Here is a 72,089-nt window from a genome sequence, read left to right as displayed (position 1 = left end):
AATGATTACACGGTGTATTAAGATGGATATGATAAATGTGACCAATTTATTTGAAATTAGGAAGATCACAATTGGCAATGAGTTAAAAGACGAGCCAAATCCGATATTGTGATTAATGAGACTATAATCTTTAATACAAAAAGCGTAACCTAGCATGTGCAAAACCAATTATATGAGGTTTACATGCAATTGAAAATTATGATAGAACTTGAGTGCAATTAGGGCATGTTATATATCAGTAGAAACTACATATTAGAGTGGGCAATTGAGGGTGGCCAAAGGCTTGAAAAGTAGCCTAATAAGGTCCACACCGGTAAACATACGGGTGTGTGTCTAGGCCGTGTGTGACACACGGATCGCCCTTGGGCATTTGGTATGACGTGTGTCCCCTACACCTAAAATTTTAAATCAGTGTCAAACACGGGCTAGACACACGGGCGTGTGTCTTGGCCGTGTGAATCTAATAGAATGCTCAAGTTTTGGACACGGGGTGACCACACGGGTGTGTCCCAATGCACACGGGCGTGTGTATGATCTCAACACGAGTGTGTGGGGTATTAAACTATAAGTTTTCCTCAGATCTTTATTTTGGTCCCGAACCTTTCTCAAAGTTTGTTTAGGGCCTTGTAAGCCTAAAACTTGAGACACTACAATGTTAGTGGATTTTTTTTGAGTTGAAATGAAATTTTATAACCTGTATTTTCCGTTTATGCTCGCATATATGTCCAGTAACGCCTCATACTTGTCCCCAATCTCGGGTACGGGTAAGGGGTGTTACATTTAGTGGTATCAGAGCTACGATTTAGTCAGTTCTAGGACTACTATGTAGAGTATTGAATTTCACTAGACATGCCATTATTTGAACATTGATAGTGTGACATCTCCTAACCATTTAAATTGTTTTTGAATATAGTAAATGTCTTCCAATCAAGCACAAGATGAGCCCGAGGGAGCCGAGAGCCATGCTCCAGCTTTCGTACATCAAACTGTTTCTAGTAGTACTAGAAAGTCTATGTCTGAAAGCCGGGAAGAGGCTAAGGCCACCTTTTTCGAAATGATAGACGTGTGGTTTGGGGATTACTTAAGGAATCGCCCTAACATACCACGACCTCCCCCGCCCCCTAACCAACCTAATGAGGAAGTACCATGAGGTATGGTACCTATGAAAGTTGGTAAAGCCCCTGTAGACAAGCTTAGAAAGTATGGGGCTGAAGAATTTAGCGCTAAGGTTAATGATGATGCCGAAAGAGACGAGCTCTAGCTTGAGAATACTACATGGGTATTAGATGAATTGTCGTACACACCTGAGGAGTGCTTGAAGTGTACCGTGTTGCTCCTGAAGGATATTGCATACCACTGGTGGAAGACTGTATCTTCTGTGGTGCTGAAGGAAAACATTACTTGGGAATTTTTCTAAGCAGAGTTTAAAAAGAAATACATCAGTCAGAGGTTCTTAGACTCAAAGCGCAAGGAGTTCCTAGAACTCAAATAAGGGAACAAGACTGTAGCAGAATACGAAAGAGAGTTCGTAAGGCTAAGTCAGTATGAAACTGAATGGGTCCAAACTGAGTCAAAAATGTGTAAACGCTTCGAGAAAGGTCTGAACGAGGAAATCAAGTTGTTGATCAGAATCCTTGAAATACAGGAGTTCACCGCATTGGCTGATCGGGCCAAGAAGGCCAAGGAGCATAATAATGAAAGAAAGCAAGCAAAGAGAGAGGCTCGAGTTGTGAGCAAAAGGTCCAGCGGTAAAACATTATCATTTTCCACGAAGAAAGCAAGGAGCCAACATGAACGCTCCACTTCATCAATAGGATATTCGGGTAGAGCGAGAGGCTCTAAACGACGAAGTCAGAAGTCTTCCTCTCCGATGGTGACTAGTGTAGGGAGTGTAGATGATCAAAAGCTGAAGTGTAAAAGTTGCAACAAATTTCACTTCGGAGAGTGCCGAATGAAGAGTGGTGTGTGTTTCAGATGTGGTTCTCTTGACCACTTTCTCAGAGACTACCCAGAGCAAGTCGAAAAAGAAGTGGAAGTAGCCCCGAAGTCGTACTCCCAATCCACGGGGTAGACCTCCAAGATACCCTGGGAGTGCTAGTGGCAGTCAAGTTGCGACTAAAGACACTACAAAGCCAAAGGTTCAAGCCCCGACAAGAACGTATGCGATACGTGCTCGAGAAGAATCCTCTGCTCCTGATGTTATTACAGGTACTTTTTCTCTTTTTAATACAAGTTTATTGCTTTAATTGACCCGGGGTCGATGCATTCATATATTTGCATGAGATTGATGTCTAGTATGAACATACCTGTTGAACCTACGGAATTCATCATTAGAGTGTCTAACCCACTAGGCAAATCAGTCATGGTTAATAAAGTCTGTAAGAATTGTCCTTTGACTATTCAGGGTCATTGCTTTCCGGCAAACCTTATGTTATTACCATTTGATGAATTTGATGTAATACTTGGTATGGATTGGTTAGCCCTTCATGATGTAATTGTAAATTATGGTAGTAAGCATATTAAATTGAAATGCCCGGATGGTGAGATTCTACTGGTCGATTCAAGAGAATTGGGTTCGCCACCAGTTGTAATCACGGCAATGGTTGCTCAGAGATATATGAGGAAAGGTTATGAAGCCTACCTTGCATTTGTATTGCACACTAAGGAAATAGAGTTGAAGATTGAGTTTGCACCGATAGTATGTGAGTATCTAGATGTGTTTCCAGAAGAATTACCCAGACTACCCCCCGAAAGAGAAATAGAGTTTGGCATTGAATTAATACCAGGGACAGCTCCTATTTCAATTGCTCCGTATAGGATGGCACCAACTGAGCTGAGAGAGTTGAAAGCACAGTTGCAAGAGCTGACGGATAAAGGTTTTGCAAGGCCGAGCTTTTCACCTTGGGGTGCTCCTGTATTATTTGTAAAGAAGAAAGATGGTTCAATGAGGCTATGTATAGACTATCAGAAATTGAATAAGGTAACTATCAAGAATAAGTATCCTCTGCTAAGGATCGACAATTTGTTCGACCAATTAAGGGGAGCCACTGTATTTTCTAAGATAGACCTAAGGTCTGCTTATTATCAGTTGCAAGTTAGAGAATCGGATGTGCCTAAGACAGCTTTTAGAATAAGGTATGGTCACTATGAATTTCTTGTCATGCCGTTTGGGTTGACGAATGCACCGGCCGTATTCATGGATCTAATGAATAGAATGTTTCGGCCATACTTGGATAAGTTTGTCATTGTGTTCATTGACGACATTTTAATTTATTCTAAGGATGAGACGGAACATGCGAAGCATCTGAGAACAGTGTTACAAACCTTACGGGAGAAACAATTATATGCTAAGTTTAGCAAGAGTGAATTTTGGCTCCTAGAGGTAGGATTTTTGGGTCACATTGTTTCGGGTGAAGGCATCCGAGTCGATCTAAGCAAGATCTCTGCTATTGTCGATTGGAAAACACCAAAAAATGTAACCGAGGTTAGAAACTTCTTGGGCTTAGCCAGTTACTATCGAAGGTTTGTAAAAGGATTCTCCATGATAGCGACTCCGATGACGAGATTGCTACAAAAAGATGTTAAGTTTGAATGGATGGGGAAGTCTCAGCAAAGTTTTGAGAAGTTAAAAACATTACTAACCGAAGCTCCTATTTTAGTACTACCTGAACTGGAAAAAGAGTTTGTGGTCTACAGTGATGCATCCTTAAATGGACTGGGTTGTGTACTTATGCAAGAGAGAAAAGGGATAGCCTATACTTCATGGCAATTGAAGCCACACGAGAAGAACTATCTGACACACGACCTAGAGCTTGCCGCCATCATTTTTGTTTTGAAAATTTAGAGGCATTATTTATATGGTGAGACTTGCAAGCAAAAAGAACTCAATGTGAATCAGGTACTGAATTAGATTTTTGGACTGGTTCTGATTGATGTTTGATGTTCAAAGATAGGGTTTTTGTACCCAAGGACAATGAGCTTATTCGAAAGATTTTTCAAGAAGCACATGACAGCCGTTTGTCAATTCATCCGGGAAATACCAAGATGTACAACAATTTGAAGAAAATATACTGGTGGAACGGCATGAAAATAGATATTTCTGAATTTGTATCAAAATGCTTGGTATGTTAGCAAGTTAAAGCTGAACATCAAGTACCTTCAGGGTTGTCATAGCCTGTGATGGTTCTCGAATGGAAGTGGGATAGAGTTACCATAGATTTCGTGACAGGATTGCCTTTGACTCTGAAAAAGAAAGATGTCATATAGGTTGTAGTGGATAAGTTGACAAAGTCGGCTCATTTTATTCCGATAAGGACAGATTACTCTCTTGATAAGTTGGCCGACTTATACATTTCTGAGATTGTAAGGTTACATGGAGTACCACTGTCAATTATTTCAGACAGAGACCGTGTGACGTCCCTAATTTGACCCTAGTCGGGAAGTGGTGTCGGGACCGTTAAACCGAGTCTTATAAGTAATTAGAAGTTATATTCTATGTTTATGATGTTAGCAAATGCATGTGTGAAAGTTGCATGCATTAATTTGATCATTTCCATGTGAATTTATTTAGATGGACTTATATGAAACATTGTTGAAAGGTGATAGGCCAATCTTCAAAGGTCTAATAGTACATGCATGCAAAAGAATGGTTTTGCATGTCAATTTACCCAAAGAGAGGGAAGTGGCGGCCATGGTGATGAATATGGGCAAAAGAAAACATGTCTTAAACATGTTTTGCTAGTGGTGGATGTTAGAAATAATAAAATAAGAGTATGGAAAAAAAAATTAATGTTAGTAGGATGAGAAACAAAAAAAAAAGTGTTCATCTTTCTCCATAGCCCTTGGCCGAATATCCTAAAGAAAGAAAAGAAAAATTTGTTCATCTATTTTCACTTCTTGGCCAAAATACTAAGGAAAAGGGGAGGATTTTTGCTTCATGCTTGGTTTAGAAGAGATCTAGAAGGAGATTTGGCTAAATTAGCATCAAGATTAAGGTATGTATGAGGTTGTGTTAGGAGTTTCATGCATGTTTTGGTTGCTAACTTGATGTGCATGTTAGCCATGGCTCAAATCTTTGTTATGCCATGGAAATGGTATTTGGCCAAAGTTGTTATGGTGATAAAGCCATTGCATGCTAAGTGTGAAGCTTGATGATGATGCATGCAATGATGGATTGTCTACTCTTGAGTAAGATTTTGAGTTTTCTTTTGTTCAACCATGATTGAAGTTAAAAGGGCATGATTGTCATATTCGCCATGATGCATTCATGAGCATGATTCATGCTTCTTGCATGTTAGTTAAAATTTGTGTTTTGGATGGCTATGGACACCTTGAAATTCGCCATGCTCATATATGTATATATATGTTTGCACATGATGTTTTGGTTATGAAGGAAGTGATGAATATGTTTGTTTAAAGAAGAAGATGTTGAAGAATAATTGTGAAATTGCAAGCACATTCGGCCTAGCACACATATGAGTGCTTGATGCTATATTATAAGTTTTGAGCTACAATATGCAAAGCATTAACTAGTAAAATGCATGCTGTTTTTGTGAGGTATTAAGTGCATAATTGGCCTCAACATGTACATGAATATTCGGCCTTGGGTAGCCTATTGAAGGCCTTAGCTTTTCCTTGATGCTCGAATGAATTGTATTGAATTGCTTGATGTAGTATAAAATGTGCATGACCATTGTGTATTCAAGCTAAAGAGTGGCCATATGACCATTTAAACTCCTTGTCATATTCGGCCATAAGCTAGCACAATGAGGTTTTAATAAATTGAATTTGTTTGAATTAGCTCAAGAGCTTAGAGGGCCACAATTGGACAAGGGGAAGGAGAAAGTGATCGAATAGCCGTAAAAGCCGTTCGACAACATCCGAGGTAAGTCCTCAAGAAGTGACCCTACTTGAATTATGTGAAATGATGTATGGATGTGTATTGATTATTGATTATTGATTATGTGTGTATGAGTATTTGAATGATACCCGGGCTAAGTCCCGAAGGCGATTATGCTAGTGATCATAATTGTGTTTGAGCCTTAGTAACGAAAATGAAATATGTATGTCCAATGATTATTGATGTATGTGCGCATGAGAAATTGAATGATATCCGGGCTAAGCCCCGAAGACAATTATGCTGGAAATTATATCCGGTTAAGACCAAGGCAATTGTGCTAGTGGCTATATCCGGCTAAGACCAAGGCATTCGTGAAGTCATTCTATCCGGCTAAGACCAAGGCATTTGTGCACATGGTTATATCCGGTTATATTCCGAAGAATCTTGGGCTGGAGGTGAGTGTTGGTTGCTGTAATAAATTCAATTAGTACACTCGAAAAGCCCAAAGAATAAGGTACGTTTATATGTGCATTGGAAAGTCGACATGTTTGAGCAACATTCGCTCAATCGACTAACAAATTTCAGCTATTGAATTGGTTGATACTTTGTGAAAGTATATAATGATGAAGTGTGAAGTGAGAATGATTATGTGAATGTATATTAATGGAATGATGCATTCGGTTATGTCAATGTATTGCTTTAATTAAAGCTGATTATATTCCTTGAGACTTACTAAGCATAAAAATGCTTACCCCGTTGCTTTGGCTCTCTGTTTTATAGATTTCGCTCGATAGCAATCGGATTCGGGATCAATAAAGTCGAAGTCATCCACACTATCAACGCCTCTATTTTGGTATAAACTTTTGGTTGAACTTTGAAATGGCATGTATAGGACTACCCCTTGTTGGTTTAAAAATGTGGTGATGTATATGTATACGGCCATGCGAAAATGGCTCGTAAAAGGAAGCATGAACTTAGACTATTTGTGGTTTGTATGTATATATATGGTGTCATGATGTGATTATGGATTGGAAATGGGAGTGTTGGTCACATGATCAGCCATTGGTATGGTTAAAATGATCATATATGAACCTATGTATGGCAAGACTAGTTGGTTCATGGAGACTACAAAATAGGTAAGACCTACCTTAAAAACAGAAGCTGCCAGCTGTAGTGACGTGAATGTGAAAAATCACCAAAATTTGTAGGAATGGTATTAAATAGTGAATAAGCTATGTAAATGAACCTTGATGAGTCTATTTTCATATGGAAGAAACGAAATGGTCATAGGAGTTACAGGTTAAGAGATATGAAAGCTATTGTGAGACAGGGCCAGAACGGTTTCTGGGTCCCCTGTCGCAACTTAAAAAATTTACTATAAATTATCCAGAAAGAATTAGAGTCATGCCTTATATGTACAGATTCCATTTTGAGTTTAGTTTCATTAGAAACAAACGATACCAGTATTAAAGCCCTTTACAGAGAGATATTCAAGTTATAGCGCGCGAAGGTCAGAGCAGTCGATCCCTGTAACATGGGCGACTTTAACTAATAAACTGTACCAATTGGCCCAACCAAAAATTCTAGAAATAAATCCATGGATGGATATATGAGTCTAAATTCAGGGAAAATTTACGAAACCAGTTTCCGAGTTTTGAAACTCGAGATATGATTTTTAAGGCGACGGTGATGCAGTTTTCCAGCCTGACTGGAAATGTCAAATTGGTGGCAAAACATGTGAACTTGGCTTGTTAACCCCTCGTGTCCGACACCGGCGACAGACCGAGGTTCACTTTGAGATTCTAGAATAAATTACAAGAAGCCTTGGTTACGAAGTGGAGCTTTAGTACAGCTTTTCACCCTCAAATCGATGGTCAGTCTGAATGGATGATTCAGATTCTCGAGGATATGTTGCGATGTTGCATCCTCGAATTTCAGGGTAGCTTAGAAAAATACTTGTCGTTGGTAGAATTCGCCTACAATAATAGTTTTCAAACAAGTTTGAAGATGGCACCTTATGAGGCCTTGTATGGCAGGAAGTGCCGAACTCCATTGTACTAGACAGAACATAAGGAAAGTCAGATTCATGGAGTTGATCTGATTAAAGAAACTGAAGAGAAAGTTAATGTAACATCCCGAAATAGGGCCTAAACGGAATAGTGGTTGTGAAACCATAAATTTGAGGTAGAAAAATTTATTTTATTATCATTTTAAGGTCTATGGCATGATTGCATAATTGTGTGAAAATTTCGTTTAGAAATTTTATCGATAGAGGGTCCAATTTGATATTTAGTACTAAATTGAAAAAGTTGTAAAATGTGTGTTCTAGTTCACAAAGGTACTAAGTACTTGTGAGTAATGGGTTTTTAAAGTGGAGGTCCTTGGATAGTAATTAGACCATTATACTAGACAAAAATACCTAAAGGAAGATAAAACACCATAGTTTTTAATTAAGGGCATTATGGTTATTTAGTTATTAAAATGAATTAAAAACAAAATTAAAAGCCAATTTTTGTTCATATTCAACCCCTTGGCCGAATTCCACATGAGGAAGAAATAGCTAGGGTTTTTCAAGCTTCTAAGCTCGATTATAAGTCCGTTTCAGCCCCGTTTTTAATGTTCTTTACGTTTTTGAAGTCCTGGTAACTTGATTAAGCTTATTCTAGCAATAATTTAACCTAGGGTTTATATTTGGAAAAATACCCATAGGTGAAATGTGTTTATTTTGATGTTTTATGGTAGAATATGAAGCTTGAAATTGTGTTAAACAACTTTTGCTAAACGATTTTACGTGAAAACGAGTAAAACGACATAATCGGTAAAAATACCTAATGTTCATAAGTACATGTTAGAGTCAGAATTTGATGTTGTCATAGAAGGGAAAAATGATCAGCATGTCATAAAACATAAGAATATAGGATGAAGTTTAATTTTCGAGACTTGGGGAAAAAGTGTAAATATGTAAAAGTTTAGGGGCAAAAATGTAATTTTGCCAAATTTTGAGTCAAGGACTGTTTTAATAAATGTGAGTATTAAATAAGCTAATTTTTTTATTATTATAGATTAAGAAGAATGAAATCCGGAGTTAGACCGGGGAAAGAAAAAGATAGTGGACTAAATCGATATAGTTGATCGTATTTTGTTTCGCGGTAAGTTTGCGGTAAATAAATGCAATATTCTATTGTTTTATGTTAATGTTGTTAATTTCCAGCATGTGTATATTTATTTTATGAAATTATTCAAAGAATACTCAAGCATGAATTGACGGAGAAGTAATTTCAGAAAGTCCCGGTTGAACCTTAGGAATGTGTAGGATACAAATGTCATGACATTAGGGTTTAAGGATACCATGTAAGACCATGCCAAGGCATGGAAATTGGTAAGTTTTCTAAGGCAAGGAAATCATGTAAGACCATGTCAAGACATGGCATTGATAAGTTACTATAAGGCAAAGGTCCCATGTAAGACCATGCCAAGGCATGGCATTGGTGAGTTCATAAGGCAAGGATACCATGCAAGACCATGTCAAGACATGGCAATGGTAAGCTTTAAAAGGATACCATGCAAGACCATGTCAAGTCATGGCAATGGTAAGGTACCAATGTATCCTTAGTATTCCAAGTGGTTCAACGGGAAAATTTAAAGAGAATATCAAGGTAAGGTAAGGTAAGACGAGTTATGCTAAAAAGGTAAGACAATTTCATGCTAGAAGAGCAAAGGTAAGTATATAATGTTCATGCATGCTTGATAAGGAAAAAGGTAAGTAAAATGTATTAATAAATTTGATTAAGTAAGTAAGTATTTAAGTAAGTGAATAAGTGAAGAAGTTTAAAATATGTCTATGACAATTAATGAAGTTGCATTAAGTAGTATCATGCCAAGTAGTAAGATAATTCTTATGAATGTTGTTATTTATTTGCATGAAAACTTACTAAGCTTAATGCTTACCCCCTTTATTTTCCTTCTTTTTATAGTTTTGTCAAGCTAACTCGGGGACCGTAAAGGACGTCGGAGGTCCGGGCACACTATCACAAGGATTATTTTGGTATAGCTAGACGTTTCATTTTGAGTATGGCATGTATAGCATCGTAGCCATTTTGTGTGTATGATCTTATGATATGGCTGATGAATGGTATGTAAATGCTTGATAATGATTAGCAGTTGGAATGGCTAATCAAGGACATGTTTGGTGTTATGTATGCCTAAATGCTAGTTATTCCATGGAAATCATGAAAAAGGTGAAATTAGCTTTAAAATAGTATTGGACAGCAATAATGACGTGAATTTGGAAAATCACTAAAAATAGTAGAAATTGATTTAGATAGTGAATGAGATATAGAATTAAACCTTATTGAGTATATTTTTATATGAAAGAAACATAGTAAATAAAGGAGTTGTATTTTACGAGATATTTAAATTTTGGTGAGACAGGGTCAGAGTGATTTTTGAATCCCCTGTTTTGACTTTAGAAATTCACTAAAAATTGTAAAAAAATAATTATAAGTTATACTTTATATGTATAGATTCCTTATTGAGTCTAATTTTAAAGAAAATAAACAGCATGGTTATTTGAATTCTTTACAGGGAGAAAATTAATTCGTAGTGAACAGATGTCAGAGCAGCCGAACACTAAAATAGAGAAAACTTTAACTAATAAACTGTACTAATTGGCTAGACAAAAAATTCTGAAAAAAATTTAGTAAAAATATATATGAGTCTAGTTTTAGAGAAAATTTACGGATTTGGATTTTGAGTTTCGTAACTCGATTTATGATTTATTTAGTGACTATGACGTAGATGGATAGTTTATTTATGAAAGATGAAATAAATTGTTTTGATTTGTTTAAGTGATCGGAAAATTTTTCTCGATTCCGGTTTGTTCCTGAACTATTTCAATTTCATTTTTAGGGTCTCGAGGACCCTTTTTAAGGACATATTAAATGAATGAAACTAAATTAATTTTAAAATCAAATTTTTATGCCCCGAATTAGTAAGCTAAGTAAGGTAACGCCTCGTGCTCGACTCCGACGATGGTCTCGGGTAAGGGGTGTTACAGTTAAAGTGATACAAAATTGTCTAAAAGGGGCATTGGATAGGCAAAAGTCATATGCTGATCTGAAAAGAAAGGAAATTGAGTTCCAAGTTGGAGATAGAGTATTCTTGAAAGTATCTCCATGGAAAAGGGTGTTGAGATTTGGTCGGAAAGGCAAATTGAGTCCGTGATTTATCGGACTATACGAGATCACCGAAAGAGTTGGACCGTTAGCCTATCGTTTGGAATTGCCACCCGACCTGGAAAAGATTCACGATGTGTTCCATGTATCTATGTTAAGGCGATACTGATCAGACCCCTCTCATGTAATTTCACCGACTAAGATTGAAATTAGACTGGACATGACTTATAGCAAGGAACCGGTCAAGATTTTGGCTCGTGAGGTTAAGCAGTTGAGAAATAAAGACATGACTTTGGTAAAAGTCTTATGGCACCGACATGGTGTGGAAGAGGCTACATGGGAGCCAAGATAAACCATGAGAAGCCAATATATAGATGATAAGACTTTTGATGACAAAAGTCCCCAAAAGGGAGAAATGTAACATCCCGAAATAGGGCCTAGTCAGAATAGTGGTTTAGGGACCATAAATCTGACATCAAAATATTTATTTTTTGGTTATTATGAGGCCTAGAATATGATAATATGCATGTGTTAAAGTTTCATTAAGAAATTCTTTGAGTAAGGCGTTCAATTGGAAATTAGGGACTAAATTGAATAAATTGCAAAACTTGGATTCTAGAAGTAATTTGTATTAAATTGCTTTAGATTATAAATTAGAAGGTCTTGGAGACCAATTTGTCCAATTTCTAAGTTTTTGGACAAAAATGGGCTTGCATGGATGAAATTTTAAAGAAATGGCTTAAGGGCATTTTGGTCATTTGGCATTTTAATGAAATAAAATGGGGAAAATGAAACAAAAATCAGCCATTTTTCTCCTTTGTACCAGCCGAAACTCTCAAGACCTCCATAGCTAGGGTTTTCAAGCTTTTCAAACTCAATAGTAAGTACTCCTAAACCCCGTTTTTAATGTTCTTTGTATTTTTAAAATTTCGGTAGCTTGCTCTCTCCATTTCTACCCATATTTCATGCTAGGGTTCATGTTTAAAAATTTACCCATGCATGAGTTACTTGTAGTTTTATGGATTATGGAGGAATATGAAAGTTGGATGAGTGTTAGACATCTTTTTCTAGGTGGTTTTCATGAAAAACCCCTTTAGGACCTTTTTGAAAAAGGTATAAAATATGTGGTGAAAATGAGAAATAATGGAAAATGTGGGCTGCCATAAGAGGGAAAAACATTCAGCTAGGCTTGGGTAAGATAGAAATTGCAGGTGTTTCATTATACGAGCCTAGGGACTAAATCGTAAAAATGTGAAAGGTTAGGGGCAAAATGGTCATTTGGACTGGGGGTGAAATTTAGACCTGAAATGTATAATGTGGAGTGTTATAATTTAATTTTGTTGTAATAGACCCTGAGGAACAAATTTCGAAGGTTGATCGAGGAAAGCGAAAGGTTTCGGAATAATCGAAACACAGCACCGAAACGAATACTAGCGAAGTTTGGATAACTTAAAGTAAACTCCTAATATGCCCAATTATATGATTTGTGAATGAATGATGATTGCATTTATTGATAACATAAGATTTCATGAAATGCATTCCTAATAATGATTTGTTGAAAAATTGTCTCGGTTGAGGTTAAAAAGGGAATTCGATGGATAAACCATGTTTTACATGTGTAATGAGATCCTGCATGTGTTGCAGAAAGGATTTAGCCCAGATGGGTAATCCGCTGATCTCAATTATGAAAAGGATCTAGCCCGGACGGGTAATCCGATCAGGCTCTGAATTTAGCCTGGACTAGTAATTCAGATCTGAGCTCATTAAAGGTGTTTGTCACAATAAGGGACTTAGCCTGGACTGGTAATCCCGACATCACCTTATGAATTTATGATATGTGGATTTAGCTGGACTGGTAATCCTGCCATAAGATGTGAGATTCGCGGGAGTGCACACTTGAAATGATCCTCCTTATGAATTGACGGTTGATAGATATTCCATCGAGATTTCCTAGACATTCAACGGGATTAACATGAAATACATGTACAAAATTAAATGTTGAATGATGAGCTCATCTAAGATAAACTACATGGTGTTTTGTTATGTGACTAACTCATTGGTTGAATGCATGTGATAGGAAACCATTTCATACTTATTGGTTTCTTTATCTATTAAGGATGTATACTAATTACTTGGTAAATTTACTTTCCGGTTAGTCGAGCTTACTAAGCATGAAAATGCTTATCCCTCTCTTTTCCCTGTCTTTTAGAGCTCGAGAACTCGTAAAGGATGGAAGACGGTTGGAGAGTCAACACACTATCAACTAGTCCAGCTTTGGTACATAGATACTTTATTTTGTTCAATGGCATGTATAGATATTTTTGGGTCATTTTGTCATATGTGTCTTTTGGCTAGCAATGTAAAGGCTTAAATGTTATGTGTATTCATTTTGGGTATGGCCTTGATATATGGCCTGTATTGGTGTAGGTTGTTATCCTACTAATCATGCAATTTTTACTTGTTGAAATGATTACATGGTGTATTATGAATGGATACGATAAATGTGACCAATTCATTCGAAATTGGAAGGATCACAGTTGGAAATGAGTCAAAATACGAGCCAAATTTGATATTGTGATTAATGATATTATAATCTTTAATACAAAAAGGGAAACCTAGCATGTGCAAACCAATTATATGAGGTTTACATGAAATTGACAATTATGATAGAACTTGAGTGCAATTGGGGCATGTTAGATATCAGTAGAAATTATAGATGAGAGTGGGCAATTGAGGGTGGCCAAAGGCTTGAAAAGTAGCCTAATAAGGTCCACTCGAGTAGACACACAGGCGTGTGTCCAGGTAGACACACGGATCACACTTGGGCTTTTGGTATGACCTTGTGTCTCCTGCACTTAAAATTTTAAATCAGTGTCGAACACGGGTTAGATACACGGGCGTGTGTCTTGGCCGTGTGAATCTAATTGAATGCTCAAGTTTTGGACACGGGGTGACCACACGAATGTGTCCCAATGCAGACGGGCGTGTGTGTGATCTCAACACGGGTGTGTGAGGTATTAAACTATAAGTTTTCCTCAGATCTTTATTTTGGTCCCGAACCTTTCTCAATGTTTGTTTAGGGCCTCGTAGGCCCAAAATTGGGACACTACAATGTTAGTGGATTTGTTTTGAGTTGAAACGAAATTTTATAACCCATATTTTCCGTTTATGCTCACATATATATCCAGTAATGCCTCGTACCTGTCCCAGTCTCAGGTACGGGTAAGGGGTGTTACAGTATGTGCTACTTTATTAACTTATTAACTATTGTTTGTAAGTTTGATATTGCATGTGTAACATCTGCAAGCATGTCAGTAGTGTGTAATTCATTTCTGACTTATAAATCTGGGAGTTATGTTTGTATGTTTGTTGTTTAGCTGGGTATATCCGATTAATGATGAGTTATGCTTTGTTTCAATTCCATAGCATGTAACATTGTGGCTTTTCTAGATTAAGTGAATTGAAATATGATATATCTTCTCTACAAAGTATGAAATTACATGCTTACCACTCTGATTCTGTATATGCATGTCATGTCACATTACATGGGGTTGGGTTATTATAGTAAGGAGGAAGTTCTGCAGTTTAATAATTTGCACCATCTGGTGGTTTAACCACAATTCTGTTCTGGAAGCTTGATTGCAATATAATGACATAATCACATATATCTGGTCTGGCAGTTTAACTACAACTTTGGTGGTATTGACCACAATTATCTGTTGGTGTGTTTTGGTTAGATGAGTTTTAAGAAACTCGATTTTGGTATATATCGGAGTTAAGTAGGAAGTTTTCTCTGCATTATGTTTTTTTTTAGAAATATCGCATTGACATAATCATGCATTCTCGATTCTGCTCAATTGATCGTTATGAAATTCTCTGTGATACTCTTATTTGTATATTGCGTTATGTGTGTTCTCTATTTGAGTTTAGTTATACACTGAGCCTTATAGTTCACCCCTTTGTTTTATCTCTGACTTTTCAGGTAATTATAGATTTTAAGATCGGACAGTGTGCGGGAGCTCGAATTGTTTCTCGATTAATTAAATAAAATGGTCTATGTTTTTAACTTTTCTGGACTTTTTGGACCGTAAGGCTGCTTTTGGACTTGGTTATGGTTTTTGTTTTGTCCGTTAGTTTTTGGTATTTTTAAAATAAAATTGCAAGATTATACAATTTACCAAATTAGAACTCAGTTTTCAAAATTAAAACTCTGAAATTTGCGCTACAAAACTAAACAAGTGATTAAGTGATTTTACTGTTTTGAACATAAGATTTTTCTAAAAATATGTAAAAAAATTTCCAAAATTTATACTTTCGAAACACAGACTGAGTTAGATAAAATCAAAAGCTCTTTAATGAGCTGATGTACTCTCTCCAGACCCAGTCATAACGTCTAGGTCGGGTTTCGGATGTTATAACCTGGAAACTTGCCTACATATTTTTTGGTGGCTAAAGACCACAATTTGGTGTGACGGATGGATGGATTCTAGTAGCCTTATTTGGTGTGATTGGATGGGTAGAGCTAGTATGTAGCGGAGGGGGTAAGATTTGTTCTGTTGACATTTTGCATTGCATCATTTGTTCATACCCATGCTCATGCATTGATTGATAATAGTCATGTTTATTATGAATTTTGTTTTGTTGGCACTAATTGATGATTTGCTATGTATCGTTGTTGGCTTTGTATGGATGGCTTATCATTTTTTGAGAATGTCTTTATGTCTGAATTGTTACTCTTTGACTCACACTAAGCTTCTTAAATCTCACCCCCTAATTTTTCTCCTTTCAGTTAATTCTCAAAGTTAGGATCAGATGAAACATTTGGATGGCTCATCTCGAACTTTTATAAATAAAGTATTTCTTTTAAAATATTATTTATCATATTATATTTGGGAGTATAATGTTTTTTTGAATTGTGGCATGAGTTTGGTTTTGGATTTTGGGTTGCGTTATTTGGGATTTTATTTGTATGCATGGTATTTATACTAAAAATCAATCAAACATATAAACTAGTTTTAATTCAAATGAAATATGGATTTGAAATATAAAATTTTTAATTTCACGATTTTTTTGCTGTGTAATAAAAGAGTTTTTGAAAAACAAATCACTAGAATAGAAACAGATCAATTGAGTTTCCAAAAATAACATGTAACGTAATAATATGAATTCTATTCTTAGCCAATTTAATTATTTGATGTTTTATTTTAACTAAGAAAAATGCACAAGTTTTTCTAAAATTAGTTAAAATAGGAGTTTTAAAAGAATCTGAACGTTTTACTTTCTCATTTCGGTGGCCAATTTAACCTTTAAAATCTAGCTATAACGTCTAGACCATATTTGGGGTGTTACATTCACATATTCCGACTATTCTTCAACTAAATGAGCAAATTCCTTATATAGGAAGAAAAGGTATCCCAACACAAAATGTTATGACAGAATGTGATTTTAATATGTGCTTCACATTTGTAGTAATCGAATGGGAAGGTTCAAGACATGACATTGAACTCTTTCTTGATGCAATTCAAGATCCAAGATTAAAATTCTCACACTGTCAAATGGTAATTTATTCATTTATTTAATTTATTTGAACAAAATATAAGTTCTTTAATAGATTATTTATCTTTCTTACAATTTATCAGAAAATATTATCTTGTTGATTCTAAATATTCACAAATGAAAAGTTTTCTTGGACCATACCTAACTTTCATAGAAAAAAAAACCCTATATTTGGTAAATAAGTATTCAATCATTCACACTTTGTAAAAAAAAAATGTATTCAATTATTCACATTTGTCATTACATAGTGTGATTGAACAAACTTTTGATGTACTTGAAAAAATGGACCATTTTGAGGATATACCAAGTTATATTTTTGAAAAGGCAAACTATGATTGTTGTTGCTACAATGGCGATACACAACTTTATTCCAAAACATATAAGACTAGATGCAAATTTTATAAAATATAAAAATATTGATAGGGCATGTGATAATATTATTAATTAAGAAAACATGCATAATGATGACAATATTGAATTAAACAATTCATATGGTTACGAAATGGATGCAATGAGGAATACCATAGCATAGCTTACCGTTTAATGAGTTCACTTAAATTAAAAACATGAAATATGTATTTTGTTGTGATATTTATATTTAATGTAACTATTTATTTCTTTTTTGAATTTTATTTCAAATATTTAATATTAAAATTTAACAATTGGTGGGAAAATACTTTAAATTTAACATTTTAGCAAAATACAATTTTCTATTTATTTAAAATGAAAAAAGTAATTTATATTAATTATTTAAAAGGAATTGATTTTCTTATCTTATATACCGCTAGATTGTTATTTTTAAATATCATTTAAATTAATCTAGTACTTAATTTTCATCATGTCTTAAATAGTCATTTTAACTTTTCACCACAATTTTTACAATAATGAAAGAACTTTTAAATTAATAAATTACACTTTTTCCACAACATTTTTCCATCACACTTTTCAAAATCACTTTTGTTTAAAAGCGCTTTTCAACCAATAAGTTTGATACATGACACCGGGATCTTTTTTAATGCAATTTGAGATCCATGATTATAGCTCTCACACTCGTCAAATGGTAATTTATTCAATTTGAGATCCATGATTATAGCTCTCACGCTCGTCAAATGGTAATTTATTCATTTATTTAATTTATTCAAATAATAAATTCTTTAATGGATTTTTTTATTTTTCTTACAATTTATAAAAAGTATTATTTTGTTGATTCTAAATATCTTCAACTAAAAGATTTTCTAGGAGCGTATTGAGGAGAACAATATCATTTACTTGACTTTTGTGAAGAAAAATCATATCCAGTAAAAAAAATATTCAATTATTCACATTCGTCAGTATGATTGAATGAACTTTTAGTTTACTTAAAAATTAGACATTTTGAAGATATGGCAAGTAATAATTTTGAAAAGCAAAAGAAAATGATGATAATGATAAAGAAAATGATGATGATGATGATAGTGGTGGTAATGAATAAAACAATTCATATAGTTATAAAATAGAAGCAATAAGGAATATCTTAACAAGTAATTTAATAAATTCACTTTAATTAAAAACATGAAATATATCTTTTGTTATAATATTTATATTTAATATAATTATTTTTTAATTTTATTTTAAATGTTTAATATTAAAAATATAACGATTGGTGGGAAAGTAGTTTAAAATTGAACACTTTAGCGATTGGTGGGAAAGTAGTTTAAAATTAACTTATATTAATTATTTAAAAATATTTAATTTTTGTATGTTATGTACCATTAGATCATTTTTTTAAATAGCATTTAAATTAATTTATTATTTATTTTTCATCATTATGTCTAAAATAATCATTTTAACTTCTCACTACAATTTCTAACAACAAACACTTAAATTAATAAATTACACTTTTCAAAACCATTTTTGTTTAAAAACATTTATGAAAAGCAATTTTCAATTGCAACAACAATAAGAAACTAAACCTTATTCAAATTATAATTCTATTTTAGAATCAATAAAATTATCACAACTTATTTTTAAATAGAATTATAATTGATAATTTTAAATTAAATAATAAATATTTTTAAATGTCAATTTAATATGATAAAAATAAAAGATTTTACATCAATTCAAAAGTTTTTAAAACTCATACTTTCATATAGATTATATTTATGTTTTATATTTTATATATTTGAAATATATAGATTATATTTATGTTTTATATTTTATATATTTGAAATATTTTAGAAGATCTTCGTACTTGTATCTAAAAGAAATATTTTAAGAAATGTAAAGAGAAAAAAGTATAACTAAATGGAACACTGTATAAGGTAAACGGCAGTGCCATCTATATTATTCGAATTTAAATGTAAATATTAGATATTAGATACCGATATAAGTATATAATTTTTTATTAAACAGTGTCACACATTGAATTAGGCTGGAACTGAACCAAATCAGGCCAGGCCAATAAACAGGGGAAGTAAAGTCCCGTCCCTCTTGCATCAACTCAATACGATTTGACAGAGTCCAAAAGGCATGCATAAATGTGGAGCATTATCTTTGGAGTAAATTCTCAAGGAGAAAAAAAGCAACTTAAAATTGAATATGTCAATGACGATAGGAAGTATGCATGGATTATTCAGTTACAGACCGAGAAAAAGTAGCGAATAAATATATAACTCACCTCAAACATGGATCATTTTAGCCGCCATAGTCCACCACGCCATAAATATGTTAGCGTCCGTTGGAGGAATCAGTTAATTTACAATGGCCTGTAACAGTTATACAGTAAATCTCAGAAACTGTTTATGTATAGAAGAAACAAGAGAAAATGAAGTTAGACAACCTCAGGAAGTTCAAACGCAACATGGCAGCCGCTGCAACTCTAAGAGTACAAGGGAAGCAACATCAGCTAATTCGGGTATATTTGAGCTTTTCAGATCGGAAACAATACATTCGATCCATGTAATTTCGGGTTTCGTTATTGACAGTATCATGGCATGTGACAGGCATTGCCTGCAGGAATAACCGACAGTATGCAATATCCGCTGCAAGATCAAGTAAGAGGTGCCCTTGCGCCAGGACAAAAGTATTGAACCTGCTTTTGGAAGATTAGTCAGGAATCCAGTTGTGGCTTCCCTTGGAGCTGCCTTGAGCAACAATATGATACATTCAGAGGCAATATCTGCAATGCTTGCTTCATGAGAAGCACTCAACTCCAGTAAGACTCCAACATTGCTGCCAAAATCCGTTATGTCTCGTATGCATTGCTGCAGATCAATTCGAGCACTTGGCTCGGAAGAAATGGGGCCTAAAAGTGTGGGTTCTTTGGTATAAACGAAACCTTTCCTACTGCCTATGGAGCATAGAAGAAAAGCCCTACACAAACCAACAGTTGGTTCGAGAAAATCTTCCATATCCTTAGCATATACGAACTCCAAGAGATTTCCAATCTTCCTAACTACTTTCAGCTGTGAAAGTAACTTAGAATCCATTTCCGGAGCTGAAGCCAAAGCTAGACACAACTTGACATTGTTTACATTGGCATTTGTCAGATCGCCAAGCAAAAATTCAAAACATTTTGAGACCATTTTGAGATCTAAAATGTCAGAGATTTTAATATAATCAAACTCGATTAACATCACTAAAAGCTTCTGTGCATACATGGGAATGGGATCTTCATCTTCAATCAAGGTGGGGTAGAGAGCAAGAAAATGAGAGTTAGATATCAATTTCAGATCCTCTGACCTTTGATCTTTTAATGAAGATTCATTCAAGATGATGTCCATCACATCAAACATAATTTTGAGGCACAAAAATCTGGCATTACCATCTCTATTGCCCTTGTAAAGAACAGCAAGGCTAGGGAGAATTCCACGGATAAAAATGTTAGGATTTTCAAGGATTACTGGAGACTCCTCAGGTATGGATTCCAGAATCCGTAACAATGTTATTTGGAAGTCATCCCATCCCTAGTCAATGAAAAGAGTAGTCAATGCTGGTATTTCAATTGATTAGTGAAGAGGCCAATTTAAATATAAGATTACATGAAATTTAAGTCCTATCATGTGTAAACTGAAGATGAAATGACCTACCAGTGACAAATTCAAAAGAAACAGAACAACAATAACCAGCAGAACTGGGGTTTCGATATCATAGTAAGCATCTGATCTAAAATAAACTATAGGTGGAGGTTCGACTTAATTAGAATATCATAGTAAATTCAGAGTTTTAACATATGTGGTGGAATAATGCCGATGACTATTTATCTTATGTATTAATATTTTGGCACAAGGAAGTAAAGTATCCACTGTCCACTTCAAAATGGTAAGAAGTCAATTATACAAAGAAAGGTAACAGAACTATAACTGTGGAAACAGCTAGGTGAAAACTTCTATTTAGATATACCAATAACATACTTCCAAAAGGCCTGTCTTAGAAATTTCTAACACAATTTGCAGTATGGCATTATGGCCATTGGTTACTACTTGCAACAGACATTTTAACTATCTATCCTCTTGTTTTCTGATTTTCTCTTTTCATGTCAAAGACGAGACACATTACTACACATGCATCTGGCAAGTAACATGTCATTTAAAGTCTCAACATATTTAGAACGTCAGTCAAGCCCTGGCAGTATATATGTGTGTACTTTCTAGTTGCTCAGAGAAACTATATATTAACTTCGTAAGGAACAATGAAAATGTGCTGTCAAAACTATGGCTCAGATACTACTTACTTGAAATGGTGTCTCCACAACTTGAATAAGATTTGCCAACTGCTCTAAGACCTGCTGAGTCACAACTCTGTTTCTAAATGATGAGCATCCAAGAAGATGAAGAACAACAGGAAACAAATTAATATTGTTCTTTGGAGCAGATCGACTGGTAAGGGCAGAAATCTGTCGCCTTCCAGCCATCATTTGTTGAATATCTCCAGTTATACAATTCAGTAAACTCGGGATGGTTGTTGCCACAACTTGAAGAAATGAATCCAGACACAGCTTTAGATAGTTATCCTTCTCTTTTGCCAATCTGTCTACTGTGGGGAGTAACCTTGCATTGCAAAAGAATTGTGGTAACCACCTCTTACCATTCTTACAAAGAAGAGCGACAAAAACAAGTGCTTTGCCCCGTAAAACTTCACTTCCTTGCTCAATAAGAGACAAAAGACTAGGAACCAGATTCTTGTCCTCCACCAAAGGTAGAAGGTACCGTCCTATATTTGAGAACAGATGGCTTCCAAGAAAAGCCAAATTTAGAAGATTTAGGCTGATTTGCTGCTCTCGGAGACTTCCTTTGCTGAGAGTAGATGCAATATCCTTAAGTGAAAATCTGTCTATAACAGATTGAATGCTTTGGGGATTGAAACGAACAAGGCGAACCAAACAAGAACCTGCAGTTAGCCTCGTGCTCTCCTGCTTCCCTGCAGCACGATAAATGTAACAAAGGTTACTAATCACATCCTGGCTGGTAAAACGAGCTGCCCACTGTCCTCCTTGACTGCAAATGTTTTCAATTGTCCTTAATGCATACAGTTGAGTCATATCATCCTCTCCTTTACGTAAAACGGATGACACTAATGAAATCAATGAATTTGGAACCTGCCAAGAGCCAAAGAAACTCCTTACAAATTTAAGCAAAAATCTGCTACGAAAGAAAACAGCATTAGTGGGTACTGCACAAGCTACAGCTCTCTTGAAGCATCGACTAATAACCTCACAACTTTATATTAACATTATATTTTGGCAGTTTCTGAATTGTTCAAAACAAGGGTACATTAGAAGCAACATCATAGAAAATCAAGATGTTACTTAACTGGTATACAATCAACATTCTAGAAAATCAAGACTCCACTAATGTGGCATACAGTCTACAGTTTTAAAGTAATGGCATTTGAAAACAAACCTGCCAGCCAGATACAGGCTTGTTGTCTTTTGATGGAAATTCAGGTGGGTTATTATCCCTTGCATGCTCATTCTGAGTGGAAATATAGAAAAGTAATTCACCTAATGCAGCCATCGAAAACCTTCTCACTTTTTGCTGCCTGTCCCTAAGACCATCGGTAAGTGCACCTAAAATCCCAGAATTTGCAAACTCATCTTCAATAAAAGTAGAATGGCGAATCAATAAGCCAATAAGTGAAGCAAGTTGAACACGCAGAGCTGAAGTCTTGGACTGCCTAAGCATTTTGACAAGCATGATCATTATGGGACCATTAGTCAAGATATTGGCTGCATCTGCATTGTTGCTAAGCATCTCAAGATATCTAATCACATTTTGCTTCTCGCTGATACCAGCATTTCCACCAAATATTGCTATGATCCTATTATTCAGTGCATCCAATTGTTCCTTTGACATCTTTACAAAGTCAGAAGGTTGCGGTGCCTCAAATGGTAGTGAAGGAATTACCTCTGACAACTTATCAGCTTTTCTGCTTGGCATTACGGGTCTTACAGAAAGATCTGAAGGATGCCAGAGAACTTGGGAGATATTGTTGGATGATTTTGAACAATCAGAATCAGGAGCAGATACTGGACTCTCCTTAATTCTCTGATTTCTGTTTTGGGAACTGACACTGGGTGGGGTTGAAGCAACTTCAACATGATTGGAAGATGACTCTTGATCATGTGCTTTTGATTCACCAGAGGTCGACAAACTACTGATGGCTTGGCTATCTGATTGGTCCATGTTATTATCCCTTTCTTCCGCTTTGAGCTGTTGCTGATTCTGACATGAAATTTTTCCTTCAATTGTGCAAGTAGGAACATCTGATCCATCAGGTTCATCAGGCACGTCCTCTTCAGTGTTCTCATCAAAATCAAGTTCCATATCAGTATTCTCGATTTTAACTTCAGACTCATTCTCAGAGCTATTTGGAAAAGGCCTACGGTAGTTTTCCTTCTCATTCTCCTTCTGTAAGTTTGTTTTGGCTATTCTAGATAACCTCAAGAGGTTCACACGCTTAATAGCACTGGACTGATCTTTATGCTTCTCCTCCACTGCTCTTCCAGAAGGTTTTGTTTGAGTTTTACAGCCAATTGGTGTACCTTTGACTGCTGTCTCGTGGCCTCTTAAAGCCATGAGAGAATTCTCATCTTTTCTTGAAGCCCCTTTTGAAACTTTTTCCCTATATTTAGGAGTCTTGCTTTGAGAAGATCTGTCACTGTTACGCTCTGAGAGACATGGTTTAGCATATAACTCAATCATGTTTTCAAAAGCAGGCTGAGGAGGGAAAGCTACCAGAGAAAATTTTGTCCTCCAAAAGGCATGTAAACAAAGCTCAAACCATTTTATTCTTTCAGCTGGATCTTTAATCAGCAAAGAATTAACAATATTGACAAAAGAAGAGCTTGGACTTCCTGGAAGTGGAGGAGTTGGATCTGAGAGAATGGATTTTACAAGTTGAGTGAATTCCTTTCCTACAAAAGGAGGCCTCCCTGTATAACACTCGTATAGCACACAACCTAGGGCCCAAAAATCAGATGCAAAAGAATGGACACCTCCATCCTCAAACAATTCAGGGGCCATATAACAAGGTGTTCCTCGCTTTGCTTGTGGCAGCTAAACAAGTGCAAATAGTAGAAAGCACAACAATGAACAACTCAGAAAGGGAGAAGAAATTGAAAAGATTTCCATAACCTAGTGAAGATTAAATTGACAATGTAATTCATGTATAGGCACAGAATGCCACAACGCCTACAAGAACCTACCATGGAAGAAGGTGTTTTAGATATATCACTCAACTTTCTAGCAAGTGCAAAGTCACATAACTGCATCGCACGAATACCAAAAGGTGAAACTCAATTGCAAAGGATGTAGGTAATAGCAACTCAATATTGCATGTTCGTAACAGGGGATAGATACCTTTGTATGGCCATTCTCGTCCAAAAGGATGTTTGACGGTTTTAAATCACAGTAAATGATTCCTTTTGAATGTAAATATCTAATAACAACAATATTTCCATTAGTAACTTACGAAAGGTGTTAAATGAAGAACAAAAACATATTACATACAATACACAAACTGCAATAATAAACGAGAAAAAAAAAAGGATGCTTACTGCAAAGCTCGGACAAGATCATAGGCCAAAAAATAAATTGAATCTTCCGGCAGTTTACCATCCTGAAATCCATAAAAAAAAATGATAAATGCAATCCTAAACTAGCATACCCGCATTCAAGATCCTCAAATCTATCTTAGCAAATGAGAACAAGAAAATCCTAAAGTTCCTTTCGTACTTAAAAGAACTTTTTTTTGAAGGCTACTTAAAGAACTGAAACATTTAGAAAAAGGGGGAAAAGGTAATCCGTGAAGTACCTGCCGTAATAAGGTCATGAGGTCTCCGCCCGTACAGTATTCCAAAACCAACCACAAATGTGCAGAAGTTTCATACCTTGATACACAAAGTAACAAAATCGAGACAACCTTAAATATGCCAAAAAAAATTCGCAAGTAATCCAATATCTAAATTGGGGAAAAAAATACCATGAGTAAAACTTTAGAATATACGGATCATTTAATGAATGAAGTATCCTAACCTGGAAGAAAAAAGGCAAAAATAGTAAAAACGGAAGCTAAAATTGCAGAATTAGCAGCTGAAGTTGTAAATAAACCACAATTACAAAAGATTCAAAAAATAAACTTCAACAAGGATCTTGTCAAATAAAAACAAGCTAAAAATACATAAATATCGGCTTAATTATCCAAATCATATCAAACTTTCTTTTTTAAAATCAAGTTACTTCTTGAAGAACTTTGTGCCGCTGTGATTTATCGACGCTTTTGATTGCGAAATACTCAATCGTCTTCTTCTTCCTTCCTTTATACACGGTCTATAAAAAACCATTGAGAACTTAAATAAGTAAAAAATGATAAAATGTAGCGAAAACGAACTCAATCGGCGACGAAAGTTTCACCGGAATCTGAGAGAATGAGAGGCATTTATTACCGAGTATTTGCCACGACCGATGACTTCGTAGATGTGATAGTGGTTCATTGTTGAGATCGGAAAACTCTCGGAGAGCAGAGGAGGGTATTTTGGGATAAAGATTGAGGATTATTGGCTTTTAGCGATTTTGCTGTCAAATGAAGGAGAGAGAACTGACGAGACTGTAGAAATAAGCGGGAAATTAATGTGAATTAAAAATCAAAAAACGAGAATACATAAATACTCGCTTCATTCCGTGCTATGCCATCCGGCATTTACAGCATGTAAAATCCTTCTCTCATATCCAACCAATATCCCGTATTTACAAAATAGAATAGAGTAAAAATATAATAATTGTTAAGTAGAAATAGAATATAAAATAAAAGAGTATGTTCAGTTCGTTGAAATAAAATAGAATAAAAATGTAATAATTATTTGGTGAAATTAAAATATATGTTATAAAATAAATAAATAGAGAATAAATAATAAGATAATGGAAGCGCAAAAAATAGCGTATTTTATTAATTAATCATAATATCTACAAAGTTTCTTCAAACTCTCTATTTATATATATAAAAAGTATTTTGATCTTAATAAACATCTACTTAATAATATATTTATAACACTTCGTTAAAAGTTGCCTTGTTAAAATTCTTTACCAGGAAACTTAATAGAACAAAACATTGATTGAACAAAACAGAATACAACATGTATTTACTCCTCCTCATGAAAACATCGCATAATATCTCATATTCTACATATTCAATCTTGAATACTAACTTTTCAAATGAACATTTATATCATCATTCTTTTGAAAATGATGAGTAAGGAAAATTTTAAGGGAAATATATTTTGATCTTTTCAGAATTTTAACAATAATCATAGCAAACTTTAATTATGATTCTTCTATAGAAATACAAATAAGTATTTTGGATCATTTTATAATCCTCTTTTAACTATTATTCACTAAGTCAAATTTATCATGTTCAAATTATTTTAATTCATATAAACGAACAATTTCCCGAGAATTTTAATATACGTCTAGCATTCTAAATCCTTTAAGGATTTTAATATAAGCTTTATTATATAGTGATTCATAAAATGTTGTAACAACAACCATTAGACGCAAGTTAAATTTTTTATGAACTACCAGATTAATAATATATCTAAAGGTTTTGCATCCACAATAAAGGAATATTATATCTTTTCGTAATCAATGTCAGGACTTAATGAAAAACTTCGGATTTTTATTTTAATTTTGCAAAACTACTTCATTTATATCCTCATTGGCTTTATACATTTAGATATTTCGACTACTGGTCCAGAAACTCCACAATTTTAGTTGTACTTGTGTTGTGTTTTCTATTTTGAACAATATATTACATATATATATATATATATATGTGTGTGTGTGTGTGTGTGTGTGTATTTTTCAATAGATTTATTCAAGCTTCTCATTTTATTTCATTATTTCAACAATAATATTGTATGAAAAACTATTATCGACCACTTTTATTATCGATTCCACATTTTCTTGAATTGACATAACTTATCGAGATATTTTATTTCCACTAGTTTAATCTTCAGTTTTAGGTACTTGAATCTCTTCTAGAGTTTTACTTATTAGTTATGTCTTGAGTCCCTTCTAGAACACCCATATTCACTATATGACGATCTAGATTTATTATTTTCTTTTATAAGAATTTTTATACTTGGAACTTGTAATGAGTTATCCTTGTTGAGCTTCTGGTTCAAATTACTCTTCCCCTAACTCATTACAAGTTATTAGTTCTCTCCCCCCTAATGTCAGAAAAACTATCAAATCAAAATAATAATCACAAATCATGTCATAATTGAATCTCTAATTTAAAACATATAATAATATAAAGAGGCTGGTAATTAATATATATTCCCAACTTTCTTTGAAGATTCACTCATATTTGTGCATTGTGGTGAAGTAATTGGAACATATATGTACATACAAAAATTCAAAGATGAGAAATATTTAGCTCTTGATTAAAAACCAATTATAATGGAAAGTATTTATAACTTAGTGATTTGATGCGTACAATATGTAAAAAAATAGTCTTATGTTGAAATAGAAAGTTTAGTCCTCGTAAGTAATGGTTTAGCCATTAATTAGAGACGTTCAATCAATAATTTCTTTAAACCATTATACGCATAAATAACAAATTTTTACAAAAAATTTTCAGACTCAATCAATAAAAGATTTATATATAAACTCATCAGTGCTATCAAGATAAATTGTCTTAATTACATTATCTGAAATTAATTATTTAAACAAACAATCTTGCAAACGATAAATTCTAAGTTGATAACACATAATTGATTATTTTGTAGATACATCTACCAAAATCATATAATATCAAAACCATCCACATGGTGGATGAATGGACTCATATTCATTTCAGAAATGCAAGACATTAAATCTCAACTTTAGCCAATAAGTTTCTAAGAATCAATTTTCATTGGGAACAAGCAACAAATTAGAATTCTTTAAATTAAAAAATCTTATGGTTCTTTAATGAATGGCCATATAAATTCTCAATTAATTTTCGCATTATATATGATCCAAGATGGTCTAACTGGTCACGCCAAATAGTAAATGCATTTGTATTAGTAAACTTCTAGTTTACTTTAACATGCATTTCGATTGTACTAATAATGTCAATATAAATTATAATAAATTGATACTTTTACTGTCATTCATTTTACTTTATATCCATATATAAGTACTATTGTGACATTTACTACTGAAAATGTCTAAATCAATGTGAAGTTTATGATGTCACTAAGTCAATAAAATATAATTTCCAAACAATTATATGTAATATTCGCTTCAAAGAATATGCTAAATATCAAAAAGAAATGATTATAAAATTTATTATATTTATTGCAAACATTCACTTCAAGGAATGTGCAAAAGTAATTCAAATAATAATGTAAGCATATATCATATTTCTTACCAATAAGATTATATAGATATCATCTGCTTTAAGGAATGATATTAATATAAATCATAGAACATTTAGTACTAAGAATAAACATTTAGTAATATTTTGAATCATTCATCTTCATCTTATATATTTTTAATAATGACAATAAGTTAAATTTTCATAATTGTTATGAATTGCTACATTCATTTCAGGGAATGGAGCAAAATTGGTGGAACAAATAACTCATCATTTTGTTTAGCTATAATGAGATATGAGATAAATTCAAAATACTTTTAAATCCTTTTTAATAAGAATTTTGCAAAATCAATTAACTACCAAGAATATCGACTAGGTCATGTGTAGAAAAAATCTAAATTAAATATATCAATAAAAGTTACATCTCAAACATAAAATTATGACATAATAAAAACTAGCAATTTTTTCTTTCATAACCAACATCATAATGCATGAAATTTAATTCAAAATCCAACCATTCATGCTCATATAATTTTTCATGTACAATTGCTCGTGTCATTTCCTAAATAATTAACACATGGAATAATAAAAACGTATGAACTAAATCAAATTCGAATAGCCATAAAATTCAGTGGTTTATTAACACAAATTTGCATACTAGATATGTTTTAATCAAATATGTTATTTAATTATAAAACCTACTATAGCAACATAAATAAACTAGTTAATATTCATTTTCATTAACAAATGAGATGTTTAAAACAATATGTAGCCCATGTAATCAAAACTTAAAAAGAAGACCATATCAAATATTTAAATTATATATCAAGTTGATTTAATGTTTAAAAATGTACCTTTTCTTTTGAGTTGAGTCTTGACGATTTTATCCAGAAGTAAGCAAATTAAACTCCAGTAGTAGACTTTGAATCCAATCAAAATCTATTAATAGCAAACTTTGAAAGTGAATCTTATTTTTCAGGTGTACAACAGGTACATAACCAATGACTTTTCATACATGAGTTTTCTCTCTTGCAAGTTCTCATCAGTAATATTTTTCACGTAATTTTAATTGAGAACTTATTATGAATAATACTGTAGAGTTATATTCACAGTTTTTTTTTTTAAATTTACAACTTCAAGTGCATTCAACCATAACGAGCTTTAAAAAGAATTACCATATTCTATTGTTGTTAACTCTTGAAAAGAGTTATATTTCACGCCTTTATCTAACTAATGGCCTATACCTAGGTACATTTAGTTGCATTTTAGGACATTCCATTAGTATTTTTCTTGTTTTAGCATTACACTGGGAGCTTGGACTGTACTTAAATGTTAGTTATTTTTAAATTACTTATGGAAGGGTTGTGTGTGGTGGTGGATTGGCAAATGCAGGATGAGAAAAAAAAAGTAAATGAGTGAAGGCTTGTCAAGGCAAAGGGTTGGACAGTTTGTCAACATGAATGTCGTGGCAATGCCGAGAAGATGTCCAGTCAGCATTCAAAGCGTACCGATCTTAGGCCTAGTTGAACTTGTACTAGATATATCTGCATGAAAAATAGGGAAGAAAATCATGGGCTGTTGGCTTTAACCTAGGGAAAACAATTATAAAAGTCAAAGAAATAAACCTTAAAGAGAGCGGAAAAAACAAAAAGAGAAAAAAAAAAGAGATCCTTAAGCAAAAAAAATAGAGGGTAGTGGCTGAGTAGAGATCGAAAGAGGAAGATAAAGGTAGTCTCTCTCAGCCACCACAGGACACTGCAACATTGGAGTGTGGGCTGCATAAACGGAAGCTATCTTCTCGAAGTTCCTCCGTTATTTCTTGATTACTCTTTGTGAATTTATTTGATGAAAACGATGTTGAATGATACTTTAGGTTTGAATTTTAGTTACCAAACCATGAGCTAAATCTCATAGGGTTGGGATTACTTGATGAAACTATTATTCTCTTTAATTACTAAAACATAGATATGCTTTAATACACTATATCATTCAATGGTTTTTTTTACAAAATTGCATGTTTGCAAAATCTAGACCTAGATGGACGTGCAACATGTTCATTAAATTAATCTAATTCTGATAAGGTTAGGTTAATGAGATTGAAATTGCATGATATGAGCAAGAGTTAGACGGAATACTTGTAGCAGCCACTAGACATAGAACAATGTTCATACGAAAAGAAAACAAATCAGTGCAGAGTACCATGCTAAAGGCATATAGACATATATCAGTTAAGGCAAGGTAACTTGATGTATTATTCTCAAAAGAACCAGACCATTTTGGAAATATTTTGAGCAGTAGATTGTGTATGGTTTTGTCGAGGCATTATTGCCAGTAAGGGCAGATTCTTAGTAATCCTGACTTTCAAAATCAATATCGTAGACTCTCTATCATTTGTTGTAGTATCTTCGTCATAGAATTTTTAGTTGTTCACTTGTTCGTTTGCATATTATTCACATAATTATTCTCGAATTTGTCATTACATTCTTATTCTTGTCTTGTCATAACATTTTCCATTATTTATCAGCTACACATATTACACACATCATTATTCCTTCAAATTACCACTGCATTCTTATCATTATTATTGTCATAACATTAATCATATTGATTATAATAACTTGACCATTCTATACCTAACCAATCTTTATGGAGACGATTTCACTTATCACTTTATTACTTGATTTGACGTGTGTACTTGCACAATTCGCATACCATTTCACACGTAACAAGTTTTTGGCGCCGTTATTGGTGAAATTTGGTTTTGTTATTTTCTTTTATTTTATTAGTTTTAACTAACTTAGTTGTATTTAATTTCTACATGTTTTCCGTCAGTGTATGAGAAGAAGCGTTCCTATTGTCAAAGAGTATCCTTTTAACCCATAAATTGAAAGAACTTTGCGAAGAAGAATAAAAGAATTACATAATATGGTTAGGGAAGGGAATGATCCTGGTCTGAATGATCATAGTCTCAATGATGATCCAATTTGTCAGAATGTTAATCCTCCTATTCATCTTGTGATAGATGGTCGAGATAGACCAATTTGGGAACATGTTATTCCAATTTTAATTAATTTGAATCCAGGAATAGTTAGACCACACATACAAGCTCAGCAATTTAAGTTGAAATAGATAATGTTCCAGATGTTGCAAATAGTAGGACAGTTTGGTGGATTACCCACTAAAGATCTAAGACTGCATTTAAGACTTTTTCTAGAAGTCTATCACTCGTTTAAACAACAGGGTGTTCCTGAAACGCTTTACGGCTTAAATTGTTCTCATATTCTTTGATAGATCGTGCAAGATCGTGGCTTAATACTTTACCATCGAGAATTTGAATATCCTTCAGAATTTGAATAACTCACTCAGATTGTCTATCTGTCTAAAGATGGTAATCAGTACTAAAATCGAATCGAGTACCTAAAGCCTCATAAAGCTTCTTCCAGAATCGAGAAGTAAAACGTGGATCTCTATTAGAAATTATCAAAACCAGAACTCCGTGCAATCTTACAATTTTAGAGTCATACAACTTAGCTAATTTTTTAAGAGAATAATTAGTTTTGACCGGTAGAAAGTGAGCAGACTTAGTCAATCGATCAACAATGGCCCAAACTGAATTTTTCTTAGTGCGTAACTCTCACTTCCAAAGGGGAATCTTAACCAGTTGTAGTAACCTGAAGGTAATTGATGCTCAGCCTTAACCTTCTAACATGTTAGCCAATAAGAAACAAAAGCAGTAACTTCCTACTTCAACCCAGGCCACTAGTAACTCTCGCGGACATCTCTGTACATCTTATTCCCACCGGGATGTACAACATAAGGTTACTATGCATTTCCCACAGAATCGACTGCATCAACTCAACATCACTAGGCACACAGATTTAACCCTCAAGCACAGAACCCTGTCACCATTCAGTTCAAATTCAGAAGTTCTACTATCCTCAATCTAATGAAAATGAGGAACCAGAGACTCGTCACTTAACTATTTAGCTCTAATCTAATCTACCCAACTCAGCTTAACCTGCAATTTCAGCTAAAAGACTACCGTCGTCAAATAGACTCAAACGAGCAAACATCGCTCTCACATCAGTCATCGCTCTCTGACTAAGAGCATCTGCCACAACATTGGCCTTATCCTAATGATACTTTATCGTACAATCGTAGTCCTTAAGCAACTCAACCCATCTACATTGCCTAAGGTTCAACTTCTTCTAAGTTAGCAAATACTTGAAGCTCTTATGGTCGGTGTAGATGACATAACTTTAACCATAAACATAGTGTCTCCAGATTTTCAGAGCGAAGACAACTGTAGTCAACTCAAGTTCGTGCGTAGAATAGTTACCTCGTGTGACTTAAGCTCTTGAGATGCATAAGCCACTACCTTACCGTCTTTCACCAAAATACAACTCAGACCAATATGTGAAGCGTCACTGTAGATAATAAACTCCTTACCAGATGTAGGCTGTACCAGAATAAATGCTTGCACCAGAACGAACTTGAGCTTCTCAAAGCTCTCCTGCTGCCCATCAGATCATATAAACAGTATGTTCTTATGCAATAGTTTAGTTAGGGGAGATGTGATAAGAGAAAATCCCTTAACAAACCTCCGATAATACCCTGCCAAACCAAGAAAACTCCGGATCTCAGAAAAATTCTTCGGTTGTTTCCACTTGATCATAGCCGCAATTTTATTAGGATCAACTCAGATCCCCTCAGCAGACACAATATGTCCTAGAAAAGTAACCTCCTGTAACCAAAATTCACTCTTGTTAAACTTAGCATATAGTTGTTTGTCATAGAATATCTATAGAACTATCTAGAGATGTTTATTATGCTCACTCTCAGTTTTAGAATAAATCAGAATGTTGTCAATTAATATTATAATAAACTAATCCAAATACGGCTGTAATACCTGCTTCATTAGATCTATGAATGTCGTCGGAGCATTCGTTAATCCAAAGGGCATAACTAGGAACTCGTAATGTCCACAACAAATCCTGAAAGCAATTTTATACACATCAGTCTCTTTAACCTTAAGCTGATGGTAGCCAAAACAGATATCAATTTTGGAGAATACAGATGCCCTATGGAACCGATCGAATAAATCTTCGATCCTTGAAAGCGGATACTTGTTCTTTACCGTCAACTTATTCAACTAATAATAGTCTACACATATTCTTATCGTGCCATGTTTTTTCTTGACAAAAAGAATTGATGCTCCCCATGGGGACATATTTGGTTTGATGAACCTTTGGTCGAAAAGTTCTTGAAGCTGGGCTTTCAATTCTACGAACTCTATTGGAGCCATGTGATAAATAGCAATAAACACCGGAGCAGTACCTGGTAATAATTCAATATCTAATTCTACTTCCTGTCCAGAGGTACTCCCAACAATTCATCAAGGAAAATGTCCAAGAAATCTTTCACAGTTCTAATATCTTTAATAGAAAGCTTTGCAGAACTAGAATTAGATACAAAGGCTAGGTGTGCTTCACAACCTTTCTGAACTAGCTTTTTAGCTACAAGAGCAGATATCACGCCAGAGAGGTAATCTCCACACTCACCGATCATAATGATCTTACAATCCTCGTCTGACCTTAGAGTAACCCGCTTAGAGGCACAGTCTAAACTAACATGATGTTCCATAAGCCAATCTATTCTCAGAATTAGATCGAACTCACCAAATGACAATTTTATCAACTTAGCCGAAAACACAATGCCTTGAATCTTTAACTAACTAATCTATAAATCTTATCAACTAAAACCAACTGACCTAAGGGACTAATCTCTTTAGCAATACACTCAGTAAATTTACCGAAATTCATAGATACATCACTAGATACAAATGAATGTGTAAACCCAATATCAATCAAAGTAAAATATAGAATAATATGAATAAGGAACGTACCTACTATAACGTTAGTGTTGTCTCTACCCCCATGGCATCTCACCACGTACACTAAAGCAGGCTGTCGTACCTCAGTTTAAACTGTACTTTTACTCGGTGCTCTTTGACCTCTACTAGAATCGTTACCACCCCTGGCCATACCACGGCCCCGAGGTAACTGTTGAGCGGCTCTCGGTGGTGGAATAGAACCTGGAGTCAGAACCTGTGCAGAAGCTTGCACCTAATTAGATCGCTAGGGGTAGTCCCGAACACGCTCCAACTTCCTTCAGCACTCACCCGAATGGCATCTCCCACAGTCGCTACAATCTTGAATCTCAGTTGATGCCACTAGAGCCTCAATCCTTAGAGGCCCATAAAATGTAGCCTATATTATAGGATACTGAACTGAACTAGAGGGATCGAATCCCTCTTTACCTTACTTTTACCTCTTTCCCGGTCTCTCATCTTGCTCTTAGTATGCTTTACCTCCTCTGTTACCTTTACCTTGTAAACTAATGTTGTAAATACTCATTCCCTCTAAGGATCTATCAGAACTCTCAAGTTATTCCTCAGTCCTTCCTCAAACCAAATACTCTTATCATAATCATTTAGAACCAGAATAGGAGCATAAAGTTCAACCTCAGAGACTCGGCCTCATACTTGGCCATGGACCTCACACCCTAAACTAGGCTCATAAAATCATGTCTACAAGCCTCCACATAGCTCGCCCTTGATATACTTGCTTTGAAAGGCATTCTTGAATAAATTCCACATAACTTGTTCGGGCTGTATGCCCTACTCAACTATCAACCACTACTGGTAAGCCTCATCTCAGAACAGAGATACAACACCTCTCAATTTTTGTGCTGGATTACAGTTAATATCATTCATAATATGTTCGGTAGCTTCCAACTAGTACTCAACTACCATAGGGTGGACTCCAGTGACACCCCTAAACAACTAAGCACATTCAACCGGAGTCATTCGGTAACTAACCCTTGACTTCCAGATCTAGAATGGGTACCAGCGACCCTCTCTAACACACGCAGCATAGCCTAGGACACTACGTCATCCCTAGCTGTTGAAGTCTGTGACCTAGTCCCAGCAGTAGAAGTACCAATGGTCTCGCTGGTCTCCAGATTAGGCATACTGCCCATAGAGGATAACTCTATTTGAGCTTCTCATTGGTGTCCACGACTACTACACGAACTCTTTATATCTACTTATCTACAATGATATAAGTTCACAAATCAGTTCAGAATTTCCATCAGATATCTTATTTCACAATTCATATCATAGTCGCTAACTAAACCACAAGTTCAGTCATTACAGTAGTTTCCTAACTAAATAGTATATCTAAAGTAAAAGTACTTGCAGGTTCAGCACCGGAGACTCGGTCTTTTATAAATTCAATTTTCAGAGTTACTCTAATAATTTTTTTTTCAAAAAACTTTTTAACAAAAATAGGAGCCCAAAAACACAAGTCGGGTTTTGTAACCTAGCTCTAATACCACTAAATGTAACACCCCACACCTGGCCCAAATATTAAGACTAAGTCTGGAGGTTACATCAAAACATTTAAGGAAAACCACTTAAAGTAATTTAAAGTTCATCATTCAAAAAACACCTAACCAGTCAAATAAACGTGGAAATCCGAGCTTACAACCATAATCAAAAGTAAAACATATGCTAGTTCAATTTTAACCGAACAGTAAAATATCTAATAAAGAGAGATGACCGAGATCCCGACACGTCGAGCCTCCTACGTTTATAAGTTACATGTAACACAGTCAACAAATAGAATGAGCTTATAACTCAACATGTGTAATCGATATATAGGAAAACAACAAGAGAGATATAACAGTAATTGCCCAAATTCAGAATTAGAAACAAATTATTCCTGATAATAATGTAACAATTTAAATAATGTGCAGATAGTTCAGATACAGATGCAGATTTGACCAGATAAAAATGTAAAACAGATCTCATTCATATGAAATTTCTTACCCCCATCAGCTAAACACCATCTCCACCCAGCCCAACTCACTATAGGGTATCAAGTACCCATCCAGCCCTACACACCAATTAGTGTCGGTATGACACATTTAAGAGTGATAGCAGACTAGTTGCTAGATCAGTATGCGATAAAAAACTAGATTTAGATACAGAGTTGTGGCTTATCCACTCAAATGGGATATCATTAAACTACCAACACTTCTTTCTTTATTCCATTCCTACCCAATGCGGATGCAAAAATGGATATCAAATATCAGTTATCAAATATATACATATAGTTATTCAGTTACAATTCATAATCAAATAATACAGATCATTATCATTTAACAATAATCGCATCAATTATACACATAGATAATCAATTAATCAATCTTAGAATATAGGATATCAAGTTATACAGTCTAATTCAGATTATACGGACCCTACGAAAGGCCTACGTTCGATTCAAATATCGCTTATGTCCCTAAGAAAAAGTTTAGAAATTTAGACCATATGCCCTTTTGGATTCACACAGCTTGGGTGTCTGGCCTGTGTGGCTAAAAACAGTGAGTTACACAGTCTGACACGCTGTCAAGCACACGCCTGTATGACTCATAACCCCTCACAAGGCGTGGACACAAGCATGTGTCCCTAGCCCGTGTGACCCCATAAATACAAACAATGAGTTACATAGCCTGAACACGTGCACTTGTCCCTAGCTCGTGTGTTACTAATTTGAAAACAGTGAGTTACACTGCCTGCCACACGGCCATGTGACAACGGGAGCCATGTTTTTTGGCATTCAAAACTTATAGAATCTTGGGTTTTTGTCACACACCTGGTATGGCTTTAACGTAGAAGCAGCAGAGATGATCCCGAAACCTAAAAACAACCAACAATTTTCTATTTACACAATTTAATCGAATTATAAGACTAATTAAACCATCAACCGAAACATGTAATAATCCGAATTTTACAGTTATCGGAAAAGTGCATTTTCGGGTCTCCATTTCTGAAAAATGGATTCGTAAATATTTATTAAAAATATTTATGAAGTTAAGTGGGTGGTTAATTAAAGTTTAAATTAAGTAAATTTAGCTTAATTAAGGATAATTGGATAAAATGATCAAATTGAATATAGTGTGAAAGTTTAGTTCTAAAGTAATAGAAAATAAAAATGATTAAAATGACAATTAAGCCATTTCCATGGAATGAGACGGCAAATGGAAGAAAAATCAAGATTTTTCTTGAATTATGTATATTAAATGTTATAATTATTATTATTATTAGTATGGTTTTATATTAAACTATTATTATTATTATTATTATTATGATTATTATTATTATTATTTAATAGGTATTATTATTAAGTTAAAATATTTACTAAATTAAATAAATAAAAGAAAGACAAGTGTATGGTAAAAATAAAATATATGTGTAATAAATATTATACATACAATTAGAATACATGTATATATTTACTTATTATTTAAGTAAATATTAATGTATTTTTATTATTTAATTGATAATATATTATGAAATAAATTAAATAAAGACAAATGTATGGTAATGATTGGATACAAGTGTATTAATGAAAATACATACAATTGTAATACATGTGTTTAATTATTAAAAGATAATTATCATTTATAAAATATATTTATATGATAAATAAAGAAAAGAATGACAAATGAATGGTATGTATAATGACATGTGTAATTTTAGTATACATACATTTGTAAAATACATGTATGCTTATTTATTATATAAGTATATTATTAAGTTATTGCATATATATATATATATAAAAGAAAAGAAAAACAAGTGTATAAAATGATTGGTACAAGTGTTAAATAAATATTTGTTATTAAATAGATTTTTATTATAGTTATTATTGTTATTATATATATAAAAGAAACAAAAGAATAAAAAAAATGAAAGAAACAAAATAGCAGGGGACGAAACAGAGAAGGGAGAAATGAAGAAAAGAAAAAGGGAAAAATAAGGTTTTAAAGGTTTCAAGTTAATTTGGTAAGTCAATTTAACCCCTTTTTCTTATGATTTTTGAGTTTTTGAAATCTTAGAGATAAATATTACTTGTTTTAAGTGGAAATTTTGAAAGTTATTAGATTTCTAAGTATGGTTCATGTTGAATAAAATGATGGAATTAGGGGTTTATTTGATAGAAATTTTGATTGGAATTGAATAAAGGATTGATTTGTAAACTAAGCTATAAGTTTTGAGTTTTAGGGATTAAATGGAAATAAATTCGAAATTATGAAAATATGCTGGAAATTTAATAGTTAAATTTGAGTTTGGATAAAATTTGAATGGAAATAAAGAGTGAATTTAATTAGGAAAGTGAGTAAACTTAGTAAGGATTAAATTGGGAATAAGGTGAGAATTGATTAGAAATTTAATTATTTATTATAATTAATACTGTAATTAATAGTATAATTATTTTAATTACCGTAGCTAACATTGTGCCGGAAGCCTCAGCTAAGCAAGGAAAAAGGCAAAGACAACAGGAGTTAGCTTAGAAATTACGGTTTGTATTTCTATAATCCGAACTTAGTTTTTAATTGTTGTATTTTTATTTAATGCATATAGAAATTGTTAGTGTTAGAATTATTATGTTTTGTAATTGAAATAGATTGATTTGATATATAATGAATTTATTGAATTTATATTGATTGAATTGAATTGAATTTATATGATATATGTGAGTGAGGTAAAAATTTAATATTGAATGTATGTTATATTGAAAAATTGAATGATTGAGAATATGATGAAATTGATATGATTATTGTCAAAAATGTGTAAATAAATGGATTGAATATTGATTGAATGGTGGAAAAATGATTGAATTGAAAATGTGAGAAATTGTGATTGAAATAAGATTAAATGTGATTTAGATACCCTATTAACAGTATCGGGCTAGGTCGGATATAGTTGGTATGCCATAGGATTGGAAGTGTTCAGGGATACTTCGACCTTAAGTCGATGAGACACTGGGTGTCACTATATTTCTTCGGATAGATTTGATGAGGTACCGGGTACCAACTTTACTTCAGCTAGGCCGATGAGACACTGGGTGTCAACTATTGCTTCGAACTATCCGATGAGGCACTGGGTGCCAATCTAGTGTGTTTGGTTGGATCCATGTATCCGCCAAGGTCCGAGTCTTATTAATAGGGGTAAATAAATGAAGAGATGATGAAATAAATTTGATTGATTGAGCTATTGAAATGATATGAGAAATTGAATTGAAAATTGAAATTAACATATGAGATTGAAACATAAACCAAAGATTCATGAAATGATTGAAGTTCGAATTGATGATATTTGATGCCACTTGATGAATTGAAATGTGAATTGAGATATATGAATCGAATGTATATAGTGGAAGTTATCTGGAATAGCAAGATAATGATATGATATGAATAATAATAACTGTTATGAAATGAATAAGTATAGAATGGTGGTTGAGAAGTGAATAATATTATTGTTTTAAAATGACGTGTGAACGGATTACGGAAAACTATATAGGTTAGTAAGTAAAAAGAATAAAATAAGTTATAAAGAATTTAACTACGAATTAAATAATTGAATAATTCTAATTGTTATATGATTTTTAAGTGTTTGTTATATTTTCATTTTATTTGGTGTTCGAATTATAGAAATGCTACTGAGTATATCCATACTCAGCGTACGGTTTGTTTCTGTACGCAGGATAAGTTAAAGCTAGAACGTTGAATCAGCATCCTAGGCCGATCCCGAATTCAATAAGGTAAAGTGTGTTAATTATTGGTAATGGCATGTACTTAGGGTGTCTTATGTGTATGTCATTTTGAATTGAGAATGTAAGGATGAAATAAGTAGATTTAGATTTTGTAATGGTATATAATAGGATTTGGCTAATTTTGGTGTGAATTTGAATTATTTGATGATATTTGATAAGTGATTAGAATTGAATATTGGATAATATATAAAATGTTTAAATTTGGCAAATTATGAGCGTATTTGATTGTGTCTGGATTGAGGGAACATAAGTTATTTTATGTTGATTGTTGTTGGAATTTGCAGAGTTGGAAAATTAAGTGTTAAATACTCATTTTGAGTCCACACGGCTTGGCACACAAGTGTGTGGCCAGACCGTGTGACCCCTGCGTCTTGAATTTTAGCTTCGAATTGAGCACACGAGCAAAGACACGGACAATTGTCTCAGTCGTGTGAAGGACACGATCTAAAAAACGGGCGTGCGATGCGGCCGTGTGAAATCCACTTGATGACGACGTCATAAATAGAGAGTTACACGGGCTCTCAACACGGCCGTGTGACTTAATGACAAGACCGTGTGAGTCACACGAGCAATCCACACGGGCGTGTGGATACTGCTCATAAAAATAATTTTAAAATTTGAGAAAAAAATTCAAAGTGATTTTAATTTAGTCTCGAACTGATTCTACTGTTTATATTGGACCTCAAAGGTCTATCTGTGGGACTTTAAGATTATTTTATGTGTGTATTAATTGTAAATTGTCTGATAGGTCCGGTAATAGTCCTTAACCCTGTTCCGGTGACGGTTTGGGGTTAGGGGGTGTTACAAAACATGTCAAAAACTTTGACGCAACTTCAACTCATAACTATCCACTCACCCTCGTACAAATAGTAGTTTGTGAATTTAACTCGATGGAGGGACGATGTTGTCACAATCCTCGCCTAAAAAAATCAATCGAAACTTAAACCAAGGAATTCAAACAACCAAGCGAACTTACATCGACAAAATGGACACACAATTACCAACAGACATTCATAAAAACTTATAAAATTTTCCTAACAATCAAAGACAACGAAGGATGAAGTTTCCCTGTCATGAAAGCAACAAAATGTGGCAACACACAAGAGAAAGAAAAGAATAAAAAAAAAAAGGAAATAATGAGAAGAATAAGAGAATATAAGAAAAAGAAAAGAAGAGAGGAATGAGGAAAGCAAAACATCCTAGAATTCAATTACTATCTAAAATAAAAACTAACTATCCTAACGATTAATAGCACAAATATTTCTTTATGCTTGCACAGAGACTCAAACACAAGACTGAAAAGTATATAAAAGCTTAACCATCAAACCGGTAAACTCATTTTTAACACAAATTAATGTAAAAATAAATTTAAGTCGAGAGTTCAAAGGTAAGGTTTTAGTCAAAATAAACAAAGAAATTTCAAAAAGGAATATTCGAACCCCCAATCCCAAACACATAGACAAAGCACTTAACCACAGATATAGAGACTTAATTATTAATAGAATTTTCCAACAAATGCTCAAATTTTGGGTCGTTACATAATATGTTTGTAAAACATATTTTGCAACTTCCATCCAACAATTTCGCTAAAGGAAATGGTTAATTGGTTCTTTGAAATTCTAGGTTTAGATCTTGGCAACAGTAAATTTTATTAAAACCTTCTGCTTTCCATCAACCATTTTCTTAATAATATCCAAAATTCCATAAAATAATATGAGTAATATATTTTGACAAGTTACTTATAATGAATTCGATGTTGCAAAATGTTCAATTTAGCTTTGAGAAATGTGTTGTTCAAACATGGAATCAAAAAATACTCTATAACTAAATTTTTCTTCGAATAATTTCAGGTTTCAAACTGACAACAATTTTTTTCTAAACATGTTTTCATTAAATGGGGCAACTACTCTACAAATAAATACGATTATGAAACATATTTTAACATTATTTCATCTAATTTTAATGGTACACTTGGTTCAACATCACTGTTCGAAATTTCGAATCCTAGTCCTTGCAACTCAAAATTCTATCAACATTTTTATTCATAAATCAAATAGTACATGAGCTAATATGTTTGTAAAATATATTTTGGAATGTCCATCCAACAATTTTGCTGTAGCAAATGGTTATTTGGTTGTTTGAAATTCCAAGTTCAAATCTTAGCAGTGGTAAATTTTATTAAAATTTTTTGCTTTCTATCAACCATTTTATTAATAATATCCAAATTTGCATAAAATAATATGAGTAATATATTTTGACAAGCTATTTACAATAAATTCGATGTTGCAAAATGTTCAATTTAGCTGTGAGAAATGTGTCATTCAAACACGGAACCAAAAAATACATATCTAAACACATTTCTTTGGAAACACAAATACTATATAAAAATGACGATGCAACACGTTTTAACAGTGTTTTTGTTTTCCTAATTTTAATATAAAACTTGCGTCAAGTTCGATGTGAAAAACTTTGATTTTGGATACTTCGGTCCATTTTATTTATAATATCCAAAATTGTATAAAATAATATGAGTAATATATTTTGACAAGTTATTTATAATAAATTCAATGTTGCAAAATTTTCAATTTAGCTTTGAGAAATGTGTCATTCAAACATGGAATAAAAAATATATATCTAAACACATTCATTTGAAAACACAAATACTACATAAATATGACGATGCAATACATTTTAACTGTGTTTTTGTTTTCCTCATTTTAATGTAAAGCTTGCGTCAAGTTCACTGTTAAAAACTCCAATTTCGGATACTTGTAGGTGAATTTTTTATCTACATTTTTCATTGAATAATCAAATAATAGATGAAAAATATGATAATTGAATATATTGTAGCACTTTTATCTAGCAATGTTGTTGGAGCAAACAATAAGCTTTACAGTATGTTTGGTTGGATGGAATTGCTATTCCATTCCTACCCTATTCCGCGCGCTACAGTAATTCTCAAGTTTGGTTCACCGTTTAGGTGATTCCACAGCTTTGCCATTACACCCATATTCCCTCAACTGTTGTAATAGGTATTCAAGGGTGGGGGCTCTGAATTGCTATTCAACACCATACTCCTAAAATTTATCCCCAAAATAACCTGCTTTCTTCTCCCCAAATTTCTGCTCCAGATTTCTTCCAACATTTATCCCCAAATTAAGGGTACGTTCGCCCTTCATCTTCATCTCCCTAAAGGGTACGTTTTCTTCTTTTATGATAAGCTCCAAAAACAAGATTATATTTCTCCTTCCTTATAACTTCATAACTCTTCTTGTATGGGAATGTGGTTGGATGAAAATTACTGTTATTATGATTCAAGTCAAAGTCACACCCTAGATCCAAGAAGTGAAAAATTCTGCTACCATGAGTTCTTGAACTATGCCTGTAGCATGTCTTCATCAGTTTTATTATATTTTTTTTCTATTTCCAATTCATGACGAGGCAAAGCTTAGTATTTGTTTGACAGGAAAGTATTGCGGCAAAAATTTTGAACAGGCTTGTGAAATGAAGTGAGAACATTAAAATTTCAGATCCCTTAGAAGAAGGTTGCAAGCTTGGCCCCATTATTAGTAGAGGGTAGGTATTATTTCAATTTCATTGTTTGATTTTAGGTGTTTTATAGTTTTTTAAGCTTTCATGTTAGCTGAAGAATCAATTTGTGCAGAGACCACTTTGTGAAAGGCATAAATTTCAGGTTTGGTCTCTGCTTTAGGTGTTTTAAAATTCATAGAGGAAGCGTTTAGTACTACGATAAACCATTGGTTAGTACTACAAATTGGTTAAATACTTCATTTAGATTAATAGTAACAGTACCTTTTGTGTTTAGGTGGAGAAAATGTGCACACGTAGCTTGTGATCCAAACGGAAACATTGAAACGGATATAAGCAAAGATACCCCAAAAAAAGATAGAATAAGAATGACTTTAAAATAATAAAAAAAGAATTAAAGTTGATGCAATCATATATAAACTGGGAGAAATGATGCTTTAATGAATTTGGTTATAAACATGGTTTAGATGCTTTCTGTTGAAAAACAATTTTTAGTATCTGAAAAAAAACTGAAATTTAAATGTGGGGCAAGAGAATGCTTTAACAGAGGCTAAATGGAAGGAAAAGATTCGTGTAGTTGGCTCAAGACTTTTGCTTTTAATATCTTTAGGATTCTTGAATGTGTAAGGCCCTAAGGTCAATGCTGAACAGAAACTTAAGCAAGCTTGACTGGTACTTTTTGGTTATCAGGATACTCTGCTGTAGGTTTCAATTAGATGGCCAGTTAGTTTTCCATTTTTTTATTGAACAGTCATGCTTCCTTGATTAAACTTTAACCTTAAAGAGACTTAATATTAAATAGATTCCATATTAGTTCTTCCTCTTGGAACATTATCATCAACCAACCTGATAGCTGCATTTTAGTTTGTTTGGCCAATTAGTGATTATCGCCCATAATTACTGCACTTGGCAGTTGCAATATCATTGTAATCTGTTGTACAGCCCTTAATCAATATGTTGTTCTGTTGCATCCATAGTTTATTGAAATTGTCAACCTGTCTCTTATGTGGCTAGCTGTAGATGAAAAATCATTTTTTCAATAGGCTGATCAATCAAGAACCATAGTCGAGATCCTTGTAGAAGATGGTAAAGCAGTCAGCGTTGATACGGTGAGTATTCTTTACTACTTTGATTCCACGTAATGTATATGGATGGATGGATGGGTATTGAATTGTGGATTTGAAGTAAATTTGATTGTTTTTGTCCTTTTTGTCTTGGTTTTCTGTTGTTCGGACGTTCTTTTTTGTCATCTTTACAGCCTCTGTTCATGATTGAACCTTGAAATAAGACTGTCGAGTAGCAAAGTAAAAGGTAGGAAGGACAGGCAGGCAAGCAGGTTGAGTTGGTGGGATTTTTCTTCCTCGTAATGTAGTTTGGATTCATTAAATGGGCAACTTCTTTTGTAGTATGATAGCTTATTATATACTTTTAGTCTTACAACTGTAGTAAAAATGTTATGCCAACAAATGTTATTATATACTTCTAGTACGGATACTTCATGCTTTTTATCTTCCCTTGTTCAAATAAAAACGTTATTCAAACAAAGGAACAAACTGAGTTCAAACACAAAAATGATTGAAAATGAATATGATTAGATAGGGGCTATCGCATATGATTGACATACTTTTGAATATGAAATTAAAATATAGAATTAAACTAAAATCAAATTCAAATAAAAGAAATAACAAGAAGGCAGTAAAAAAATCGAAATTTTAATTAGCTTTTATGAGAAAAAGTAATTAAGAAAAATCTGTCGTTTTTTTATTCTTTTCCTAAAAATACATTAAAGACATGGCTTTTTTTTAGCTTTACAAGTATCTTCAAACATGGCTTGGGCTAGTATCAATGAAGAAATTTTCAAAGAAAACCAAAATGACTAGTAATTAAAAGAGCTTTTCAACCTAGTAGAATAATTAAATTATTTATTTCACTAATGATATTTTAGCACATTAACTATGTATTGCGTTTAAAATTAATAAAGTAGATTATATATTATGATTTTTAATTCATATTATTAAAAAATATATTTAATAATAATTATGTTAAAATATGGTTAAATTATTTATTATTTTTATTAAATTATTTTTAATATTAATCTTATTAAAATTTAATAACAATAACAATAATCATCTATTTAAAAAAAATCTGCTAAGGGTATTCTGGTCATTTTAGTTTTTTCCTTATGCTATTACAACATCATTCCATTCAACCAAACACAAGAATACTATTACAATTCTATTCCATTCCATTCAACCAAACAGTTGAATTATTGATTACAGCTCTATTCAATTACAGCCTTATTCCTTTACAGTGAACCAAACATACTGTTAGAGTTTGAAATTTTGGAAATGGTAAATGGTTTTTCTAACACTTTTTGTTACAAAAAGTATAAAATTTTAGTTAAAAGAATGATTACAAAATGTTTTTTTACAAGTTTTTCAATTAGTTTGCTACAACACTTGGTTAAATTTCGCTCTTACGTATTCTTTGTTTCGATACTTTCCATAATCACATAAGAATCTATATGTCAAGTATCATCAATACCATTTCTTTTTCAATTCATGATCTAACTTCCATTTTCAATCAATTGAACATCGCCTAATGAAACTATAGTAAAATGGACTCGAACACACGGGAATGTAATGTTTACACAAGCTGACAGTATGTCAGGATTACTCACACAAGTTGACATCATATCGAGATTACCCATCCAGGCCAAACCAACGATACATATAACCCGAGAATCTGCAACAAATGCTAGATCGCGTAATAACAAGTAAATCTTTGATTAATCGCGTGTTTAACCTTAATGGCATGTCATATGTATCCTAACATTTTACTAAGTTCCCTCAGGCATCATTCCCGTATATATGACATTTTCAATTCTTGTACACAATTTCATTTCTCATATGAAACATATATTTAGTCAATGGTCTCATTTTCATCCTGTTCTATTTCCATATAACCAATATTCTCATAAATTTACAATTCAGTCCATTTCGAACCATCAATGCCAAAATCACCAATCCATTTCAATCTAATACATAAATAAAATACAACACAACCAACAAAAAATAAAACAAAGTAGTGAATTCCTTATGAACTTACTTGGTTAAGACAACAAACAAATTGAATCTTCAATGACAAATCGACAATTTTTTCTTTTCCTCGATTATTTCTGATTTGATTCAATTATCGATCTAAACAATTATTTTAGATAATTTGTCAATACCAAACAGTTTCATGTTGTGCCATGATATGTATGAATCTATAAAATTTCATTTTTCCAATGTCCCTTAAGTTTTACATTTTATTCAATTTAGTCCCTAAAACTAAATTAATAATATCTCTCAATTTCAAGCTTTGGTTTCAAACTGATCTCAATCACATCCCTTATGGACTCCTTATTATATTTTATTATAGAAATTTCACATCAATTCACAATTTGTTCACTTGAGTCCTTATGTACAAAAACTAATAACTAAATATTACAATCTAGTCCTTTTTCACATCTAAGCTTAAAATCTATCAATTTAACACCAAAATATTCAATAAATAAACAATGGCAACTTTAAAAAACTTTAACAGTTTTGCAACATAGGTTAGCTAAATCAAGCTCCCATGAAATCAAAAACATAAAAAATTACAAGAAAATGACTTGAATTACATTAACAATTGAAGGCCAAATGCAACGACTTCAAAAAGGGCTTTATTTCTTTGATTTTTAGTACGAAGATGGAAGAGGTAAGATGATAACTATTGGCTTAAAGATAACTTATATAGTATGATTAGTAGTTAATTAACTAGGTTTAATTAATTATAATTAATTAACAAAAACCGATAATTAAAATTATTTAGTAAAGAAATCATCACCATCCACTAACCATAATAGAATAATGGTTTAATTTCCATTTTAAACCATAGGCTATAGAATAATGGTTTAATTTCCATTTTAAACCATAGGCTAATTGCAATATAAGTCCCTTAGTCTTTGGCCGATTAAAAACTTATAGCGCTAAAACTTTTCCAATTTACTCAATGTACCTTAATTAAGCAGTTAATAATCAAAATTGAAGAACTAAATTAATATTCTTTTATACCAACTCTGCAAATATTTTAATTTAATATTTATAGACATGTTTACAGAAATAGGGTTCTGAAACTCCTTTTTTGGCATCACTAAAAATCGGGTTGTTATATTAGAAATCTCTTACCATTTCCATCATTGATTTTCCAAGTTCTAAGATTACAAAATCAAAAGATTGTGGACATCACTGAAAGATGTGAGAAAATAATTCGTAAGCTTAAGTTTTCTTTTAAAGGGTTAGAGGGTAAGCATGTTAGTGCAAAGCTAACAAAGCAAGTAGTTGAAGAAGGAGTTGAGTAGACAGAACAAGTATACTATAAAACAAAAGCTACCGCAATGGAGGCTAGAGTGCCAACTTCCACTGACAATTCGTGTAATGTTAAAGGATTCAATAAAAAGGATGATTGATCATCTAACATCTTCTATTGAATCACATAATAGAGTGATTTCTAAGATGCGTTCTAAAATAAATATTATTCAGCAGATTCGTGAAAAGGAAGTAGCATTAAGGAAAGATTTACGATACATGTGATCAATGCACAATTTTTCATTCAATCTAGTAATCTTGTACTCCTTATTAGATTGTATTGTTTTAGTTCTAATGTTCTTCAACATTCATTTTTCCTTAGTCCAGTCTACAGAGTAAGGATATTTGGAATTCTGATTGGCAAGTTTGTTGAACAAAAATGGGGGAGTATAGTAGTGGATATGGATATGGAAGTTGTTGAGTTTAAGTTTGTTTTTTGGTTTTCGTGTTGTGTGTTGTTATGATACTATATAGGAAGTATATGTCATTTTGTTGTTAATGAAGCTACTTATGGTTGATGAAGATGTTGCTAATATTAAAGATGATCCTAATTTTTTTGTGGTGATGATTTCTTTCTTTTGAACTTTTATTTGACACTACTGCTTAGTTAGGTATAATTTAGTATTTTGATTGTTGGTGTAAATTCTAGACACATCATTAATAGTTAAAGTTACTATGTTATGTTTTAAGTTGAGTTAAGTAGAGTGAGGTTTGTGTTAAGGGGAAGCTATTGGTGATTGTATTAGTTAGCTTCCTATATTGTTTGATTTTGTTCAATAAATTACCAGAGGAAGAGATTGTTAAGGCAAGATGTGTTAAATGAAGCTAAGTGGCATTCGGTAGTGCCAGCTGTAGATTGCCACTAAGGTAGTTTTGTTACTTGTTTTAATCGGTTTGGCAATTTAATGAAGAAAATATTTGGACCTATTAATGTGTTGTTATATTGAAGATAATATGGCCCATTTATGTGAACCAATCCTTTGCTTTGAAGATTGAATTAGATTTGAGTGAATCAAATCAATTTTTGAAATATGGATATTCGGTTAAGATTTCATTGTTGAACATGGAGAGTATTTATTCGATTGATTATGTTTTTAATGTTTATATTGTAATAGCTATTTTCAAGGAGTTATTTTGTATTCACTCATATTTTATGTTAGTAAGCCAAAATTAATATATGTTTTAAGGCTTATTTAGGTTTTGTATGAGAGCTTATTGAGAGCATTTTTATCTGTTCATTGAGGAACTGTTTTGTGAGAGAGTGTAAGCAATTATAAACATTCTTGAGTGTTTACTTCCCAAGTTCTTATGGGGAGGATTTAAATGTGAGTATTCTAGCCTTTAGGTATAATAATATCTCTATACTTAGGGACTGATAGAGTGTGAATCACTTACTGTATTTGTGAACAAAGATAGTGTAATTACTCACTGGTTAGGCTTTGCAGACGTAGGGAAACCGAACTGCATAAACAAATCCTTGGTGTTATTTAGTTTTTTTTTGCACAATTTTTTGTAGTGCCAATCCAAAGCGACCATTGTTGTCACACCTAATTTTCCTTAAATTTGGAAACTAAGAACAATTAGGGGTCAAGTTAAAAGAAGTCATAAGTTGGTGGCTTTTATTGGAAAATTAGGAAAAAAATATTAACTGATTTGAACATGGTTGAAATCTAATGCTGGTTTGGTTGGATTCAAATCAGCTAGTTTCTCAGTGGGAAAAATGATTGCCAATGAATGGTTTCTATAGGGTTGAAAGTCGCGCGTGAAAGTTTATAAATAGTTAGGAAATGACTTTCTAATGAGAGTCTGTTTCAATCTTGTTTCATTTTTCTCTATTCTTCATCTTCTTCCTTGGTTGCTCTGAAGAAAAAGATGGTTGTAGAAAGCTCTACATGGAGTGGTGAACTTGAGGATTTAGTCAGAAAAGTAGAGAATCTAGAAAGATGGTGAGGTTCTAAGTCCTTCTGTATGCATAAGATTTAGATAATAAAGTTAAGGGTTTTCGGAACCATTTTAGGGGTTCTGCATGTTTTTGGAAAACTGAGTTTTATGTTGAAAAATTCTGAGCTTAACTCATGATTTTGGCTATAATGCTTGGTTGCTAGGAGAATGGAAGCTTGACGTTTAGAAAAGCTAAGCTAATAAGACGAAGAAGAATCAAGTGAGTTTCTATATTCCATCCTTGAAATGTTGTGCTACTGGCATGATTTTGTAATGATGTATGAATTTTGTTGATTTTGAATGCCAAGCATGTATAAGATTGTTTGATATATATAGTATCCACCAAATAGTTCTATATGCATAAAATAGTTAGAAATCCATGTTTAAAGGGATAGCACACTTCATGCTAGTATGTAAGTGAAATGAGTGTATTGTATGATTATAACAAGGATACGATGGAAAATTATTGACGGGATAGATGGAGTTAAGAATTGGGAATGGGAATTTCTATTAGATATCATCATACATTGTTGTTGTGTGCAAACCATGATGAGCGAAGCTTTAGGCAATAGGCATTGCGGAGGGGACACTGCAGTGTTTGAGCATCAATGTTAGGAACGAGAAAAATGGAGGAACGAACGGATGAATAGGGAAATTGGAATTTCGATAAGATTTTGCCATCCGGGATTGTTAGGAACAAGATGTCCGAGCAACAAAGTGAAATGAAAATAAGACCCTTCGGGACGACACCATGACAATGGTTATTAGGTTCCATAAACATTGTGACGACTGTCAGTAGTAGGCTCTATGGGGTAACACTATGACGACGGTAAGGTCTTATGGGACGACACCTAAAAAAAGGTCTAATATATAATATCATAGCTCGACTACGATAACTAGTATAGTCTGTCGAGATAGTAAACATGGGATAGTCCGTTGGGATAGTAAACATGGGATAGTCCGTTGGAATGGTAAACATTGGATAATCCGTCGGGACAATAAACATGGGGTAGTCCGTCAGGACAGTGAACACAGGGTAGTTTGCCGGGACAATAAACACGAGGTAGCCAATCGTGACATTAAACCCATAATAGCTAGCCAGGACATTAAATATGGGGTGAAAGGGTATAAGACCATAGCTCAGCTGTGGTAATCAATAGGGTCCATCGGGCATTAAACTCGGGGAAGACCGCCAAAATGATAGTAATGGAAAAAAAAGCACGCATATGGGAAAATAGTTGGAAAAATAATGCAAGTGTGGCAAGCTGATTTTAAGAAATTCTCCAAATAAGACAAAAGATATAGAAAATAGAAAACAACCTACCAAAACAGTAATCATGGAAGCCGATAATGCATAAGGGTGGTAACTTGACAGGAATTAGTCATGGGGTTTGACGAGCTAGTGATGCTTGTTGTATAGGTAAACGAAAAGAGAGTTAATTGAGGATCACAATAAAGATCTGCCATTAAGAGTCGTTGAAAAGGTATAGATGGGTCAGTTGGGGACCCTGGACAATAAGAGGTACTAAGAGGGAGGGTGCAAGTAACAAATATGTCTGTCAAGACTATCCCTCTTTGAGGAAAATTCATTATGAATGTAACTACCCTGGGGTTAGTTCCATAAAGAACCACCCTATAAGAGAGATTAGAAGCTAGAATGGTTGCTCAGGTAACAGTTCTGTTGGATGCCATAGATCAAAATGGTCAAAGGCGATTAAGCCTTTCAACTAGTCAAAAGTAAAGATTCTTATATTTGGTGGATTACAATGAAGTAACCCGGACCACATTTCAACTCGAGTAATATGGTATGAGTAAATTGATGAAACAATAAATAAGCCACTTGTGCAACGTGGCCCGTTGCTAGAATGCCATATGAGTAGAATGTCAATTTATCCGCCAAAGCCATGGTGTGTTTATGTACTTAGATGGAATCAAAGAGGAATTAAGAGGAAAAAAGAAAACAAAAGGCGAATGGTGAAAAGAAGGGTGGAAATCCACAAGGATGATAAATTAACTAGAATTCACTATAGGTAGTCAAAGGGTTTTAAGCCGAACTAGTAAATATTGCCCAACGATTACACTGCCATTAAAGATGGTCGAGCATTGAGTAAAAATCCAACACCCCAGGAAAATTGGGATTGTCAAACAAAATATGGAGTATTATATTTGTTTCTTTTCTAATTGAAACCCCTGCAAGACGGGGGTAATTTTAGTGTAATGCAGAAATGAAACTCACTAAGCTCATTGAACTTACCAAAGTGTTGGCCTGGGTTTTGTAAGATTCGTGGGATAAAGATCTCGAAAAGGGACCAAGCCAGACCGTATTAGATCAAAGATCATTGCCTGTAAAGTGTCATGCACATAGGAATAGGGCATCTTCAGAGGCTCCGCCTCATAGTCAAAATATTGTAATTAAATAGTTTTCCTTATAGTTTGGAGTTTGAGATGGTATATTTTGTTCTAATTTAGGATTTTTATTGTAAGATGAGTATTTATATTAATTGAAAAAGTCTGTTGTGAAATTTTCAAGTTCAAAATTTGATTCTAGGTTCGAATTAGGTTCAATTGTGACACTCTATATCCGGATTCAGCGATTGGGTCAGGTGAGGGTGTTACAACTGCAGTCAAGCACTTCCATTACAGTTTTGTATTTCAACAACAATTTCATTGTTGCAAATAGTTAAATTTAGCTTTGAGAAAAATCGAGTTCAAACACGGTAATGAAAAATATTAATCTAAACACATTTTCATTAAAAACACAAATACTACATAAAATTGATGATAAAACAAATTTTAACCGAGTTTCTTTTCAAATGTAACACTTGGTTCAAGTTTACTTTTAAAAACTCTGATTCTGAATACTTGTAGCTGAAATTTTTATCAACCTTTTTATTCAAAATCAAATACTAAATGAATAAATATGATTAAAGAATATATTTTACCATTTTTCCAACAATTTTATTGTAGCAAATTGTAAGTTTCAGTGTTTGAAATTCTAGGATACTTGTCACTGAAATTTTTATCAATACTTTTTTATTAAAAATCAAATATTAAATGAATAAATATGATTATAGGATATATTTTGCCACTTTTATCCAACAAATTTGTTGTAGCAAGTAATAAGTTTCGGCGTGAAATTTTAGGATGAAATTTTAGTAATAGTAACTGTTTTTTCTAACATTTTGTTATAAAAAGTATAAAATTGTCGATAAGAATTATTATAAAATATATTTTTACAAGTTTTTCAATTAGGTCACTGTAGCATTTGATTAAATTTCTCTGATATTTTTACTTAAACGATAAAAAAAATAATTATAAATTATATTCACATTTAAGTATTATTATAAGATTAACGAAAAGTTGTAGGACATGTAAATCTATTATAATTTAATTTAAAATTATTAACTGATATTTAAATGTAAAATAGCAATGAAAATTTATTTTCTAAATAAATTGGTGTATATAGGTAAAACAATTTGATAATTAGCACAGCGCTAACACATAGGCATTTGGCCCAAGAATTAAAATTAAATACAATACAAAAGCACTGAAGGGGTAAATGCGTAATTTGCGTTAGAAGAAACTCGGCACATGCGAGTTAAAAGGTACGTGTTTGGGAAGAACCTTTTGTTTACACTTTTGTTTTTTTCATTCCTTCAAAACCAAAAAAATCTCTCTATTTTTCCTTATTCTTTTTTAAATTAAAGAAGTTTCATTCTTTACATGTAGCTGACCTTTAAGCTCTTCGATATTGGACCAGGTAATTTTATTTATTTTTTGGTTTTCTTAACCATTTTTCCTTCATTTAGGGTTTCGTCTTCTTTTTGTTCGCCGCTGAAATAGAATTTCCGCGGAAAGGAACGAACATTTTCTCGAGAAACAAACAGATTTTTTTGTTGAAATTCACAGTACTATGTCGGATAAGATAGTATGGGAGCTTAATTTGCTGATTTTCAGCTTTGGATATTCTTCCATGAGAAATATGTGTTACTGAACTAGGACATCTTAAGTCTCCGTCCCTTTATCAGTGCTTTGGTGTTTTAATTTATTGATCTTGAGCTTGTTTATGATTACATGTGGGACCGAAATTTTGTTTTTTTTTCCGAAGGAATCAGATGACTGTTGGAAATTACTATTGTTATCCAAGGGCAAATTTGGTGTGAGAAAGCAGAGATTGAAATTTTTGCTTGATTATTGGCTATTGATTTTGTAGCTCATAGGAGGAGATGGCGTCTTCTTCACATAATGTGGAGTTAGAGGCGGCAAAGTTTCTGCATAAGCTCATACAAGATTCTAAAGATGAGCCTTCAAAGCTGGCAACAAAACTTTACGTGGTATGTGTACTTTTTTGGGTCAATTAAGTGGTATTTATTGTGCGCTAGTAATAGAGTTAGCTCTAAGTTTTAATACCATTTATATGGAAGCTGATTCTTATTATTCACGAATGTTTTAGATATTGCAACACATGAAATCTAGTGGGAAAGAACATTCAATGCCGTTTCAAGTAATATCAAGGTGACGCATGGTTTGAGACTTCGAGGTTCATTAACTCTTCATATAAAATACATTGGATCTTGTAACCTAGTGAGAGAATGTGCCGAAGTTATTTCATCTAGATGGAGATAGCAATTTGGCGAATTGAGTTAATTCAGATAATGGTGGATCTAATAAATAAATTTGATTGATTGCGCATTGTTTGCTTTGATCATCATTTGACACTTGAAGTCTAGTAATCTAGTTTTGATTACCTTTAAATGGATGCAAGATGATTTATTTTCTAGCTTCTGAATTATAATAAAAATGTGTTTAAATTTAGCGTTGTTCATGTATGTGACAATTGCTGTTTAAATTTATATATCACACTCCAGGATTTCATGGTTAAATTTTCTAGCTTGAACTGAAGTACACTGTAACCTAAATTTCAAATTACAACTGATATATCTTTATTCTCCATTTCCTCCCGCTGTACTCTGTCCTTGTACATGGATTTATCTCCGTGGTTGCAATGGAGTTTTGAACTTAGTATTCAAATCTATAGATTGTTCTTCTATTCAAATTATCATTGAGGTTGTCCGCCCTTTCTCTGAAAATGTCTGCTAGTTTGCCTGACATAATTTTCTTTATTCAAGGGCAATGGAGACTGTTATCAATCGACATGGTCTTGACCTTGAGGCTTTGAAATCATCACGGCTTCCTGGGTCACAAATAGTGGATTCTACATCTGGGCAATATGTTGGTAAATTGCTGTTAATCAAACTTCATTTAGCATCTCATGGCAAATTTTTACAGATGCCTCCTCATTGTTGCATGGCATATTGAACTAACCATTTATAAATGAGATTCTTTTCTTCAGGATCCTCTCAGGCTGTTTCAGTTCCAAAAGATTCTAAAGCAGGAGCAACCCAAAACGAGATACCTAAATTTGATCCATTTTCATCCAGCAGGCTGCCTGTTGGCCCAAGCATGGCTGGACATGAGTATCATCAAGCAGCTGCAACGCATAGGGGTAGTCAGTCTTTTGATCATGGAAGCCCCTCAAGTTTGGACACCAGGTCTGCTAACTCACAATCACAAGAGAAACAAATGAATCAAAATGATAGCAAGAAGGGTGCAACTAAAAGAAAGAGGGGTGATTCATCATCACCATTGGAACCAAATTTTGATGAATCTCTCAATGCTGTCATTGATCCTAGGAAGGGGAAGATGAATAAGGCTGAAACATCTGCCCCTGCTAACTACAACATGGTCCCAAGTAGTGGTCAAATGGAGCATTTTCCATCCTCGCCTGGAAATATGAGATCAATGCATAGAGGTAGACAGGATGGTCAAAATGTAACAGAAAACCTGGTAGATTCGACAAACATTAGCAATATGATGTTACGCGGTCCTAGTTCAAAGTATCCTGAAGAGTTGGAAGCTTCTTCTGCTCAAAATGTTCCAATACAGCAGCAAGGTGGACTACCTGGTGCACATGAAATTTTTTCTTCCAAGGGTAAGGCTGGGTTACCCTTTGACAGATCTCAACTTCACAGGTTTTCTCCAAATGTTTCTGGCAACATAACAGCAGAAATTGCATCTCAGCAGTTGATGCATGCATCTCTTATGCCAGGTAAGAAACTAAGAATCGACTTTGGATTTTGAAAAGTTAGAATTTGCGTGCACTTGTTAGATATTTTAATAGACTTGGATTTAATAGGCTGGTTTGTGTGTGTTTTTCCTTATTTATTTATTTATTTTTCTTTTCAATTTTATCTACGCAAAAAGGTTTGAGTTAGATATTCTGTTTGCTGATGAAATCCTGTATGGGTTGCTCTTTTTTTCGGTGTGGATCTGATAAAGGTTTATTGAAGTTCAGTTATATTTGGGACCCAATATAGTTCTGTTGTGGACTATGTTATCTGATATCTTGGATAATGTTTCTACTTTTTTGGTCTGGTCCACTCAAATTTGTGAACTTCTGCCCTTCTCATTGCCTGATGAAATTTGAGAATGACTCATTTTCTTGATGGTGACTAACTAATACCTATAGAGTGATGGTGAATAAGAATTGACTGAGCTTGGAGACTTCCAAAAATGCATCTGAATTTCCAATCTCCTCAATCCATGAATTTTTATCACATTGTTGGTGTCGTTTAACTTTCAGGTTCTTTTGGGAAGGTTCAAGGAGGATTGTCTGCCCCATCTAACTATCATGCAGGAGAATTAGCATATTCAGGTTTAGGCCAATTTAGTGGTTCTGAGAATCAGAAGCATGGGTTATCCAAAAGTTCTGTAGCAAGTCCTGATGGGTCGTCTTCAACACTTTCTGCTGGAAAAGTTTTAGAACATGATGGAGGCAGTTCAAATATGTTAGGAGATGTAAATAAGATAGCTCAGGTACTCATTTTGTTTTCTTCTTTACATGCATGTTTTTGTTAAGTCACTGGCTTCAATAAAGAGAATAACAGTGCCATTTCTGGGGCTCTATTATGGCCTTTATGAGAGGAACGAAATGATTAGACTTGGACTGCTTCTAAATGTTGTTTTAAATGTCGCTGATTCGTATAATGAATTGGCTGGAATTTAATGTTATGCTTTTTTTGGCAGGCTGGCAGACAAAATAGTGCCTCAGAAATGACTATGCTTAGGGCCATGGCTCCAAGAGACACGGGAATGTCTCCTGTCTCTCAATCTGCCGCACTATCTAGCATGCCCTTCAAGGAACACCAGTTGAAACAGCTTAGAGCCCAGTGCCTTGTTTTTCTAGCTTTCAGGTATTGCAATAGTTCAGGTGGTAATAATGGTTATTGTGGTCTGTTATTTTTATTTTTCTGCATAACTTGTGGTTGTCCACTTGCAGAAACGGTTTGATGCCAAAGAAGCTGCATCTTGAAATTGCGCTTGGAAACATATTTCCTAGGGAAGGTAGGTTTATATTATTTATTTGTTTTACAGATTTCATTTTCAGAAGTGTATATCCACTCACTTGGTAACATCAGTTGGCAATACAGATGGCGTTCGCAAAGAGTTGAATGACCATAGAGGCAAAGCACAGACTTCTAGTGACCCAAGTAGCATATCTGAAGTTGCAATGTCATTTGGAAGGATGAATAATGTACCTCCAGCTTTGACATCTATCGGAAGATTTCCAGAGGCTGATTCCTTGTCAAAAGAAGCAGAAAAATTAAAAGTGGAGGAGACTAATGGCCCAACTTCTGATCTTTTAGCAATTGTGGAGGAAAGGAAACATATTCTAGCTACAAGGAAGGCAGAGGCTGATCTTCAGAGCCACGAGGCAGTGGAACCACAGGCATACTTACCTACAATGTCACGACAGCCTGACTCTGCCACCACAAAGGATGGTTTTACTGTTCCTAACAATTTGGATGGCATGGAGAATGGCCATTTGCAAGTTGCAAAGGCTGATCTAGCCTCATCTATGATGGGTGCTAATAAACAGGTGAACCCTGAAATGATGGGCTGGTCTGGAATTGGCTTTCATAATGAGGTTTCCAGGGCATCTTTGCCAGCTGCTGCTATTCAGCATGATTTGATGCTAGAAAGAAAAGATACCGCTCCTCTGTTTCAAAGTCTGGGTAATTTTATTGAGTCAATATCATTTTTGCTAATGGCCACTTGTCTTCTTATATATTAGTATAATTAGAATGGAAATGATAATCTTTAAGCCTTTTAGTTTTGAAGATGTTAGCTTTTGTGATGTGGTATGGGGTGCTGAGGATTCAAAAATTCTCTGAATTTTAAACAAGATTAATCTGATTTGGCCCAAGTTATTCCAATTAACAGAATGCTAAGAACTGGTGTCTGTTTTACCACAGAGCAAGATGAGGATAAATCTGTGTCAACTGATTCATTGCCATCTCCAAAGTATACAATGTTGGAGAAATGGATTATGGATCAGCAGAAACGGAAGTTCTTAGCTGAGCAGAAGTGGGTTGCAAAACAGCAAGAAACAAGGCAAAGAATTATTACCTGTTTCACGAAATTAAAGGTTTGTTAAGGCTTTCTTCTAACTCCTTGGTACATTTTAATAACAAGTTCTTTCTGATTTCTGTGAAGCCATCCCACAAGATTGTTAAGGATATTATTATTCGCTCTAATATTTGTGCACTGCTAGTAGAAAGGAAAATTTCTCATTAAATTGAGTGAGACTTGGAATACGAAGTTAAAACTTAAGAAGAAGACCACCACATATTTTCTATTCTGCTAATAAATTAACTTTCTATTTTAATTTTGTATGTATTTTGTATCTACAAAAATGTCTATTTCTTCTTATGATAGCACATGGAATGGTTTTATATTTGGATGTTGAATCATAGTCTATGTCCTAGATAGCAAAAGGAATTCATCCTTAACATTTGGGTAATGCCATCTTATTGGTTAGAAATGGGTGATTTTAGTATTCAAGCTTATGAACTTGGGTGAAATAGGTTTTGTTGCGTGATGGGTGATTTTTAGTTCTTAAGCTTACAAACTCGGGTGGAATTCATCTGTTTTGCTTGGAAACAATTGATTAAGAATCACGAGATATGGTATAAGAACTTGTGGTGTAGGTAATTAAGACAATCAAGGAATTTGGACATCTTTAGAGTTTTTTTTTTTTTCCTCTTTTATTAATTAACATTGCATACTTGTTTGAGCGTCGTTTTTCCTCCCTGAACTTTGTGTTCTTAGGAATCCATTGTTTATGCATTTCCTGATACATAATGATGATGTCAAATTTTCTTTTTAACTGTTCACCATATGTGTTGAATATTATCCTTTTAGAACAAAATGGTTCTTTCTTTATTTTTCAAAGTCTTTTGCATAGCTTTTATCATGTTTCCCATGCTTTTGTTGGGGGGTTGAAGAAATGCTTTGACTATAGATTTAGCAATGCAGATGGCTAACAGAATTCATTCTTTTTGGATAAATCTTTCTTATTGACTGGAAATGGGTGTTTTGGTACTTAAGCTTGCAAAATTTGCTATTTGAGTGAAATGATATTTTTCTTTTGCATGGAATCTATTGATTAAGAGCTCATTGGACTGCATACTAACGTTTAGGTCAATCATCCAAGTTAGGGCTTCACGCATTTGTTGAGAATTGTTAATTAATTTATTTATTGGCCTTGCATATTTCATTTGAACTTCTTTTTCTAACTGAAATTTGTGGTGTTAGGAACTGATTGTTTATGCGTTTCTTGATACCTTATGGTGTTGTCAAGTTATCTTTATTTTCTACTTTCAACATGTGCAATAAGCTTACGTGGTTCTGTCCTTTTACCTCACCTTTTGCCTAACTTCTATCATAAATAAGGGGTTCAAAGAAATGCATGGTTTCACTTTGGGTCTAGCATTGCACGGGTAAATTGTTTTAGCAACTAATACATTCACATGTAGGGAAATGTGAGCTCATCTGAAGATATATCTGGAAAAACCAAAAGTGTAATAGAGTTGAAGAAACTCCAATTATTGGAGCTTCAACGTCGCGTAAGGAGGTAATTCCCTTATAGATTTGCCATTAAGTTAGTATCTTTTGTATTTCTTATCTTGGTTTGTTGTTACCAAGGTCATAGCAAAGTTAGTTTGGTTGTATCCTTGATATGATTTTATGTTTGACATTCTATTCTTAAATTTGGCAGTGATTTTCTGAACAAATTTTTTAAACCCATTACAAATGATATGGAACGCCTGAAATCATACAAGAAACATAGACATGGTAGAAGGATAAAACAACTCGAGAAATATGAGCAGAGAATGAAAGAAGAGCGACAAAAGAGAATACGTGAGAGGCAGAAGGAGTTTTTCAGTGAGATAGAAGTTCACAAGTATTTACCACTATTTCTTTTTCTTACAATTTAATGCCTCTCTCTCATCTGGTTGCATTAGATAAAGCTACCACCTCCTTTCTTACTTGCTTGGTATGTTGAAACCTCAGGGAGAGGCTGGATGATGTGTTTAAAGTTAGAAGAGAACGTTGGAAAGGTATCAATAGATATGTGAAGGAGTTCCATAAGAGAAAGGAGCGTATACATCGTGAGAAGATTGACAGGATTCAGCGTGAGAAGATTAACTTACTCAAAATCAATGATGTAGAGGGTTATTTGCGAATGGTTCAGGTTAGTTTACACTTACTAGCTTTTGGTGGTCCAAAGTGCTTCATCTTATTCTTACCATCATTCATGATGTTTTACAGGATGCTAAATCAGATCGTGTTAAGCAACTATTGAAAGAAACTGAGAAATATCTTCAAAAGCTTGGATCCAAGTTACGGGATGCGAAGGCTATGGCAAGCCGCTTTGAGAATAATATGGATGAGATGCGAACTACAAGTTTTGATGAAAATGACACTGCTATTGAGAATGAAGATGAGGCAAAGGCAAGTTTTTTTCTTGTGCATTTTGTGCAGTTGCTTCCTATCTTACCTTCCACAAGTTTTTGCTCATCTCATCTTTTCATATGTTGATTTTTTTTCTTATGGTAAATCTGTCTGCAGCATTACATGGAAAGCAATGAAAAGTACTACCTGATGGCTCATAGGTAGAACATTTGCCTTTTTTTCCTGCTTCATTTTTCTAATCAATGGAACTTTGGATGTCTTGAGGCCATTTTATTTGAGAAGTCTTTTATTAATTAGTATCAAATTATTTTCATTTTCTGAAAGGTTTATAAAACCTTTTTTGCAGCATAAAAGAAAACATCAGTGAGCAACCAAGATTTCTTAAGGGTGGGAAATTAAGAGAGTAAGTAAAATATGCACTTCTCCAACAATACCTATTTTCAGACTGGCTGGCATTGGGAGTGCTGCGTTTATTATCTTGATTGAAATTTCTTAAAGTTATACCTTTGATGTTCAGGTATCAGATGAATGGCCTTAGGTGGCTGGTTTCACTCTACAATAATCATCTGAATGGCATTCTTGCTGATGAAATGGGCCTTGGGAAAACTGTTCAGGTATCAGTGGTTCTGAATCTTCTCTTGATTGCATGTATTATATAATTTGTTGTCTAATTTCTGCATTTGTTTTGTTTTTGTGTGTGTTTGTAGGTTATTTCTCTTATTTGTTACCTAATGGAAACCAAAAATGATAGAGGACCATTTTTAGTGGTTGTACCATCTTCAGTTCTGCCTGGATGGGAATCGGAAATCAATTTCTGGGCTCCTGAAATACACAAAATTGTTTATGCTGGACCTCCGGAGGAGAGGCGTAGATTATTCAAGTAATGACATCAACATGAAGAAAAACCTTTCTTATCCAATATTTTTTGTTACTTTAGAATATATAAGCCTGGTTATCCATTTCTGCTGCAGGGAGAGGATTGTACACCAGAAATTTAACATTCTCTTGACAACGTATGAGTATCTAATGAACAAGCATGATAGACCAAAGTTGAGCAAAATTCATTGGCACTATATTATAATTGATGAAGGTCACCGGATAAAAAATGCTTCTTGCAAGTTGAATGCAGACTTAAAGCACTATCAGAGCTCTCATAGATTGCTGTTGACTGGAACTCCACTACAGGTTACAGATTATTTTATTTGAAATTTTCTCAATATATATTTTTCATTCTACATTTATAATGGCTGCTTGCTGTCACTTCCTTGTAGGTGACCCAGCCGTACTTCCTGCTGCAGTTTTTGGTGTTGATGCTAATGTAATGACTAAGTTTTAACTTATCTTTTTGTGTAGAACAATCTTGAGGAGTTGTGGGCATTGCTCAATTTCTTATTGCCTAATATATTTAACTCATCAGAGGATTTTTCTCAGTGGTTCAACAAGCCATTTGAGAGTAACGGGGATAATTCTGCTGATGAAGTAAGTAGTGAACTTCCTGAACATTATTTGCTCTACTATCATCAAAATTATGTGCTTATTGCTGGTTGTTTCTAACTAGGCCCTACTATCTGAGGAGGAAAATTTGTTGATCATAAACCGTCTACACCAAGTTCTTCGTCCTTTTGTACTTCGAAGGCTGAAGCATAAGGTTTGTATTTACAGGGATGTTATCAAAATTATGTGCTTACTGCTAATTGATTTGCATCTTTTTTTTTTTTGGTAGGTTGAAAATGAACTTCCTGAGAAGATTGAGAGGCTTGTAAGATGCGAAGCTTCTGCTTATCAAAAACTTTTGATGAAGAGGGTTGAAGAAAATCTTGGTGCAATCGGAAATTCAAAGGTTCCTTTTAGGACGTTTGATTCTCATTTACTCGCATGCATAGTCAAATTCTAATCACCTAACTTTTTAGACATTCGCTGTTGCTAATTCCAATCTCCTTTTGCAGGCTCGATCCGTACACAACTCTGTTATGGAGCTTCGTAATATATGCAATCATCCATATCTCAGCCAGCTTCATGTGGAGGAGGCATGTCCTTTCCCTATTTACTAATGCTTAGTTTGCTGTTGATAATGAATTCTGGAAGATAAAAGATGAGAAAGTATTAGATGGTCTCTGTTCTGAAGCTTCCTATAGACCTTTTTTTATCTCCTTTATGTAATTAATTTCTGGAACAAATCAGTGGTTAATTATTTATTTTTGTGTTTGATAACTTGATAAGTTGGAAAAAAGAACAGTTGAAGATAATACAGTCCCCTTGGTTATTCTCTTGAAGTAAAACTAGGAATATCAGTAGTTGCAGCATGGATGGTACAAAATTCTCTATTGGTATAAACCTAACTTTTGGATAAAATTTTGTAGGTTGATAATTTAATACCACAGCATTATTTGCCGCCAATTATTAGGCTTTGTGGCAAGCTTGAGATGTTAGATCGAATACTCCCCAAGTTGAAGGCAACTGATCATCGGGTAGGCAAATCTTCTTATGTAGTTATGCTAAGATCTAATAATTTCTAGAAGCCATCTTTAGTTGGATTCTGTAATTTAGTAGTCTGTTTGCATGAGAATTCCTGATGCTGAGTTGGGCCTTCTTTTTCTTTCTTTTGCATTAATATGTTGTTGATTAATACCGTTTGTATATGCTGGAAATCTTGTAATGCTTTTGTTTGCTTTTCAATTTCAATTACTGTTTGTTTTGTCTTATTTTTGTTCAAGTTCATGGTGCCATTGATGGTATTTGGCGTTTCTAGATTAAGCTGTCTTTGTTCTTTTCAATCTTGGAATGCGCAAGAAGCAGTTTTAGCATGACTGTCTTTGATTTTCCATGAGAGAACCTCCACCTCCTTCCTTCAGTTTATGTTTGCAATTATATTGGTTTTACTGACATGATCAATTCATTGAGGATTCACTCTTGCAATTTGACATTTGTAGGTTCTCTTCTTTTCCACCATGACGAGGCTACTAGATGTTATGGAAGACTATCTCACCTTTAAACAGTATCGTTACCTACGGTTGGATGGGCATACATCAGGGAATGATCGTGGTGCACTTATTGAAAAGTTTAATCAACAAGGTTCCACTTTTTTCATATTTTTGCTCAGGTAATTCTGTATCTAAGCCCTATATGGATAAAGAATACCAAACACCCATTCATCCAAAACACACACACAAAAAAAGCTCATCTATGCTTGTGTTGTTTCTGACCTGCACCAGCTTTTTAACTGATAATCTTCTTTGGGGATTGAGACCAGGGATTAGAACCTTGTAGAGGAGTAGAGTAAGGAGGAAAATACTAGTTGAGAAATTTCAAGCATGCTCTGTAATATCCTCTACTCTTGTTATGTCCTGGGGATTATATGGGCAAGGTTGAGACGTTAAAGGGCCACTTGGGTTTAAGTTTTGGATGGCTAATATGTATTAGGCATCTTTGAACTTAGAAGTTAAATACTCAACATTCTCTTGTGTAAAAGTTATGCCTGTCAACCCTCCTGTTGGAAATTACCTTTTCACTTTGAGCAAAGATTTTCTTAATTTTGGGAGGCTGAAAAGAAAATCTACTAGAAGAGGACTGTATGAAACGGAACTACCTTGCCTAAACAATTAATGCTTGTTAGGTTGCATGTATATCTGTTGATTTACTACCTACTATTGTCTTGTAGTTCTGACATTTTATCATGTTGTCAGTATTCGAGCTGGTGGTGTTGGAGTCAATCTTCAAGCTGCTGATACCGTGATAATATTCGATACTGACTGGAATCCTCAGGTTGTATAGGAAGTTACATTTACTTTATTAGAGTTTCTTCAGATACTGATTTTGAATTTTAAAATTTTTGGTTGGTTCAGGTTGACCTGCAAGCGCAAGCAAGAGCTCATAGGATTGGCCAGAAGAAGGATGTACTTGTTTTAAGATTTGAAACAGTATGCTCCTTTTCGCTCAATTAGTGTTTGGGGTCAAGTACCCTTTTGTGAACACTATGATATTTATCTTTTACTCTTTCAGTGGGTGGTGCTGATTTTTTAATTGAGTTTGATTATTTTTCTTTGATAAGGTTCAAACAGTTGAAGAACAAGTCAGAGCTGCTGCTGAACACAAATTAGGAGTTGCTAATCAGAGTATCACTGCTGGTTTCTTTGACAATAATACAAGGTAACTCCTGCTATTTGTTGAGCTATAGTTTTATTGCATAGAGCACAAGCAGATTCAAGAGGGTTGACTCATGCTCTTAAGGAAATTTCTGTGATTTTGTTGACAGTGCTGAGGACCGTAGGGAGTACTTAGAGTCCCTCCTGCGAGAGTGCAAGAAAGAGGAAGCTGCCCCAGTGTTACATGATGATGCTTTAAATGACATGTTGGCCCGCAGGTATTATTTTTTTAATCAATTTTACTCTCCCTGCTCTAGGTTATGTCTAGAATTCACTGTGTTGTTCTTTTAGATATTTTCATCTTTTGTACTGAACCAAATTTATTGCTGTGCCGTAATTCAACATGAAAATTACTTTCTAATAATATTTATGAGCCTTTTGTTACCTGCATGATTTTGATATTGATATTATCTTTGCGATACAGTGAATCTGAGATTGATGTCTTTGAATCAGTTGATAAAAAAAGGCAGGAAGAAGAGACGGTATGCATCCAAGTCAATTGGACTGGCTGTTTTGGTTCATGTTCAGCATAAGCATGTTTTAGCTGTTGTATTACTTTTATTTTGATTCCACTTTTCTATATATACAAACATGCAGGCAAAGTGGAAGAAGTTGGTATTTGGATCAGGGATGGATGGCTCCAAGCCTTTACCCCCTTTACCATCTCGTCTTGTTACAGATGATGACTTAAAAGATTTTTATGAAGCAATGAAACTGTATGATATACAAAAGTCTGGGGCACAGCCTAATGTTGGGGTAAAGCGGAAGGGTGAATCTCTTGGTGCTCTTGATACTCAGCACTATGGGAGGGGCAAACGAGCTAGGGAGGTTTGTTGTCTTTTACCTCTTTCTTACTTTATACTTACACACATATATAGAGCTTTTCTTCTTGTTGCAGCTGCCTCCTAATCCAGTATGAATTTGCATTTAATATTAATCTGAAAACTTTTGCTATATTAGGTGCGTTCATATGAAGAGCAATGGACAGAAGAGGAGTTTGAAAAAATGTGTCAAGTTGACTCACCTGGATCCTCAGGATTAAGGGAAGAAGCTGTTGAGAGGAACCTGGCAAAAAATGCTTTGGCAGGGACTGTTAATAGCACTGAACCTCATGCTCTGGCTCCTGCCCCAGCCCCTGCTCCAGCTCCGACTCTGCCACTACCACAACCAGTTCAGGTGGAGCTTGCACATCAGCCACAGCAGCAGAGCAAAGATGTAACACCACCATCTAAAAGGGGCCGTGGAAGGCCAAGAAGAGCAACTGCTGAGAAATCTCCCAATACACCAGTGTTTCCAGCACCTTATGGAACCGGTAAATTGGATGTTGGGTTACAGAAAGCAGCAGATGATAGCTCATCAGCATTTCCTGCTCCAGATTCTCACAATAGTACCGGAGTTTCTCTGAACTTGCCGCCAAGTGCACCCTCTGTTTCTGCCATTCCTGATGACTCTACCCCACCTGGATTCTCTCCACCAGTAGAATCAAAAGGACAAGGTCGAAGGGCTCAAAGTGGAGGACAGGCACCTAGTCGAAGGGGAAAGAAACAAGAGCCAGCATTGGGCCCTGCCGTTGAGGCTTTAGTTGGTCCTGTTCCAGAAACAAATGATCAATCTCAGATTAAATCAGTCATTCCACCAGATAGTAAAGCTGTTGCTACTAGTGGAACTGTTCCTGGTGTATTAAGTGCTCCCATGGCCGTGGGTACCAATCCTGTGCCTATTTCTGCTGGTATGGATTGTACTACGGGAACCAATCATCCATCTGATGTGGGGTTTAGTTTGAACTCTCAGACACTTAATACTTCCTCAGGTGCCCCAATTTCTCAATCAACTCTTCCTTGCCCTACTGTACCTGTCCAAGTGAAAGGCCAAGGCCGTAAGGCTCAGATTGGGGCAGGAGCACCTCGGCGTAGGGGAAAGAAACAGGCAAAAATATCAGCTGCTCCTCTAGATGCTTCTGTTGGCCAGGATTCAAAATTGAATCCTCAAGCTCAGGATAAGTCTTCAGTGGCATTACCAAATAAAGTCATTGTGATGGGAGGCAATCAAGTAAATGATGCTTGTGATCCAACAAAAGTTACCCAAGAGCATGGACTGGTAACTAATGCACCTGCTACCCTAACTGGTCAGGATAAACATTCTTCTGAACATGATAATTTACCCCAAAGCAAGCAGCCAGAAGTCTTACAGGAAGTGCACAATAGTACAGCCTTAATCCTTGGTAAGGACGTTGCTTCTTGTGTTCTTTAATAATTAGTTCGATGGGTATTGTATTGTAAACTCAATATGAGACTTTTGCAGGCCCTGCTCTGGGCAAAATTCAAAAAGCTGATATGCATGAGAAGGCTTCCATGATTTCAGGGGTTTCATCTGAATGCAGCTCTCAGAAAGCTACATCTAGCGAAGTATGTGGTAACCTAGGTGGTGCAGTGGCTGTGGCTCCTTGTCAGACCTCAGTTGAAGTGGTAAAGAATCAAAATTCTGAAGATAAAGTGCAGTCAACTTTTTCAATTGGGAAACCTGTATCTTTAGTTTCTGTTGCTACAACAGATTCTTTGCATGCATCAACTCCCTTAGCAGGTGCCAATAAAACCATACCAAGTTCTAGTGAAAAGATTGCTCCCAGCTCTGAGCCTTATCCAACTTGTGTTCTTGCTGCTTCTGAACCTCATTCTGTCCCTGCTTGTCCCGCTGAATCTGTTCAAAGTAGAAGGCCAGGTCGTAAGGCCACACACAGGGCAGAAGCACCTAGGCGCAGAGGAAGGAAACCTGCAACTCCTGATGCTTCATCTGGCCAGGACTTGAAAGTAAATTCTCAGCCCCTGAATATATCAAAGGATTTATTGGTCAATAAAACTACTGCAGGGAATAGCAATCAAGATTCTGGCCCTCATGAACTGGTCAATGTCACTCAGGTACATGCATCAGAAATCCATTCTCCTGGTGCTTCAGTTGGTCATGATTTGAAGAGAAAAGTGACTGGTGCAATTCCAGCATTTAGTCGAATTCCGACTCCTGATGTGAATGATGTTGCCCGAGTGATGAAGGAGATTTTCTCTGAAACCTGCTCATCAAAAACTAAAATTGGTGAACCTGCTGGGAGTGAGGGCAAAAATATTCCTACTGCAAGTAAGGCATTTGAGGAGGTAGTGAAGAACCAAAGTTTAGATGGTAAACCAGCTGTCAGCACACCAGCTCCCGTAAAAACTGCTCCAGCTTGTGATGTTCCAAAAGGAAAAAGCAAAAAGCTTTCCGAAACTGAAGCTGATACAAAAGAACTGGAGGACAATGCATCTCTTGCGATCAAGGTCCCTGTTCTTGAGAGAGCTAATTCTTTGAAGCCTGAATGCAAGACCCACAGTGGCTCAGACAACGTTGCAAAATCAATACAGATTTCAAATGAAAATTTAGTTACAGATAATAATGTGCAGGTTAATAGCACACATCCTCATAGTGCTGACGATGTGAAAGATGCAGCTCAAGGAGCTCCTGCTCCTACTGGTGTTCAAACTGGTTCTAGAAATGGTCTTAATGATATTCCTATCAAAACATCTGTTTCAGATCAATCTGTTGTTACTTTGAGTGATCTTTCCTTTGACAAGTCAGTCGTGCCTTCTATGGTTATAAGGACTGAATCCATTGTTGTTAAAGGTCCAGAAACTATGGAAAACTCAAACAATCATCAAGCTAGTTCTGTGGTTGAAGGTATGACTCCAACCCATGAGGCCGCTACTTTGGATGATGCTCCTGTTGAAAACCGAGATGTGGAGGGTCAATCTGGGGGAAATGACTCTAAGAACCCTATACCTGAGCCAGTTCTTTCTAGTACAACTGAATCTGCTGATATAGAGCTTGTTCCACAAGATGGTGGAGCCTTGCTACAATCCCCGGTGGTTCGAGATAAGGAGGGTGATGTTGCTGAGATTCGCCATATGGTAGTAGATCCCTGTGAGACCAAGTTGTCTTCTTTGAAAGATTTTACTGCTGAATCCGCCAACAGGGATTCTGCTACAGAAGTTGATGGTGGGAAGCAATTGTCTGCGGGAGTTCAAACTACCAAGATTGACAATGTTGAAGTTCGTGATCCAGAAGTTAAACCCTCAGAAACACAATCATCTGAGCCAGCTAAAATGCCTTTTGAAATAGCAGTTCCTGTTTCTGATAGTTTTCAGGACAAGAACAGTGAACGGTCCAGGACGGATGCTTATGCTAAAGAGTCTGCAGAGAAATCTCCTCTTGTGGTTATGACTTCTATGACAGAAAGTGTTTGTCCAGTCATTCAGTGCCAGCCTGCTACAGGGCCTGAGAACTTTTCAGTTCCTAGACAGCTTTCCCGTGAAATTTCAATGACTCAGAGCAGCATGGAGGTTGATTGTAAAGATCATCATAGTGCTGCTGAAATAGATTGTGAATCCACCATTCACTCTACAAAAGCCAGTGATGCTTGTAATGGTTCTAGAGTGGTCCCACCTACTTCTGTTGTGATGGAGCCTAAAGTGGCCAGCTCTGAAGACAAAGAAAAACCTTCCTTGGAATCTTTGTATTCAGCTTCGCTTGATGTTAGTTCTTCGAGGGCTCATGTTGCTAGTGAGTCTTCTGGAGTGACTGCAGTAGTTCCCTTGAGTTCAGACCATTCAGTAGCTAGATCTCTTCCTGATCAGATTGCAATTCCATCTGAAAGCGACATGGAACCTTCTGCTATAGAGTCAGAATCTTCTTTTAATGTCGAAAGTGCTGAAGCTGCACTGAATGCAACTAAATTGCTTGATGTTACCGACCATCCAGAAGAGTCTTTACCTATTACTGCCTTTCCAGATAAGTCAGGTACAGTGGACAGACCTGTTATGGTTGAGAAATTTTCCAAATGCAAATTAGAACCTTCTTCAGATAAGTTGGGTTCAGTGGAGGCACCCGCTATGGTTGAGAATAATTCTGAACTTGAAGCAGTGCCTCCTTTGAAATCACATCCAGAACCCTCTGTCCTCGAGGTTGACAACCTTCAAAGTGCCGCAATGTCCACAAAACCTGATGTTGATGATGCTCCTCTTGTGACTTCAAATATTTCTCCAAGTCCAGTTTGTTCAGTCATGGTGGAGCTTCCTGCTATTACTCTGAATGAACTGGGAAAAGAAACAAAACCATCTAGCGGGAGTGAAAATATTACTCCAAGTCCTGTCCACTTGTTTGCTTTTGATTCTACTGATAGGGCACTTACTCCAACAGATGATGAGTTGCAACAGTCATCAGCTGCTGAAAGGGTAGATGCTAAGTCTGTTGATGTTAGCAATGAAGTAGAGCCCACTGCACAACCAGCATCTTCTCAGGATTTTGCTGCTGAAGCTTCTAATGAAGATTTTGCACCTGAGAACCATGGTGAGGCGAAGGTGTCTCCAGGAATTAAGAGTGTAGCGGATGGTCATGTTGAAAGGGATGTTGACCCTCTGGAGCTGGAAGCATCCGTGGACGAAGATATTGCTGCTGTGCCATCCAGCATGGAGCTTGTTCCCGGAGATCAGAGTAAAGTGCATGTTCAAGCAGGAGTTGCAGGTTGCGAAGGTGATGATGGTATTCAGGGCAGAGACATGGAAGTTGATCCCTTGGAAACACTTGCAACTTCATCAGAAGTTGCCGCCAAGGACTCCCTTACGGGAGAACATGTTCAAAATGATCAGTCTCAAGAGCTCCTAGGAACTGAAAAGACACAGGCTGACCATGTTGAGGCTTCTATTATTGAACCAAACTCCTCAGAAGCTCAGACATCTGTACCGCAATCTGGCATTACTGATGATGAAGAGCAGCTTGCTCAGAGGCCTGAGGTTGACCTTGTTGAGGCCTGCAATGAGGAATCTAATCCTGCAGAAGGACCATCCTCGGCACAAGCCATCTCTGATGAATCTACCAGGTCTGAGAATGATCCAGGGCTTGCACGTGCATCTTCACTGCAATCTGAAAAGTCTGAGGTTCATCAGGTTGAGACCTGCAATATGGAATCGAATCCCACAGGACCATCCTCATCACAAGTCATCTCTAATGAATCTAACAACCCAGGGCTTACACAAAACGAGCTCCAATCCGAAGATCCCGCCGAGGCTTCTCAGTCACCCAAGACTGAAACTGTTGAGGTCTCTGATATGGACATACACCTTAAAGAAACAAAAGATCTTCCACCTGAACTGGAAGATGATGCTAAAGCTTCTGTGCAGCCTAATGTTGTCTCGGATATGGAAATAGACACCGACCAAACCAATATTCCATCAAAGAGCACGGATGAAACTATTGCATAGATCAACAAAGATGGAAGGGTTGGCCTTACGAGGGTTTGCCAAAACTGAATCATTATTTCAAAATTTGTAGATATTTTATTCTAATCCTTTTATTATAATAGTTGTAAATACCCTTACTTTTTGAGAATTAGAAAATAGATGTTTACTCAACTGTTTTCTCCAATGGTGGGTGAGAAGTATTATGAAATAACGATCTGCTGATCTAATTACGTGTTTTCTGTACCTTTGTTTTTTACTTTTAGGGTTAGCAGTTTGAAAGGGATGGTGGCAGTCCATCAAGAGTTTTAACGTTTGAGCCGATGATGATAAGTAGTTTTCCTTAACAGCAGATCAGTTTTTTTTTTTTTAATTAAGTTTTGATAACGCCATAACGGGATTTTGAACTTCACTTTTTTTTAGTAACTATAATTGCCCCGCTTCGCGTGGCAAATTTATTACAATTTTTTCTTTTTAAATGATAATAATGGTAAAAAATTATACAGATTTAATAACTAAAGTAAAATATATATATAAAAGTTTCCTTAAAAATTTAAGTTATCATCTTTTAAAATTGTAAATAGTTTTAAATTAATCAAGTATTATCATTATAAATGATTAATAATTTTAGGGTAAATTATATCGACAGTCTCTCAATTTTGATGCAGCTGATAATATAATAATTTTGATTTCAATTTAGTCACTCAACTTTTGAAAAATAATAAAATAATCCTTTTAATCATTTATTGTTACAGACATAACCAATTTAAAAAGTCTTTTTTAGCACCAGTTTAGGGTTTAGGTAGCAAAAGAAAAAGAAGAGAAGAAGAAGAAGAAGAGGAGGAGAAGAAATGGAGATGCTGAACTCGTGACCCGGTTCAAATCCCTTTCCGAGGATTG

The 72,089-nt window shown here is 34.5% G+C and overlaps 2 protein-coding genes across 3 annotated transcripts; one reads left to right on the top strand and one right to left on the bottom strand.

Moving 5' to 3' along the window:
* Nucleotides 1-19,095: 19,095 nt before the first annotated feature.
* LOC108486953 (serine/threonine-protein kinase RUNKEL-like) lies at nt 19,096-25,801 on the bottom strand. The gene is made up of 11 exons (XM_017791122.2): nt 25,493-25,801; nt 25,287-25,376; nt 25,030-25,082; nt 24,862-24,937; nt 24,605-24,666; nt 24,408-24,486; nt 24,254-24,313; nt 22,449-24,104; nt 21,281-22,144; nt 19,388-20,513; nt 19,096-19,313 (listed from the first exon to the last, which is right to left on the bottom strand). Exons 1-10 carry the CDS (start codon nt 25,538-25,540, stop codon nt 19,398-19,400), a joined length of 4,104 nt encoding a protein of 1,367 aa, XP_017646611.1. The 5' UTR covers nt 25,541-25,801; the 3' UTR covers nt 19,096-19,313; nt 19,388-19,397.
* Nucleotides 25,802-53,570: 27,769 nt separating this feature from the next.
* On the top strand, nt 53,571-71,419 carry LOC108489046 (chromatin structure-remodeling complex protein SYD-like). Of its 2 annotated transcripts, none has more exons than XM_017793285.2 (33): nt 53,571-53,729; nt 54,183-54,303; nt 54,423-54,484; nt 55,099-55,205; nt 55,323-56,078; nt 56,613-56,845; nt 57,056-57,222; nt 57,309-57,373; nt 57,460-58,044; nt 58,285-58,457; nt 59,848-59,945; nt 60,090-60,275; nt 60,386-60,566; nt 60,644-60,826; nt 60,944-60,987; nt 61,134-61,190; nt 61,305-61,401; nt 61,495-61,667; nt 61,759-61,972; nt 62,141-62,266; nt 62,346-62,435; nt 62,511-62,627; nt 62,734-62,814; nt 63,148-63,255; nt 63,718-63,887; nt 64,471-64,549; nt 64,630-64,704; nt 64,836-64,933; nt 65,040-65,147; nt 65,354-65,411; nt 65,527-65,757; nt 65,890-67,150; nt 67,231-71,419. In XM_017793285.2, the coding sequence occupies exons 2-33, from the start codon at nt 54,196-54,198 to the stop codon at nt 71,211-71,213; spliced, it is 10,074 nt and encodes a 3,357-aa protein (XP_017648774.1). In that variant the 5' UTR covers nt 53,571-53,729; nt 54,183-54,195; the 3' UTR covers nt 71,214-71,419. The 2 variants fall into 2 exon arrangements, with proteins under 2 accessions (XP_017648774.1, XP_017648773.1); XM_017793284.2 differs by having other exon boundaries at nt 57,448-58,044.
* The last annotated feature ends 670 nt before the right edge of the window (nt 71,420-72,089 follow it).

This window comes from Gossypium arboreum, chromosome 10 (assembly GCF_025698485.1).
Source record: "Gossypium arboreum isolate Shixiya-1 chromosome 10, ASM2569848v2, whole genome shotgun sequence".
Lineage (NCBI taxonomy): Eukaryota > Viridiplantae > Streptophyta > Magnoliopsida > Malvales > Malvaceae > Gossypium > Gossypium arboreum.
This window is presented reverse-complemented; position numbering and strand designations above follow the sequence as displayed.

Excerpts from the sequence above, each read along its gene's own strand:
- LOC108486953 (XM_017791122.2), bottom strand. The coding sequence starts at position 25,540 with ATGAACCACTATCACATCTACGAAGTCATCGGTCGTGGCAAATACTCG. Across the intron at positions 25,083-25,286 it reads GGCACAAAGTTCTTCAAGAA|GTTAGGATACTTCATTCATT; the intron begins GTAACTTGATTT and ends TTTTTCTTCCAG. Across the intron at positions 24,314-24,407 it reads ACGAGAATGGCCATACAAAG|TTATGTGACTTTGCACTTGC; the intron begins GTATCTATCCCC and ends CGTGCGATGCAG.
- LOC108489046 (XM_017793284.2), top strand. The coding sequence starts at position 54,196 with ATGGCGTCTTCTTCACATAATGTGGAGTTAGAGGCGGCAAAGTTTCTG. Across the intron at positions 58,045-58,284 it reads TCCTCTGTTTCAAAGTCTGG|AGCAAGATGAGGATAAATCT; the intron begins GTAATTTTATTG and ends GTTTTACCACAG. Across the intron at positions 65,412-65,526 it reads AAAGGCAGGAAGAAGAGACG|GCAAAGTGGAAGAAGTTGGT; the intron begins GTATGCATCCAA and ends ACAAACATGCAG.